At 37.7% G+C, this 61,921-nt stretch overlaps 1 protein-coding gene across 2 annotated transcripts; it reads right to left on the bottom strand.

Annotated features, from left to right (window-relative positions):
• Positions 1 to 11,456: 11,456 nt before the first annotated feature.
• Positions 11,457 to 46,529, bottom strand: UBE2D1 (ubiquitin conjugating enzyme E2 D1). 2 transcript variants are annotated; one of them, XM_081158908.1, is made up of 7 exons: positions 46,254 to 46,529; positions 21,084 to 21,147; positions 20,959 to 20,990; positions 18,845 to 18,922; positions 17,432 to 17,537; positions 14,417 to 14,510; positions 11,457 to 13,475 (listed from the first exon to the last, which is right to left on the bottom strand). In XM_081158908.1, exons 1-7 carry the CDS (start codon positions 46,275 to 46,277, stop codon positions 13,430 to 13,432), a joined length of 444 nt encoding a protein of 147 aa, XP_081015034.1. In that variant the 5' UTR covers positions 46,278 to 46,529; the 3' UTR covers positions 11,457 to 13,429. The 2 variants fall into 2 exon arrangements, with proteins under 2 accessions (XP_081015034.1, XP_081015035.1); XM_081158909.1 differs by lacking the exon at positions 46,254 to 46,529 and adding an exon at positions 35,462 to 35,478.
• Between the last annotated feature and the right edge of the window lie 15,392 nt (positions 46,530 to 61,921).

Below are 61,921 nucleotides of genomic sequence, written 5' to 3' on the forward strand. Positions count from 1 at the left end.
ACTAGCTGTGTGACCTTGCCAAATGACAATCTCTCTGATGCAGAGTTTTCCCCTCTGCGAAATGGGGACAATAATAGTTGATTCTTAGGATGGTTGTGAAGATTAAATTAGAAAATGCATAAAAAGTTCTTAAGAGTCCCTGGCACATAGTAAAGGCTCAATAAATAGTGGTTATAATTATCTTACATTATTCATAACTATTATCAGCTTCTAAATAATTACAGGTATAGTATGAATTGTCCCCAAACAAAAAAGTCAAACTTGTATCACAGCCCTGTTATTTCCTCTCCCTATTAAATAACATACATACGTATTATATACAGCATTGCCCCTCTCTTCCTATTGAACTTCAAACATTTCTTAGTGTTTCAGCATAAATACTAATGGTATGTAATAAAAAAACAACACACCCTTAGGTTTGTAATCATACTTTAATGTTTTCAGAACATTTTTATATCGTTTTATTTGATTATATGATTTACAAATTGAAGTAAAGAGAAAAGGTATTATCATCGTAATGGTTCCAATTTACATATGAGAGAAATTAACTTCAGAAAGCCCAGTCATAAGGTTACAACAGTTAGCAAGTGCTGGAGGTGAAAACCTGGTCTTCCGATTCAATGTCTTGTGCTTTTCCCATTAGATCAAGATATCCTTCAGACTCAGTCAAGAAACCACATAATTCCAGCCCTTAAGATCTTCCTTGAATTTTCTATAGTGTGTAAGCCTATATTATTTACTTGTGACACATCATATTTTCCACTCTGGTTTGTAATCTTTTTTATGTGTACACATTTTTCCTCAATAGATGGTAAGCTACTTGAGGACAAGACCAAGTCTTTTGTTTCTTTAATCCCCTCTAGTACCTAGCATACTACATTGAGCATGACAGATGGAGAAAGGGAGGGAGGTAAAATATGAAAAGATTAGTATCTGCACAATCAGTTATATACAAACTTGGCCTCAGAAAAAAGCAACTATCTGTTAGAAGGGTTATTTGCCAGTAGAAAGCACAGTTAATGTATGAAGATGGGAACCATGTAAAACTTTGGAATATACATATGAAAGTAATGAGCAAAGTTTATTGATACTTGCACCAATAAATAGCAGCAGCAGTCAGAGACCAAGGTAATTCCCTGCTGAATAAAGGAGCTAGATACATAGGAACATATCACTGGAAGAAAAAACATTCCTAACAGAAAGCAGTAATGCTTTTGTAATTACAATGGATAAATAATTCAGCTATAATTGAAGCAACCAACTAATAGGTTTAACACACATGTAATTCTGAACTAAGTAAAATATATTTCTAGAAATAAGATCATACTGAAAACACCATGTTTAAAGACAATTTACACATCAACCATGAACTAGCACTGTGATAGGCATTGGACATGACACAAAAAGGTAAGGTATTGTTCCTGTGGAAACAAAGTATAAACATGCAAAATTACAAAAGTATAATAATTCATTGCAGCAATACAGCAAAAAAATTTATAATCTGAGTATTTCCTATTTTAGCTTTCCTGTAAATTTTAATAAAATATCATTTCTTCCTCTAAACCATTTTCATTCACTTAAGGTCAATTACCACTTCACTGGAGTTTGCCTTTAAAATCAGTATACAAAAGGGAGAGAAAAATTAGATCTATCGTGTGTTAATAGTTCCCAGATATCCAAATTAGCTTGAGTTATTTCTCAATTAGAACAAAGTCTACACGCAGCCTTAATTATTAAGAGCATATCAGTTATTTTTAGCCATTGCTGTAGCAGCATTATGCAAAATAAATATAGCTTTCTATTTTAAAGCTGATTCTATGAGTCAGCAGGAGGTAGGACAAGCAAAAAGGATAGCTATAATTTTATGCAAATTTATAAAACTCACATTAATATTGCTAGATATTCCTGAAAACACTTAAAGAGTGGAAGAAATCCAGAGTGATTATACTGATGAAATCATGCTATTAATAAACAGTATAATCTAGTTTGCCCTCATATTACTGTAAAACACCTAATCAATACAAATAAGTATGATTTATTGCTCAATTGCATGCCACGCATTTTAATACATTATTTCTAATCCTTTTACATAGCCTACAAGGTGGAACGCTATTGTACAGCTATGAAAACTGGTGTTCAGAGAGAAGTATAGGAAGAAGTAACTTCCGTTGTTGCATCTTGTTAAAAATTTCCACCTATGAATCCAGTTTGCAGCTTTGAAATTTTATTTGACTCTAAGTAAGCACAATATAGGGAAATTAGTCATGAAGTTGCAGTTTTGTTTTTCCAACACTCACATTCTATTGTTTCATTTCTATTCCCTTAAAGACTCTTTCTTGACTTGAACTAATGAGTGGATTGTTTAAATAACATCTTAAGTTCCTTTATTCACTCATTCATTAACACTTAGGCTTGAGTGTTTAAAAATTACACTCACATAGGCATGGGTGTACATGCATAAAAAGTATGCAAATGCATACAAAAATAGGTTTAACGGTGGTTACACCCGAGTATTACAGGAGTGATAGATGGTATTCACTTTTTATATAGATCTGTATTGCTTTATATTTTTCCCAAAATAAAACAGTAATATTCATCTTTTGTAATATTTTTTAAGAACTCAGTTCCTAGTAGAAGCCAGTACCATGCTAGATACTGCAGTAAGTTCTAAAAATACAAGAATGACTAAGGTATGACCCATCTGCTTAAATCTGCCTGGGAGAATAGGGGATGGCTTCATAGCGTAGGTAACGTGGACTGTTTTTTATTTTGTTTTTCAAAAGAGGAAGGGTGGGGGTGCTTTCCAGAAAAAGGAAGCAGTATGTGCAAGTCACAGATATACATAAGAACAAGGTGTACTATATATATATATATATATATATATATATATATATATATATATGCGCGCAAAGGAGTGATATGAGACAAATCCAAACAGGTTGGGTGGCATCAGGTCATGAAAGGCTACGTATAATATGCCAAGAAGTTAGCAACATATAGACAAATAACTTTTTAGGCAGGTTAAACTTGTTTTTAGAAAAATGTTTGGTAGGAGCACAGAGAGTGATGGGAGTGAGGAGACGGTTAAGAAGATGAGTTGGGAGGCTATTGCTATAATACAGGGAAAAGAGGTTGAAATTCTGAACTAAGATACTGGTTCACGCTCCAAATACATTTCTAAGTACAGTCAGTAGAATTTCACTGACCAGTTAAGCATATGGAAACCAAGAATGAGGATTTCTAGCATGACAGATTATTCCAATTCTCTGCTGAACAAATATCCCTAAACAAATGCCTTCCTTACATCACTTTGCTGGTTAAAAACTTATACTAAGTTAATAGAGTTTATCAAATCAAGATTTCACATCCAACAGATTGCCTTCTCCACCCAATCTTTTCCCTTATGTACACAGACCTACCAAGGTGATTTTGACTTTTTTCTACTTTATTATCTTTGTGTAGTTTCTCTTATTTTAATGTCTTTCCACTTAAATATGCCACTTAAGATCCTATTTCCCAAGGCTTAGTTCATTTATTTATTCAATACTTACTTGAGTTATGTGCAATACTGTGCTAGGTCCCAGGGAGTCAAAAATGGGAAATGCAAAGTATCTCTCAATTAATCATACTGATAAAACTTCATGGAAAGGGCAGTTATAAAGACACACACTGGGGGTAGAGTGACATCAGCATTGTAACAGAAAAAGATATCCCTCGTTCATGCCCCGCCCTGCCCCCCCACAGCAATTTGGCATCCATCCCTAGACACAAATGCCTCTGTGAGAGCTGTGGGATCTAGCACCATATGCCAAGGGACTCAGGAGGAGTCTTGCCCACCTGTGCATCGGGTAATAGGCACACAGATTTTGGCCCTGGCTGTGGATACTGCAGCGGCCCATAAACCAGCTCCAGTCCCTCTTGTCCATAATCCAGGAACCCTTGCAAAACACTGTCTTAGACAATTATTTACAACAAAAGAGCCATTATGGAAGTCCAGGTTTCCAGCAGAGAACTTCCAAGGCAATGCTGAAGCAAAATGTAAGTTTAGACGCACTAGAGAAGGTAAGATGAACAGTTTGACTTTACCTGCCTCACCCATCTACCAGAATGGCACAATTTAGGGCCAAGAGAGATCTTCTGAGCCTGTGATTTCCCCAATGAGGGAAGTGAAAGCCTGAGTGAGCACCCAGCTTCCCCAACTGTGTGGAACACTGCAAAAGGAGCTCATTTCTCTCTCAGCCCATCCAGAATACTAACTCATGAACTTCAGGACTGCAGAGTGGGACGAGGCTGGAAGAGTGTGAGACAGGATTCTCTGAGGGCATTAAAGGGATGTGGATCATACTGTGTTGTGGATTCAATCAAGAAGCCAGCCCATGAGCTGCTGGGGATGTCTCATTCACTGATCCCCGTAACTGGCCTTGGGCACCCCCAGTGCTCAGCACACTTCATGCACACATACACACACCCTATGTGTTGCTCCCTGTGCACAGTTCTGATGTCAGCAGTGTGTGCAAGATTTGGCACAGAGCTAGTGAGCACACACAGAAAGCCAGCCAGACTGCAGGTCAGAGAGTCCATAAACTTGAGCTTTAGCACCATCTTTGGAAAAAAGGGTAAACTGTCAACACTCAACCTAATGTGTCACAGGATAGAGAAGACATACAAGCTTAAGAATTCTGCCACAAGAGGGAGCAAGAAGTATGGAGCAGGTGTACCCATAGAAGGTCTGAGAAACCTCAGAATCCTAGCAGAGCTGATGGATGTTATTTATTCCTCTCCTGAAGGCAGTTAGTAAAGACTGGAGGAGGTGCTACTTCAAGTGCAAAGATGGTAATGCAAAACTTGAAGAAACGTGAAAAATCAAGGAAACATGATGCCACCAAGGATCACATTCTCCCAGGAACCAATCCCCAAAACACAGAGATCTAAAATTTACCTGAGCCCGGCTGGGTGTGGCTCAGCAGTTGAGCATCGATCTAGGATCCAGGCGATCAGGGTTCGATTCCCAGTCAGGGCACATGCCCAGGTTGCGGGCTCGATCCCCCATTGGGGGTGTGCAGGAGGCAGCCAATCAATGACTCTCTCATCATTGATGTTTTCTATCTCTCTCTCCCTCTCCTTTCCTCTCTCTGAAATCAATAGATATATTAAAAATAAATAAATAAAATTTACCTGATAAAAAATTCAAAGTATCTGTTTTAAGAGAACTCAGTGTGCTACAGGAAAACACAGAAAGACAATTCAACAAAATCAGAAAAACAATAAATTTAAAAAATAAACAGTTTAACAAAGAAATTTAAATATAAAAGACAAATTCTGGAGCTGAAGAATTCAGTGAATGAAATACAAATTGCAATAGAGAACATCAACAGCACAATGGAACAAGCAGAAAAAAGAATCTATGAGAAGACAAGAACTTTGCCAGGCAGGTGTTGCTCAGTGGATTGAGCATCATCCCATGCACTGAGAGGTTGCCAGTTCGATCCCCGGTCAGGGGACATGCCTGGGTTGAGGGCTCAGTCCCTGGTGGGGAACGTGCAGGAGGCAGTCAATCAATGTTTCTCTCTCATCGATGTTTCTCTCTCTCTCTCTCTCTCTCTAAACTATCAATAAAAACATTTTTTATAAAAAGAACTTTTATATTACCCAGTCGGAGGAGAACAAAAAAGAGAATGAAAAAGAGTGAAGAAAGCCTACGTGATCTATGGGATACCACAAAAAGAAACAATTACTGACGCTCCAGAAGGAGAAGGGGGCAGAAAACTTATTTAAATAAATAATTGCTGAGAATTTTCTAAATCTTGGCAGAGATTTGGATGTTATAGCTTACGAAGCTCACAGGTCCCTAAACAAACTCAACTTAGAAAGACTGTCTCCCCAACGCATTATAATAAAACTGTCAAATATCAAAGACAAAGACAGAATGTTAAAAGCAGAAAAAGAAGATTGTAACTCCAAGAGAGTCCCAATAAAGCTATCAACAGATTTCTCAGCAGAAACCTTACATGCCAGGAGAAAATGAAGTACTATAGTCAAAGAGCTAAAAGAAAAAAAGTGCCAACCAAGATTACTCTACCTGGCAAAGTTGTACTTCAGAAATGAAAGAGAAATAGACTTTCCCAAATGAAAGGTGATCGAGTTCATCACCAATAGAGGTAAATAGTAATATCAAAAAGATTAAAGGCAGGGGAATAAAAGAATAGAGCTTTTGTATGCAATCAAAGCTAAGTTACTATTAGCATAAAATAGGTTATATCTATAGGTGTTTCATACAAGCCTTACGGTAACCACAAGCAAAAACATGTAATATATTCACAAAAGGGAATCAAAGCATACCACTATGCAAAACCATTAATTCACAAAGGAGAGAAACAGAGGGAAAATGGACACAGGCAGCAGGAGAGAAGCAAAGGAAAAAGGGAACTACCAAACAGCCAGAAAATAATAAGATGACATAGAGATCAGCGAGTCCCTACCTATCAATAATTAATCTAAATATAAATGGATTACATTCTCCAACTAAAAGACATAGAGTGGTTAGATGGAATTTTTAAAAAAAATACCCTACTATATACTGCCTACAAGAGACTCACTTCGGTCCTAAGGATATACATATGTTCAAAGTGGAGGAATCAAAAAAGATATTCCATGCAAGTGGAATCCAAAAGAGAACAGGGATAGCTAGCTATACTTATATCAAACGGAACAGACTTTAAGCCAAAAACTGTAACAAGAGACAAAGAAGGTCATTATATGACAATAAAGGGGTCAATTCATCAAGAATATATAACACTCTTAAATATATATACACCCAACATTGGAGTATCTCAATATAAAGCAAATACTAACAGATCTGAAGGGAGAAACAGACAACTATACAATGATGGTATAGGACTTCAAAACACCACTTTCAACATGATGGATAGGTCTTCCAGACAGAAAATCCATAAGAAAATGTTGGATTTGAACTACACTTTATGACCAACAGACCTAACAATCATATACAAAACATTTCACCCCACAGCACAAGAATACACCACCTTCTTAAAAGCACTCAGAACACTGTCCAGGATAGACTATATGATAGGTTACAAAACAAATCCTAGCAGATTTCAGAAGACTGAAATTTTACCAAGTATCTTTTCAGACCACAATAGTACGAAACTAGAAATCAGTAACAGGAAGGAAGCTATAAAATTTACTAAGATTTATAAATAAATAACACACTCTTGAAAAACCAAGGGTCAAAAGAAAACAAAAGGGAAATTTTAAAATATCTTGAAGTTAACAAAAATGAAAACAGTTCTAAGAGGGAATTTGTAGTGATAAACACGTACTTAAGACATTAATAGAGAGAAAGGATAAAAACCACAATAATCTTGATATATATTTTAAAAATTCAGTAAAATTCAACATGCAACTCAACAGTAATAAAAATGCTCAATAAACTAAAAATAAAAAGGGAATTTAGCAATATGAAGCAAACACCATACTTAATACTGAAATAATGAAAGTTTTCCCTCAGAACTGAAGAAAGGATGCCTGCTATTACTATTTTTATTCAACATGACACAGGAGGTCATAGCTAACACAAGAAAAACAGACATATAGATTGAAAACGATATTATCACTATTTTGCAGGTAACAATTATAACTGTAGCAAAACACTTTAAAATTCTACAAATTTTTAAAAAGTAAATTTAGCAAGGTTACAGAACACAAGGCGAATATTACAAATTGTTCTTCAGTACAGTAAAAACACATGACTAGAAAGTGAGATGAAAATAACTCTTATAATAGGTTTAAAAAATTAGATACCTAGGAATAAATCCAATAAAAAATGTGCAAGACCTCGCAACACAGAAAACTACAGAATAGTCAGAAATTAAAGACAACCTGGTACATTGAACGATTTTATACACATATATAATTTATGGAATAAAAGACTCAGGAAGTGGTGGTGCCCCTAAATTCTTTTTCATGGGAAAGTGAAGACCTATGTCCCTTCCCTTGAAATCAAGAGGACCAGTGACTACCTCAACCAATAAATGACACCTAAGTAACACTACGTTACCTCAAAGGCGAGATCACGAAAGGTCATGCAGCTTCCTTCTCATTCTCTCGGAACACTTGCTCTCCAGATGCTCCCTCCTGGAGCTGCCGTGTTGTGAGAAGCTCAAGCCACATAGAAAGGCCTTTACTAAGTGCTCTCAACAGTGATAAAACTTAGATAATACTTGTCTAGTTACCAACATTTGAGTGAAGCAGCCTCCAAATGGTTTCAGCTGCCAGCCATTTAAGTCACCCCCAGCAGAGGCCCTAAGTTTCAAGGAATAGACAAGCCATCCTTACTGTGCCCTATCCCAATTCCTGAACCAACGGAATCTATGAACACAATAAAATGGTTGTTCTTTTACACCACTTAGTTTAAGGTGGTTTGTCATTCAGCAATATATAATCAGAACAAAAGATGTCAACTGTGCCAAAATTGCTCTACAGATTTAATACAATCCAAATTAAAATCTCGGCAGGAGAAATGGAAAAGCTGATCCTAAAACACATTTGGAATCCCGAGAGATGTGAAGAGTCAAAACAATATTGTAAAAGAACAAAGGTAGAAGACGCACACTTTTCGACCTCAAAAGTTACTACAAAGCTATGGTAATCAATATCCTTTGGTACTGGCATAAGATGTAGAGATCAACAGAAGAGAACTGAGAGTCCAGAAATAAGCCTCTATCCTTAGCCGGTTTCTAAAGGGGTACCAAGACCATTCAAGGGGAAAGATGAGTCTTTTCACCAAATGGCACAGACCTGACCTTTAGGAGGGGCTTGCTTACCAGGCTGGCCCTCACCTCAGCTGGCATCTGGGAAGTTGGCTTTTGTAACCTTCCCTATGTGATACTGTTGTGTCTATTGTGCTGACTAGACACTTTAAATAATGTGATTTATGAAGAACATAAATCCTGCTTTTCTTCTGGAAGATTAGAATTTTGAAGGGCAAAGGGCAAAAAACCCTGGACTTGACATTCAAACAGAATTTCCTGGACAGAAACACGGAGCCCGTGTTACTGCATTTCACAGAGGCACTCTGCGTGGCCTCTTCAGAGAACATAGGAAGCCGGCACATGGACTACTCCAGACTCTGCCTCCTCCCTATTCCTGTTACTGAGCCATCCAGCTGTGTACCTTTGCTGTGTCACTATAATAAATCTTAACTGTGAGTACGACCATATGCTTATTTAGTCTTGTGAATTCTTCTATCGACACACTGAATGCGTGGGTGGTCGTGGAACTGCCAAAACAAGTCAGTGTATCAGAAGTGCTAACACAAGTGGTGCAATCCGTTCCCTACTATATATATGAAGAGTTAGCAATAAAATATTTCATATACAATTCACATTGATCTTTTGCCCTAGAGATCTTAACACAATCAAGTAAGTTATATGGGGAAAGCATAGCTCAGAGCTTGTGCCAGTAGAATAAAAATAACTTCCTCCTGAGGTAAGAAGAGCATATCCCTCCCTCTAGAACAGTAGAACCTAAGAGAGTATTAAAATAAATTTTTAAAGAAATGTATCTAAATGTATTTTACTATACAAAAATATCCCCCCAATGCTAGTACTTTGGTGTGAATAGTCCCTCTTCCCATTAGTTCAGTTCATTTATAACTTAAAACCACATCCTTAGTATAACAGGACAATGGCAGCAGAAATTTCAAGGTGACATAATACAAATAACTGACATAACGCTATTAGGTTGTCACTATTACGACAACCTAAAAAACATCAAAAAATATCAGCTGTCCACAAATGTTCAGCTACCACCACTACCAAGAAAACTCCTGGTGAAAGTGCGTCAATTACACAGTTTAAAAGGAGTTTGCAGCTATCACTCTATACCAAAAAAAAAAGTAGAAATAATGATGCACAGGACTTTGTACAAATGAAATTAGATGAATCTCTACCTGCTGCCTTAAATTTGTACCATACAACTGTCAATAGTAAAAGAGAAGCACTGTAAAAAATGAGAGCTTCCATAAATAACCTGCATTACATTTTAGGGATTCTAAATTGCAATTAAACTTCTGCTTTAAAGAAAAGCATTTTGAAAGTTCTAGTTTAGAGTTAATAGAGTAAAAGAAATGAACTCTAGAAATTCAGAATTGTTATTGTTTTAATAATAATCACTTAAAAGTTGTAAAAAAAAAAGCTTTTTTAAAAAGCAGTACTCTGCTATATCTTAACAGACCAAAGTCAACAATTTGAGTACACTGAAGCTCTGTTTATATGGCCATGGCTAACACATTCATCACATTTTCCATGGCTGGTCCTAATGAGTAACAGGACTGATGATTCTACTGCAGAACTCAAATTTTAAATAATTCACTGGACTGGATTTTGAATCCATTTCAAGTTGACTACTAATAAATAAACATGATATAAATAGGTCCATGACCAAGAATTTCTTTTAATCCAAGAGAAAAATGAATTTGCCCAATGCTTCTATTTTTAAATGGTATCAGATAAGTACTAGATGTATTTGGGTGATCACTTTGTAAGTTAAATAAATGTCTAATCACTGGGTTATACACCTAGAACTAATATAATATTGTACGTCAACTGTAATTGAAAAAAAAAAAATTATTTTAAAAAATAAATAAAAATACAGAACTGTGAGAGGGGAGGATCCTGTGAAACTGCAATGACTGAATCATGTACAAAGACAAACAGATCACTGAAATAAAATAAGAGCAATGAAAAACGATATGTGGTATTGTTTCCATCACTGAGCTTTTTAAAAAGTCCCTCTTTTAAATATTAACTCTTAGGGTTGCTCTTGTGTGCTGTGTTTGTGTGTTTCTCACTTAATACCTTTTGATCCTTTGAAATTTGTAAGTAGTTGATTTACAAAGAAAATTTTTAATTTTCCCTAACAAAGTTCATGGAAGGGTGGGCAGGTGGGGAGGGGGATAACTTAAAGCAAAAATTAATAACATATGGTTTACATAGACATGTAAAACCTGTATTTGAGGAATCATACACTTTTGAGATAGTGGGGGGATGAAGGTGAGGTTGCCCTTACAACCTGTACTACTGACTGATTGTATGTGGCAATTACAATCTGAATATAGTTTTCAACTATATCTCAAAGGATCCAGGACTCCAAATAGGATCCTAAATCTCCAAGACGACCCATTTCCCTCATTCCAAGGAGGTCCTTACGTTAATGGTTAATCTATGGAGGAAGGCCCCTGGCTTGGGATTTACAGTTATAAAAGTTAACTGATGTACTCTTTGTTAGAATCAAGCAAAAACAACATACCCAAATGGCGATTTGACTGACCATTATGCCACCGACGAACTCTGAAGATTTTAGTTAAGAACTTGTGCTCACTCCTCAGGAGTCTGGCTGTGCAATTCAGATGTAAGCAAAGGCAAACAAGAGTTAGGCAAGTTTCAAAAACTTTAATAAAGAAAAAAAAAGACACTTCCAAAAATAAATGCCACACAAATGAAAGTTTATAAAAAAGTGAAAGATATTCATGAACCAAAACCCTTCACTATCAAAATATACTAAATACTAAAATCTAATGATGTTGAGTGTTCAAATTCTGGGGGAGCGTAGCATATAATAATATAGCTAGTCAAGTAGTGTTTTTCATGATATGGCTGCTTCAAGACATCACTTAATATAATTACTTTTTAAACCTATATTTTCTTAAACATCCAGTTCACAATTCATTTAAATATTTTACATTCATTTATAAAAACACATTTGCTAACAACGGGTTATTCTGTGTTTTAATAATAATGAACCATGGTAAAATACTTCAGTGATTTAAATGCTTTGCTAATGAATTACTACACCCATCACAGATTCTTACACACTTATACAGCTACTGCAATACTCAGAAGAGCTACAACTCTCCTTAAAAGTGACACTCACTCAAGTTTGGTAAGCATGCTAATAATTAGAGATATATTTTTCCCAAGTTAAAATATTAGAACTTTCAAGCTTTCTTTAAAATCTGCAAAGATAACCTGCTTATTTAACTACTTTTAACTGGCAGTTTATAAAAACAGAGGAAGCATCATTTTAGAATTTTCTCTATAATTTCTATAGTAAAAAAATGGATGTTTTTCAAACCGGGTGGCACTAAAATTTTATTTTAGAAATTCTAAATTTTAAAATGTGAAGAAATACAATGTCCGGTACATCTAGAGTGTTTTTTTAATGAATCTAATTTTTCTTCAGGTCTATACTTTTTTCAGTGTGGGTGACACTACCTTATACACATACATCTTAGTACTTCAGTAAATAATCCATTTTAGATATGATCCAAGACACACCCTAACTTATTCTAAATTCTCTTCTGTAACAAGGGACCAATCTATACCATTCTTTAGACTGACAATTTAGTAAACAGATAAAAACCTTAAGCAATAAAATTTATATAACTAATGGTGGTTAATTAGCCAAATCAACAGGCCTTAGTCTCACAATTTGTAATTAATTTTCATGCAAAATTTTACATAGTTTTGATCCTTACTTATAAAGTATTATTTTATCTTTTTAAGTAATCAAGACAAATAGTAGAAAAAGCATTTTATTTATATGGAAAAAGCTACATTAAGATCTGTAAAAGGTGTCATTATAATATTGACTATACAGAAAAAAATTCAAACGTGAATAGCAACAAATAAAAGTTACACATCTTCCTACTTAGCAGTGCAATTAATTCACATTGCAATAAAGTTAAGTCAAGTATAACAAAATCAAAACAAGTGTTTCTCCATAATCAGTATACTGAGAATTACAGTGTAAAGATCATTCAGGTTTAAGAAATCTGCACTCAATCTACAGAATACCCTAAGACAAGGGAGACAGACAGTTAATTCATTTAATTATCAACCGTTCGGTTTTTTTCAATACTGTTCACAGGGAAAAAGTAATGAGTTGACATACACGTAAATAGAATATATTTAGTCTATACAGTAAAAAAATACAAATTATAAAGTGAGCTAACAAAGAATGAAATCTGAATACAGATTTATAAAACTGACAACATAGACGACACATACAGTATTTCTCATGTAAAAACATCTAGTTTCAGCAAAAAATAATTTGGTTGCTTTTCAGATGCATTGTAGATCTTGTAAGCTGAAGATGCAGATGTCCAAGTATCTTAAAAACCATGATAAATGTCTTTCTCAATGCATACAAAATGATAAATGCTCTCATCACAGTCTTAAGGGTATTTTTGGAAGTTTTTTTTGTCTTGCTTCAGAAATACATTTAAAATGGATAAAAATCAAAAGATTTCATGGTACAATGAAACAGTAAACAGTGCTCAATTTACTGCTAATATTGAAAAAAACCTAGATTTTACAGTACTCTGGTATATATGAAAAATTTTTTGATTTTACATTGCATATTTCTGAGTCCATTCTCTTGCGTGTCTGTTGTATCTGTAGGCATACAAAAGGGAGATAGTAAAAACATACAAATTGAATCTTTTAGAAGATCTATCTATATAAAGTAGTATATTCTACCTTCCTATGCTTCCTTGCAATAACCACACATATACCAATTATTGGGTGAATGTGACTTAGCCTTATGCATAAATAAAACAGAAAACAAATTATTTTTTAACAGATGGATTTCTCTACAACCTATATGAAAACATACCTAAACTATAAACAGCAAAATTAAAAAAAGACACAATTTATAATAAAAATCTATAGAAGGCAATGAGCAATTTGGAAATTGCAAATGAATTGATGGTACCAGCAAGGTGAAGCAGTTTGAAAACTAGATCAGTTTGGGGGGTTAGCGAGATCTTCTCTTCCTCGGAGAAGATAAAGAATATAATGTCCAATACTTCCCAATTATCAAATTCTTTCATTTTAAATTTATTCCCTAGAATTATATATAGTTCTTTCCTACCAAAAACAAGACATACTTTCTGCATCTGCTATTAAAAAGTAAAGGTTGCCCAGCCGGGCGTGGCTCAGCGGTTGAGCGTCAACCTGGGATCCAGGCGATGGGGGTTCAATTCCCGGTCAGGGCACATGCCCGGGTTGCGGGCTCGATCAATGACTCTCTCATCATTGATGTTTCTGTCTCTCTCTCCCTCTCCTTTCCTCTCTCTGAAATCAATAAAGATATATTTTTTTAAAAAAAAAAAAGTAAAGGTTTACACAGTATATGAAAAGGAACAAGATTTTTTGTATAAAAAGACTAACAGAGTTTAAAAAGAAAGGTTTACTCCACTGGAAAGAAAAACAAACTTAATGTAAGTATAATAAGCATAACTAAATGTACTTATTAAATATATTGGTAATACTTATGTTTTGGTAGACCACAAAGAAATGTACCCAAACAGAAATAAATATAAGTAAACACTTACTTTTCTTTGTCTGATTTATAGATTTGTGCAATATCTGGTACTAAGGGGTCATCTGGATTAGGATCACAAAGTAGAGAACATATGGACAATAAAACTAGATTGAAAAGAGAACCTCATATTAGATAATGATCTTTCTTCTTTATACAATTACATACGTGAAAATAACCTCATTGAATATAGACAATGAACTCATAGGGAAAACAAAACACATTAAATTACATTTTAGACTATAGCTGGCAGTATTTTTAATTTTTAAAATTATAAAATTACCATACAATATATGTAATACAAATTATTATACCTTTAAAGTTTTAAATTCTATTTAATTTCTATTTATTTAAAAAATATGAACCTCTAAAGTAGCTATTATTACTTTAAACTTAAGAGTTATTTACAAAAATATTTTTGGTAACACACACATACCCCAAAAACTGTTTAGAATAGCAACCTAACTTGAGATATCTCTTAGATATATTTGTATCCTTTAATGAGAAAACCACCCATTTTTTATTCTATTTTAATGCAGAAAGTCTGTGTTCTAATTAATTCAAGGTAAAGCAATCAAATTATAGTTAACAGTGCAAACCACTTGGACATTGTGCTCATGTACTTTTTTACTTTGGCTTAGTGTTATAGATTGTCCACAAAGAAGGAAGATTCGTAAGATTTTTTCCAATGACTCTTTTATTCCATGTGCATTATTTGTATCACATGTATGTAAAAGTAATATGAATAGTTACTACATAACTTGTAGATTTTAAAATATAGATGGAAATTTAAAAATTGTTTCTTGCCACAATTTTTATATGTGTATTTAGTATTTTTATAAATACTAATCCAAATAGGTACACACACAAAAAATCTAAGTATCTGAAAAAGGAAGCAACGAGGACTCTGGTTCCTCATGTGTGGGCTTCATCGGCATGCCACCGCCTCTGAGGGGCCGTGGAGTCCTTGGAACAGCCTTCCACTTCTAGCCTCCTCTGTATGTTCCTTTATCTTTTCCTATTCTCCCAAATCCATAAAGCAAAGTTGATTCTTAAATGATGTGAAAAGGAGATGCTGCCAAGGGCACTGACACTAAAACTAGTATTTAATTCATCTTCCTTATCTTCTACTGTATATTAAACCATGATTATGTGGGCTAATGTCTCCAGAAAGTTTCCAGATAAAAATCAAAATAAGACACTGAAATGTCTGTACTTGGGGCAGCAGGTATAAACTACCTTACAAACCAAGCAAGAGGCAAGTTCCTCGCCTCCCCAGGCCTGCTGCCCAGAGCCATGAGCCCCGATTTCACTATTATGCACAAAAATCAAATGTTTTAAGATAAGATAAAAGGAATGCTGACATTCACTTGTGTGCTTACTATGTGCCAAGTACACAGTGACCCTATGTGGTAATACTATTATAATCCCCATTTTACATATGAGAAAACTGAGGCTATTTGAAACTGTTCTTTTAAAGGACAGTTACCAGAAGGCAGAATACTAGTTATTCTTTATAAAAAGCTATCAATGTGAGAAGATAAGTGCTCAACATCTGGCAGTCTGGCATTTCTTTTATATGTGTAGGTATTTAGCTGCTTATGCCAAATGAATTATATTTTGTGATACCATTCCAGGAAAGAATACGTGAATTTGAATAACCCTTTGACAAAGAATCTTTGCTACATCTAGTGCCTAACAGTTACACTATATAAAAGATTTTTTAAAAGACACTGGAATCTACATGAATGTTTAACACAAACATTTTAGGTCACAAAAACTGCCATCCACAAATAACTGACCTAAAGGGCTATTACTCACCTAGAACTTAAAATAATTATGGCTATAGACTTTGTTTCCTATAAACCTCATCACTTTTAAAAACAGGTTATATATTCAAGTAGCATTTATTTTTTAAAAATTTTTTCAATGACCATGGATCCCTCTCTGAATCCTTCAAGAGAATCAATTTTCTTAAATTTTATAAAAAGGTAAAACTACCAAGTTTACTTCAGGGGCAGATGCTTCTAACTCAAAACAATATTTTCCAACAGTCAGGTTCTCTTCTGTTTAGAGAAACAAGACATGAATTAAGAGGGTTAACACAGCAAACAGGATTCATTAAAGAAGCAAAAATGGCTTCAGATGTACAAATCTGAGAATTTAGCAAAGAACAATGTTACAGATCCTTGAAAGTTAAGAATCCATTTGGAGTATGTATCAGTCATTATGACAATGCCATTGATTATTCAAAGTTTAGAGCAGCAATTTTCAACAGGTATGCAGCAAGAATTTTCAAAACATGCAGTACCTGACTATTTAGTCGGGGGCAATGACCTCTCCCCTCTTAGATTGTCAAATAAAAAAATGACAACAGCCAATACAACAGCCATCTGGTATGAATGAATCGAAATTATACCTATTTTTGTCAGATTGGCAAAAAATATGTTTTTTTGGTGTGCTGCAGAATTTTAGTTAGTTTATATGTGCCATGAGATGAAAGAGGTTGTATACTGCTGGTTTGGAGCACTATACTACATGTACTACATTAGTCTATGGTGTCAAATATGTCTTTCATTTTAAATAATTTATTTTATCAGCCTAATCTGATATTTCTTCTTATATGAAGTAAAACAGATATAAAGCTTTGATCATTAGGTCAAAAATCTCATTTAATAAATGAGACACCTGGCCCTAAAATCATATATTTACTTCTGCTCTCTCTCTTTTTAAAGATAAAGCCAAGCCTAAAGGGTAAACTGCCAAGAGGCTTATCCCCAACTTTCTAGGTCTAAGATTTTAAATTTCTCTTATTTCATCACTTAGATATTCCTACCAACACCACCCCCACCAAGGTTATTAACTGTTAAAAGCTAAAGAGAATACATATTAAGAACTATGAAAGCAAAGCAAAATCAAAGCAGGAGAAAACACAGACTGTTTTTTTTAAAACTTTGGTCCTTAGATTTTTCTATATTTTTCCAGTCTCATTATCATCAACTGTTATATATCCGATAAGTGAAATTACCTTTTGATACAGTCAGAGCTGGTGACCATTGTGACCTCAGGATATCAAGACAAATACTTCCATTACTGTTTATATTTGGATGGTAAATTTTTGTTGTGAAAGCGATCTAAACATAAAACAAAACAAAATAAAAATGTGACAATCCATGAACAGTGAACAAAGAACAGAACTGATTTGCTCTAGGGTAAAATGTCTTCAATTTTAAGTGACCCCAGCAGAGAAATGTATTCAACACAAATTGAATGAACATCTACTTTGTACGCGCATAGTTTTAGCTACTGGGAATGTGAAAGCAGATAAAGTCAGTTTCCCCGCCCCCCTACTCCCCACCTCCAGCAAGAAACTGAGAAATATTTTGGAGAGTACAGTAAATAGGTCTATAATAGCTGATATGACTCGCTGAGTAGTACCTGAAGTAATTAACCATGGCCTTGATGATCCCTCAAAGTAATCCTTTTTTTAATTTGATTATCAGTGATACCTGGAAGTGACACTAAAAATAGGGTGCTAAACAGGATCTAAAAATAGGGTGCTAATCCTGTTCTGGGGGAAAGTTGAGGGGCCTCAGTTTGTGACCTCTCCTGAGAAATCCACCAAGAATCCTAAACTCCCACAAGAGTTTTTGCTTTATTGTTTCAGATATATAATGTTATTCGGGTATTTTAAAAAATCTAATTTGTTTCCTGAGCCCACACAGCTCAGCTGGCTCACTTCCTCTGCCTCTGAAACTTTCTGAATAAATTCTCTCTTATAATTTGAAAAAAATTAAATAAATAAAATACGTATTTCCTGAATGATAGAATTTGTTAATGATTTTGTCCCTCCTGATATCCCTATCATTTGTTTCCTCTTTAGATCTAAAGTAAATGGAACAAGGCGGGAGGGGGGGGGAATTACCTATGATACTTTCAACAATAAAGATAAAATTAAAAACAAACAATAGAGATAATAAAGTGATTTAAAACTAAAAAAAATTAATATTAATTAATTAATTAAATGGAATAAGAATATGTTTTCATCCCTCCTAACAACACTAAATGAAGGGACTGTGTCATATTTACTTTTGTATTCCCCAATGTAACAGAACCTGGCAGGTGTTCAGTAAATGCTTGCTGAATACTTAAAACTGAGAAAAAAGATAATTCCCTACATGGAAAAGTCTGATTTTTTACTATAAAACCCAAACAACAGAGATCTAATGAAGAGGAAAATAAAGTAAGGAACCTAATTTATAGTGTAACAGATACTGTCCTCTGTTTTACAAACATAATACAATTATTTGAGTAAGAAAGCATATTTTAAACTCAGTAGTTTTACAGAATAGTTGAACATGAACCTGTCCTGGACATCATAAAAATATCTCTGGATATAGCCCTGACATAGGAGTAGCATCAATCATAAAAATAAAAGTACCTTTGGTGGTTTAAAAGGATAGTCGGTCGGAAAGTGGACAGTGAGAAAGAAGACTCCACCTTGATATGCGCTATCAGGCTGAAATTACAAAATATCTGCATCAGTGTTTGATACTACATTTATTTGATAACCTAAAATGATCCCCCCCCCCCCAAAATGTCAGTTTGAAAAACATGCCATCATTTTGTCATAAGTTCAGATCATTTACCTTGAAAACAGGTTTTCCTTTGCAGGTATGAATGAGGATTTCCCAACTATCATGTTGATATCATAGAGTTTAACACAAAAATAGCACACACACAGTGGTGTGACTTGCCTGTACAAATCTATTTACGAATACATATTTTTAAGTATCAGTATATACACAAGACTGCTGTGAGAAGAGAATCATTTTCTGCAGCAGTAATAAGTATGAAAAAAAAGGGCTGGGGCTAGTGTTTACCTGCTAACTTATGAAACTGAAGTTCTGATAGTTCTCTGAGGGGCAAGAATGGAGATGAATTGAAGAGAATAAGCTATGAAAGGGAAAGGCTAAGGGACACAATTTAGACCTCAAATCCTCACTCAATAATAGTTTAGAAAATAATGTGAAAATGTACAAAAAGCCCCAAACAAACCTAAGAAATTCAATTTTCACGGAATTATCAAATCATGAATCAACAAGAGGAATTTCAATTTGGTCATGCATTTTTATGGCAATTAGAAAATATGTTACAAGCAAGGGAAAAAAAGATAGTTTTTTTAAAGGTAGCAAAAATACTTAAGATTATATTTTAATTCCTTTATATTTAATTAAATGTATCATGTTGTATTACCATTTTGGTTATAATAGCAAGACTATCATTACTTCTTTCTTAAATTTGTGCATATATATTAGAGGACTATATTGTATAATTATTGTTACTGTATGTATTGTTTAATTCTAGTTCATTAAATATTATAAGGAATGTAGAAAACATAAGTAAATTACAATTGATAGTCAATAGTCTGTTTAGATATTCAAATGATACTATGAAGTGACATGTTTACATTACTAAAATAAAGGGGGTATGCATAACATAATTATAACCATTTGCTACACGTAATTCACCTAAGAAATATTTTTGAAGGGCTATAATTTAAGTGGTAAGGATGATAGTATTTTGAAGGTTCTTAGTAAGCAATGAAAAACAAACCACCAGATTCTTCTTAAACATTGCCATTTAAATAAATATGTTGCATTTTACCCTTTAAAAGGCTAACTTAACAATTTAGTAACTGAGATACCTGCCCAGGACTCCTGCTCTGAAAAGTCAATTGTTTTGTTTCTTAAGTTAAACACAAGGCAATACGATTAAAAACTCTGTGGGGCTCACTAGACCTAGATAGAGCTCTTTTGGGGGAGAGAGGAGAGAATGATGTTCATGAAAACATGTTAGTATGTTTCCCAGAAGAAGATTTAAGCTGTCTGTGCCCATTCTTATGCAATCAGATTTCTGCTCATACAGAGGAAAGCCTGTTTCTAGTCACAACTGCCTCTTGGGTGTAGAAAGAAATAATCTTAAAAATGGTAATTAGTGTTGAGAGAAGCCGCCCATAAAATAGCAGGTAATTTTGATTTCAGGATAATCCAACAAAACTAAAAGCGCCACACTCATGAGGTGGCAAAGATAGACCCAATGCAATATTTTATCAGTTATCTCTCACATATGGGAAGTGATAAAACTCACTGCAAATGGGTACCTGTTACCTGTAGGAATTCCATTATTGCGTTAGACTTATTTCTGACCTACTAAAACTGTTGATGTGGGAATAATTATGCTTAGTTCTGAACAACTGGCTTTTTGTGTTTAAAAAAAGATAAAGGAAACGCACAGCCTGGTTGCAACTTGTGGGTGATCCATTACTATGTATAATGACTGAGGATTTGGCAAAGGAAAACATATCCCAACGACCCTAGCAAGTATTTGCCATCAGTGCTGTAGAAAATTATCATAAACCCTTTAATCACATTTTGCTTCCTGAGTGATTCACATACAAGAGAATTCAACCTTAGCCACAAACATCTGATCAAAGGTGAAATGGCAAGAATGAAGTATGAGGGGATTAATTTCATATATATGAATCATACTTACAGGCCCCATAATAGTTGCTTGCCAGTGGAACACTGAAACAAACAAAGGAGTTTTGGAGTCATTAACAAATGTTCAAACCTATATTATTACAGGTAGCAAAATGCTAGCAATAAAGCAAAGCTTACAGTCGTCTCCCACAGGTCCAGCTGAACAGTGAGCAGGTGGGTCACGCTGTAGATCACTTAATTCCTGAAACAAAACAAAATACTTAAGATTAATTCTTTTTCTAGTAAAACAGCATAATAAACCATGAAGACACAGACTATCAACTTCACTTTTAAAACCATTTTAGGCAGTTCAGTTCAAAATATGAAAACAGGCCAAATGTGGCCTGCGGTGGGCGGGGGAGCCATCGCCACTCAGCCTGCCACTTAGTTTTCCCTCTCTCGCCCCCTGGGCTCCTGGGGGTGGCGGAGAGGGTCTGTCCCTGCACATGGGCCTCCGCGTTCAGATAGTCTCAAGCCACAGAGAAATGGTGGAAAATTCACCATCTCCATTGCCAGAAAGAGCAATTTATGGCTTTGTTCTTTTCTTAAGCTCCCAATTTGGCTTCATACTATATCTCATGTTGGCTTTTATTCCTGTATCTTGGCTAAACTCCTTAGCTGAGCCAGTGTAGCTCAGCAGTTGAGCATTGACCTAGGATCCAAAAGATAGAGGTTTGATTCCCGGTCAGGGCATGTGCCTCGGTTGCCAGCTGGATCCCCAGGGGGGGCGTGCAGGAGGCAGCAGATCAATGGCTCTCTCTCATCATTGATGTTTCTATCTCTCCCTCTCCCTTTCTCTCTCTGAAATCAACAAAGACATATTTTGGGGGAAAAAGTACAGGGCAGTTGCATTGTCATCTATCTTCTCATTACTACAGTATTATGGTATGTACTCTTTTTCTTTTTATTAAATATATCTTTATTGACTTCAGAGAGAGGAAGGGAGAGGGAGAGACAGAGAGAAACGTCAATGACGTGAGAGAGTCATTGATCGGCTGCCTCCTGCACGCCCCCAACTGGGGATCGAGCTCGCAACCCGGGCCTGTGCCCTGACAGGGAATTGAACCCCGATCGCCTGGATTCCAGGTTGATGCTCAAACGCTGAGCCACGCCTGCTGGGCAGGGTAGGTACTCTTATTTGGAGTGAACATGAAGAGAACCTCCGCACTCAACTCCATTCAAACAATCACAGATAACTCTGCTAAACATCAACAGCAGAAGAAACACCAAGAAGAGGCCATGCCAGCATTAACAGGTATTCCCTCTAGTGAAGTAAACCAAATGTTCTTACAGTCAAAGAACTTCACATCAAAAAATTAATTGAATGTAGACTAACATCAAACATTTATTATAATTTTTGACATAATAATTTTGACCATAATTATCTCTCTTAATATCAGTACTGAAATATTTTGAAAAATAGAAGTTGAACTTCTCTTAGATTAAGTTCCATTAACATTGTAAATGTTCTCAAATATTAGTTATTAATGGACAGAATAAATAAAACACTGTATTACCATAAAAAAAAGACAAAATGTATTCTGTCACTGACTGGAAGAAGAATAGGAAATAAGGTATTAAATTTCTTCACGAGGCAGCTCCAAACCTTGAAAAAACTAAATGGATTAAAATTGTTTCTCTTTAATATTTCTAGGATAAAAATATTTAATGAGTATCTACTGTAGGCAAGGTAATTTATGTAAGTATTAGGTATATAATATATAAGAAACAGGTCTCACTTCAACATATTTATAATCTAATTTGAGAGAGTGAAGGCTCACAGAGACGGCTATTTAAGGAAAAACCCAAAGGTCAAATGAAAAGAAAGGAGAACAGTAAGGCCATATTTTGAAGCCTAGCATGTTGATTCATATGCTCTTTTCTGCTATCAAGGAAGCACAGGAAGGATCGTGGAGAGGGCACAGCTTTAGGTGGGCCAGTCCCGGGTTGGCATTCCAGTTTTACCATAGCTCTAAGACCTTGGAGAAATTACCTTTCCCTTACCTTCAGCTGGGAAGAATCTAATCACCTCCAAGTAGAAAAGGTATAAGTTCAATATAAAAAAAAACCTATATATTAGGATTGAAGAACCTAATTTAGCTTGAAGATCAGGGAATGTGTCTGAGGAAGAGGGACCTAAGCTGAAATCTGAGTGGGAGTTTGGGGCAGATTTGAGTGACACTGTGCGGCAGAGCGGCATAAAATGAGGTTGAAAAAGTAGGCAGAGGCCAGGCCCCAAACTAGGAACAATATACCCATGTTAAGGATTTGGGGTTTTATCCCAGTGCCTCGGGAGGGGTTTTAAGCAGTGGCATGATCTGATTTAAAAGATGGCACTACTGGTCTTAGTAACTGAATGGATTACAGATGGGAAAGAGGAGAAGCTATAAGATTAGTTACCACAGGCAAGAAAAACAGGGGACTGGACTGGAGGAGTGGCAACAAGGAAAAGCAGACAGATCTGAGATATTTTGAAGGATTTACCTATCACAGGATGTGATGATGAATTAATTACATGTGCAGAGTAAGGAGAGGTCACGGATATGTATGAGGAAGGTCAGGGCAGCTAGCATTTACTCGATGTTTTATTGTCCTAACAATCCTCAGAGGTAGGTGTCATGCTCCCCGTGTCACAGATGAAGAGCACAGGTGACTCACTTCACTATGTGCGCACAATGCTGGTGTGTGCAGGGTAGAACTGGGATTCAAACCCTGAAGGTCAAACTTCTAGCTTTTTAGCTTCACAAATGTACAAAGGTAGATGCCATTTACTGAGACGAGGGAACACTAGAAGACAAGTTGATTTGGAAGGTAGACCTACAGAATCTGTAACCCCTGTGACAGCAAGGGAACTTTTAGTTCAACATACAGGACTGAAGTATAAAAGAGGACTGGACTAGAAATTGGAAAATCATTGTATATACCTGGTATTTAAAACTGTGGGAATGATGTAAACATTTTCATGGGAACACATGTAAACAAATTTTGCATTTCATCAAATCTAAGATGTCATCCACCGTAAAACACATCCTTATTTTATGTAACAATAATTAAGGAGGAATGCTGCCAATTAATTTTATCATACCATGGATTATAAGATGCATCCAGATTTTATTCAAAACAAAAACAATGTGCACCTTAGAATCATTACAATATGGTAATTATAGCAATGAGTTCAGTGTTCTAATAGAGACAAACAAGAAGACATGGTAGTGATAGGCTTTCCAGAAAAAGTGATATGAGCTAAGCAACTGAGCCAAGTGCAAAGTCAGGTCTCCTTCTTCCAAGTCTTCCAGTCTACTTTGGTACTTTCATTTTTGGTTTTGTTGCTGTTTTTTTCACAGCTGGTACAATGCTTCTCTTCCTGACAAGAATTAACTAACAGAGTTAGCAACTCCTTTGGTCCGGATATAGTTACACAATAAAGAGAAATATTTCAGTCTCTGACTTAGCAATAGTGGTTAAAAAGCAAGGCTTTAAAGTTCAAGTCCAGGTGCCACCACACACTTGCCACATGACCTTAGGCAAAATATTTTTTTTTCTTTCCTAATCTCAGTTTTCTTTCATGTAAGGGGCATTACTACTTTCATCCATAGTTTCTATGACCAACAAGTGAAATGACACATGTAAAGCATATATCAGTCTCTAGTACACAGGAAGCATTTGAATAAATGTTAAGATAATATAAAATTGAAAATCCAATCCAATTCTCTAGTAGCAGAGGAGGCATTCCCAAGTCACAGCCCCATTTTAGAAGGACTGTGTTTTATTTAAGTTTTCTAACTTGGGCTTTTAGGAGATTGCTTCTGGAAATATTCATCATGTGTAGTTTTCTAAACATTAGTATATATGGGTAAATGAGATTTCTTTGCCCTTATTTTAACCAGAAAACTAGTTCATTAGAAAATGCAGTATCTAATTGTGTTTTTTAAAAACTATTAATGATTCACAAGCACTTATATTTTACATAGATAATGTATATGTGAATAAATCACACATATAATAAATACATAAATTTATTGTTTACTAATAAAAAAAATCCAAAACCACATTTTATTTGGAATAGTCATGAACCATGTTCAGATTTCAAATACGAGACAGTTCTTCAAATCCCATTAAAATATTACAGAAAAATAAAGGTTACCTTGTTCTCACATTTTTGTGCCCTGATTCTATCTCCTCTGTAAAGAGAAGTTAACAGCGAAGGATGAGAGAGACAAAATCTAACAATGAACTCCTGCAAAGGCCAGATTCTTAGGTTGTCTACTGAAAGCTCACTTATTATAGGAAAGAGGCAGCTGATAGTACATCAAACATCAAACATTCTTAATAGTCACACTGACGATTACTACTAATAATGGCACTAAGGCCTGGGTGAGGAACTTACACGTCCTAGACTTTTAAGAAGGGTCTAAATTTATAATGTCCTGTCCCTTTGTCAAACCATGTCTGGAAACATGTTGTTATACTGTTTGTAAATATGTAACTAAAACTCCAGTGCACAGGTACAGAGAGGATGACCACAGGAAACAAAAGGCACAGTATACATCCACCCTTAAAAATACAGTTCTTGCCCTGGCTGGTATCGCTCAGTAGATAGAGCGACGGCCCTTGCACCAAAAGGGTCAAGGGTTTGATTCCGGTCAAGAGTTGATCCCCAGCCCTGGTTGGGGCATGTGTGGGAGGCAACCAATCAATGTGTCTCTCTCAATGTCGCTGTTTCTCTCTCCCCCTCCCTCCATTCCACTCTCTCTAAAAATCAATGGAAAAAATATCAGGAGAGTATTAACAACAACAACAACAACTATATATATATATATATATATATACACACACACACACACACACACACACACACACACACACACACACACATCTTGAATTTGAAAAAAGAAAATTAAAGAATTCTGAGATGTGCTAGAAGGTAAAAATATAAAACAATTGCTACAACCAAACCCCACCTTTTTGGCTCTTAGCTCAGCAGCCAGTGTACTTTTAGACAGGACACAAGAAATCAAGGACCACTGATACTCATTAACTCTTCCCTTTTAATTAGTTTACTCCAGGTTTTCAGGAATCACCTTATCTCATTTATGTTTTCTCTGATATAACTAATATTCTTATTTACCCGCTTCTAGCATCACAGGCACATATGGAGTATAAAAAATAATCCATTGATTCTTATGTTATTCCCGAAGGAAATGTTAGGATTAGTAATCTCTCCTCTGCTCCTCTCTCCACTCTCTGTAAGAATTAACACTGAATTATAGAAATTGCTCAAGTCTATAGGATCCTCAGAAGAGCCAAGGCTTAACTCCATACTACTCACAGCTAACGGACGCCCCTTCTAAAGAACAGTTTATGACAGTGACGCTCACTTCTTGAATACTTCTCACTATCCTACCACTACCCTGAAACGCAGGATGCTCCCTGTAGGTAGGCTCCAATTACTGCTTCACTAACTGCCCCCCAACCTGGCCTCTTGTCTAGGCCTTCTTGACCATGCTTTTATCCCAAGCTGATTAAAAGTAAAAGGTCTCAAAACCAAAATATTTAAAACCGTTCATTTTTAATTAAGTATTATATCAATATGTGTTTGTTATAAAAGAAAAACAGTGTGGCCCTGGCCAGTCTGGCTCAGTTGGTTGAGCACTGTCCCATGTACCAAAAGGCCATTGGTTCGATTCCCAGTCAGGGCACATGCCCAGGTTGCGAGTCTGAACCCTGCTCAGTGTGTGCACGAGAGGTAACCGATCGATGTTTCTCTCTCTCCCCATCTCCCATGTCCTCTCTCTAAAAAAAATTTAAAAAAACATTTTTAAAAAAAGCAAAACAGTGTTTTGTAGGGCAAAAAATGGAAAGAGCAATGTATAAATGGACAAACACTCACGAGACCACTACCCAAGCCAAATTATTGCCAACCTATTAGAATAATTCCAGCCACAGCTCTGGTAGGAAACAGGCATGGCACTCACTGTTGGAGGGGGTGTAAGTTGAGAAACAATCTTTTGGAGGGCATTTTGGTAATAACTGTGAAAGTGAAAACTGCATAAGGTCCCTGATCCTATAATTTCACCTCATAGTAATAATTGTCCAAATAGCCAAAGATACACATGTAAGAATATTCTGTGAGGCATTTTGTGTAATTATTAAAAACTGAGAATAAGAAAGGTCCATCAATAAGGGAAGGTTTCATGAGACAGCCCTATTACGCAACGCTGTGCAGGCATTAAAAAGAATGAGAGAGATCTCTGTATGTTGATATTAAAGAATGTTGTGTGAGTACAATATAGTTTTTGAGTGAAAAATACAAGTTGCAGTAGAGTATGCCCATTAGATTCCATAATACATAAACATATTATACATACACTGAAAGTAAACAGAATATTCACCAAATTATTGATAGCTGTTATCTCTGGGATTGGGTTGTCATTTTTTATTTATGTCTTCTACATTGTTTCAATTTTTTACAATACTTTTGTAACATTTAAAAAAATAATGATTTTATTCAGGTTCTTATGGGTTTTAAAAGAGATGAAATGATATTGCCTTTTTTTCACCAAAAAAAAGTTATCAGTATACTATAAGCATTTTCTCTTTCATTAAAAAAGTTTTAGCCTGGCTGGGCATGGCTCAGCGGTTGAGCATCGACCTAGGTAGGATCCAGGCAATCGGGGTTCGATTCCCGGTCAGGGCACATGCCAGGGTTGTGGGTTCGATCCCCAGTCGGGGGAGTGCAGGGGATGGCCCACTAGTGACTCTCTCATCATTGATGTTTCTATCTCTCTCTCTCCCTCTCCTTTCCTCTCTCTGAAATCAATAAAGATATATTTAAAAAAAAAGTTTGATAAGGCAAGGAAAGACTGAGGAACTGTCACAGATTAGAGGGTATATATACTAAAGAGACACAATGACTAAATCTAACATGTGATCCCAAATAGGGTCCTCAAATAGGAAAAGGGCATGATAAAAACTATCTGAATTAGGTCTATAATTTGTAATTGTATAATTTATAATTGTACAATGTTACTTTCCTCATTTTGATAACTGTACTATGGTTATATAAGTTGTAAATATCAAGGGGAGTCAGGTGAAGAATATATATGAACTTCTGTTATTTCTGCAACATTTTTGTAAAATTAAAATTACTTGAAAAGAATAATATAAAACTTGTTTTATGTATTCTAAAACAATTCACTATTTTCTTTCCCCGACTCACTTCTTTTCCTGTGTTGCTTGTATGTATTAATGGAATATCAATCTCCCAGTCACCAGGCTCAAAATTCTCAGCATTTTAAAAAATGTAATTTATTTATTTGAGAGAGGAAAGGAGGGGGGGAGAGAGAAACACTGATTTTTTTGCACACTTCTTTATGCATTTATTGGTTGATTCTTGTAGATGCCCTAACCGGGGATCCAACCCGCAACTTTGGCGTATTGGGGACAATGCTCTAACCAACTGAGCTCCTCGGCCAGGGCAGCATCGTTTTGACTCTTCTCATTCTCCGGCCCTTCGTCTATACTCAGATGAAGAGTAAGTACTACAATATATCCTACTTCAATGCATTACATTGCTTACCACAGTTACCTCAAAATCTATTACACTTCAGCTATAATTGCTTCCCAATACTCTAGGCATTGCTTGCACAATTATCTTTTAAAAGCACAACTCTGTTTATTTCATTCTTCTACTTAGAAAATTACAGTGGCTCCTCATTGCTTATTAAAGACCAAACTCAACCAAGGCAGGTCTTTCCATTATCTTGTCCCAATGTTATACTTTCAATTGGGTTCCCCTGCACGAACGTCCCCAGTAATTCTCCAAAGAACCCCCTCGGGTTTTCTACAACACTTTCAGGAGGTCTATGAGGTCAAAATTAATTTCATAATAAAACTAAGGTGTTATCTGCCTCTTTCACTCTCAATATTTCATGAGTATACAGTGGCATTTTCCAGTTAATGACGTGATATACTATGTTGAATGCATAAGCAGATGTGACAATTCAACTATCATCTATAAGCCTGACTATAATGAGATCTGAACACTTATAAAACAACGCAACTATACTTTTTGTGTTGTTTTGGAAAATATAGTTTGTTTGTTTTTTTGTTAAGTCTCACCCATTGCATTTTAGAGAGTGGAAGGGGGGGAGAGGGAGAGAGAGACATGGATTGGTTCCTCCTACATGTGCCCCAACCAGGGGCTGGGTGGTGGGGAGGAAAGGGGGGGATGAACCTGCAACCCAGGTAGCCAGGTATACACCCTTGACCGGGAATCGAACCCGTGACCCCTCAGTGTGGGGGTAAGAGGGGTGGAGAGAAACAATTTAACCACTGAGCCACACTTGCCAGGGCAATATAGTTTTGTTTTGTTTTAAATGTTATTAGGTTAATATGTAATGGGTTTATCATTATTTTTAAATTCTAAATGTTTAAATTTCCATTTTTAGTTTTCATATGGTAAAAATTAATGCTATAACCTACACAAACAAAAGCTCTTTGAGGCCCTCAATACTTTTAATATAAGGGGGTCCACAGACCGAAAAGTTTGAGAATCTTTTTTGTGCAGTTTAGTCTAATTAAATGTTGCCTGTACGTGGCTAATTTTTTTGGCCTTTATAATTTTCCTTCTCCTAAAATAACCTTCCCTCTATTTTCCTATGCCCAAATTTTAGCCATTCTCTTGAACAGGGGCCGTCTTCACAACGGCCGTTTGAAAAGCACAAGTTCTGGAGTCAGACCTAGATCAAATCTGGCTTTGCTACTGGCCCTTACTAAGCTGTGTTACTTCTTTGAGCACAAGTGCCCCATTTGAGGATATCACTGGTAACACTGAAGAACTATACTGAGAATTAATTAAAAACACTACGTAAAATACCTAGCTTAATACCTGGAATGAATAATAGATGCTTAATAAATACTAATTTTCTCCCTCTCTTCCTTTTCTACCAGAATATTTCTTACAAAACCAGGACTTTTATGCATTTTATTCATGGATTCCTCCACAATACTTAGCATAATGCCTTTTTATAAGATGTTTGGTACTGAGTTAAACTATAAAATTTAAGAAATAATATAGATAGCTCATATTTCTATCTTTTAGAAATGCAAATGATTAGATTTAGCAGTAGAACAAAAATCAATTATTCCCAAAGTAGATATGCAGATTGCACATAATATAATAACAAGAATATTGTAAGTGACAGGTGTTAGAGAGAATACTGCAGGCCATTTTAAATTGTTGACAATATTACAGAGGTCCCCCATATTTCCCCCTTTGCCCTCCCCCACCTAGCCCCTGCACCCCTCAGGCCTTCACCACACTATTGTCTGTGTCCATGGGTTATCCCTATATGCATGTAAGTCAGGTGGCCTTTTAAATAACATATAACAACACCTAAAAATGAATCTCAAAATAATAATAATCATTAAGGTATTAAAAATACATGCTACTACCACATCTATTTTTAATTTACAGAATGTATGAGGTTCTAGCAAAGTGCCCAAAGCCACACAAAATTGCTGTTAGAAATTTTTGTTTTGGTTTTTCTGGTTTAGAAGACCTCAAAACTCTAAATATTCCATCTTTATTGTTTATTTAGGATGCTGTTGACCTACTTTCAGGACACAGCTTTGGGTAGCTTTTCTTAGAGGAGTTAGGGGTTTGTGCTGAGCTGATCCAATCTTCCAACCACTGGCAATCGTTGGTGACAGAGCTGCCCAAAGACAGAGCTGCAGTTTGTGGCACAAGAGGTTTTTTTTGTTGTTCTTGTTCCACGCTCAGTTTAACCAGCTGTACTAACTATAGCAGAAGTTTATTAAGCACTTTCAGATCCTTTCTAACCAGGATCAGGATTCTGATTTTATACTCTCATCCCAACTCTACAGTCCCACGTATTTTAAAGGTTTAATTTAGCCCGGCCGGCATGGCTCAGCAGTTGAGCATTAACCTATGATCCAGGAGATTGAGGTTTAATCCCCGGTCAGGGAATATGCCCAAGTTTTGGGCTCAATCCCAGCAGGGGCGGGGTGCAGGAGGCAGCTGATCAATGACTCTCTCGTCATTGATGTTTCTATCTCTCTCCCTCTCCCTCTCCCTTCTTCTTTCTCTGAAATCAATAAAAATATATATATTTTAAAAAGGTTTAATTTAAGTGCATCCAATTATGATGCTAATAAAAATACAAGTCACTGGTCAGGCACACTTGTTGACGATTAAACTGGGACATGAAATTCAAGGAGAACTGATTTGTGGGGGGAAAATTAACTTCATGAGATGTGGATTAAAAGGTATAGGAAAGAGGCCTTCTGGACTCTTAGAAGCTTAAAAGTAATTGTATCTCCAAGAAAATACATGTAAGAGTAGCTATAAGCCTCAAGGGTCATCTTTTGAATGTGTTCACTGAAATTTAGAACACTCTGGGGAATCCAGGAAACAAAGTTTCTCCTAGGATAGAAACATGATGTAGTAAGAAACTGGTATAAAATACCTTCACTGACACAAACTATCTTTTAAATAAAAAAATAAACACAAATATGAAATGTTGAAAAGTAAGGTTATCAGATCTGGTAAATTCTGAGACACCACCTGAGTTGCCTCAGAATTTATTTCTTACTCTATCCCATTAAACTGTGGCACACTACAATACTGCACTTAAGTAAAAACAACCCATATTTGCTAAAAGGTAGATTGCTGGAGCACAGTAAAAGCAAGTAATTTTTTTTATTTGCCAGTTATTACAAATAGCATTCAGGGCTGCTGCATTCTGTCACACAGGCCGTGTGCGCCAACTCCGAGGGGTGCCATTCACACAAACTTCAATGTGAGCGGGGCCCTCTGGGGCTCTACAAAGCTCCATTATAGAAAGTTGCACAGAAAAGGAGTGGACAACATATCCTTTAAACCCAGCCTAGGATATTATCACTGTTTTGAATGAACAAATAGCACTTTTGATGTGGAAGCAAACGTGATAGTGTTTGACATTTGAGTGGGGAATAAGCACTTATTTTAACTTTATTTCATCAATGTGTGGAGAATGGGAAGAAAATGGCAAACTTGGAATTCAAAACTTAAAAGCGAAGATGACAACATTCCAGGGAAGGGAAAAGGAAATTTTTTTCAGTACATGGTGCTAGGTCAACTGGGTATCCACAGGGAAAAATAAATGACCCTAGACCTTCCCCACCTCAACTCACACACAAAAACCAATTCCAGTAAGTCATGGGTTTAAATATAAAAGGTAAAATAATAACGCTTTTAAAAGAAAACACAAATATCCTCATGACCTTTGGAGAAGCAGAGATTTCTTAAGTAGGACACAAAGAACACTAATCATGAGAGAAAAAAAATGAAAAATTTGGACTTGATTAAAATTCAGAACATCTGCTCATCAGAAGACACATTTACAGTGTGAAAGGCAAGACACCAAATAAGATATATCTGACAAAAGACTCACACCCAGAATGTGTAAAAAAAATTCCTACAGATCCATTTTTAAAATGCAGACTTGAAGAGGCACTTTACAAAAGAGGCTATCCAAACAGCCAATATACAGGGTTTAGCAAAAAAGTAGGTTTACAGTTGTTCGTATAGAAAATAATATAATAATTAAATAATAATACAAGAATAAACTGTTTTGTATACTTACAACTGTAAACCTACTTATGCTCCACCCAGTACATACTGGAAGTGGCTCAGCTTCATTAGCCATCAAGGAAATACAAATTAGAACCAAAATGCTATGCCACCACCCAACAGAATTGTTAAAATGAAAAAGAAGATTTTGCACAGCAAAGGAAACCATCAACAAAATGAAACGACAACACACTAAATGGGAGAAAACATTCTCCAATGATACATCTGATAAGAGGTTAATATCCAAAATTTATAAAGAACTCATACAACTCAACACCAAAACACCAAACAATCCAATTTAAAAATGAGCAAAGGATCCGAATAGACACTTCTCCAAAAAGGACACAGAGACCATCAGACATATGAAAAGATGTTCAAAATCACTAATCACCAGAGAAATGCAAATTAAAACCACAATGAGACATCACCTCAAATTCTGATGTTGGAATGGCTACCATCAGTAAGTCAAACAATTGCTGGCAAGGGGGTGGAGAAAAGGGAACCCTCATGCACTGTTGGTGGGAATGCAGACTGGTGCACCCGCTGCGGAAAACACTATGGAGTTACCTTGAAAATTAAAATTGGAAGTGCCTCATGACTCAGCAATTACACTCTGGGAATATACCTGAAGAAACCTGAAACACTAATTAGAAAAAAATATATGCGCCCCTATGTTCATTGCAGCATTATTTACAATAGCCAAGATCTGGAAGCAGCCCAAGGGCCTATCAGTAGACGAGTGGATAAAAATGCTGTGGTACATTTATACCATAGAATATTACTCAGCCGTAAAAAAGGAAACCTTACCTTTTGTGAAAGCATGGATGGACCTGGAGAGTATTGTGCTAAGTGAAATAAGCCAATCAGAGAAAGACAAGTACCATATGATTTCACTTATATATGGAATCTAAAGAAGAAAAACAAAATAGAAACAGACTCATAGATACAGAAAACAAACTGACAGCTGTCAGAGGGGAGGGTGGTTGGGGGGTGGGGCTGGGTGAGAAAGGTGAAGCATTTAAGCAAAAAAAAGAAAAAACTCATAGACACAGATAACAGTTTGGTAACTACCAGAGGGAAAGGGGGTGGGCGTAAGTAGAAGAGGGCATTAGGGGGATAAATGATGACAGGAGACTTGACTTAGAGTGGTGAACACACATACAATATACAGATGATGTATTACAGAATTGAACACGTGAAGCCTATATAATTTTATTAACCAATGTCACTCCAATAAATTCAATGAAAATTAAAAGAAAAAGACAGAAGAAAGTACAAATGTTGCTAAAGATATGAAGTGACAGGAACTCACATGTTGCTGCTGGTGGAAGAGGAAATATTTGACAGTGAACACTAAAAGTGAACACTAAAAGTCAACATAGGGAAGCTCAATGGCCTAGAATTCCACTGCCAGCACATACCTAAGAGAACTATATAGAAATCACACAGTGTACAAGATGACTATCAAATAGTGAGACTAGTTATAAATCCATGTATGAAAAGAACTTGTTATAGTAAACACACTGGGCGTACACACATACTTTGCATATGTACGTGTGTATCTTTTTTTCATTTCTAGTGACTTTTTAAATCTAAAATTGAAATACATAGTTGATCCAATTTCTTCTCCTTTGAGACAAAGTAAACTTAAAGCAAATCAACCTTACACCTAAACATAGGTCAAGCAATAATTATCATCAAAGTGGAGAAAGTATGCCCAGGACAAAAGCAGTCTGTGTCAATGAATCAATTTTTTATTCTAATGTGATTAACACTGAAATAAAATAAATAAAAAAACAACTAATTAGGGCATCTAAGTTTTAAAATATATATATAAGACATAATAATCAGAGGTAGATTATAAGACATTGTCCCTATATTAGAACTGGGCCTGTAAAAGTCCACAAAAATGTGTACTTAATGGACTATTCTAGTTCAGATTTCTATAACCAACTAAACACAAAGAAAAGTACTGAGAGTCTGAAACTGAATTTTAAGTTGGCACAGATGGCATGTTTATAACACCCCCCACAATATGCTGAGTGTTCTCCATAAAACCAACCTAGACACAGTCCCTGCCTCTGGGGACTTAAAATCTAAAAGTAGATGAGGCAGTCTAATTCAAAGAAAGTAAACAAATAAAAGGAAACAAAGAAGGGAATGTAAGAGAAGAGAGGCCTGCATGAATCTCTCAGCTCCCAGAAGGGTAACAGTCCAATCTGAACAGTGGAGCATGAAAGCTAACAAGTCAGAGCTGCCTTATTTACCATCAGACTTAGCATGACACTATCCAGTAAATATTCTCTAAAAAAAAGTATGCTGACCAGACGGAAAATGCTTTGTTGTTCTCCAGCTTCAGCATTCAGAGGGTCTAAATCTCTGCAATAGGTAGAATATATATCCCACTGGGTGTGTGCAAAGGACATTAAACAGCCCATGCATGGCGAATGATTTACAGGCCAAAATCTAAACTACTGAATGCAAAGCACATGAAGGCATTATTTCAAAAACCCTGGCTCAACAGGCAATTAATTTGTGTGACACAACCATCTTTATCTCAAAACTCCTAAAACAAGACAGTGATTCTTGCTGGATGGCATTTTTGATGTTGCCTCTAAAGGGATATATGAGCTATATTTGGTTTGTCTGTAAATAAACATTTCATGGTCTTACAGTTCAGACTCTGAATCTCCTTACCCAGTTGACTAGAGCTATTTCAATAGAAAAATGTCCAACAACTGTCTCAAATATCTCCAGATACAGACCCTCTTTAAGCCCTCGAATTAAAGAACATCTTTATTTTAAATCATGTAGACTCTTCCTGGAAGACTTCACAATGCTGATGACATCCAATTAATTAACTTACAAGAATCAAACTCACTTCAGCAAACTGGGCCTGGCTGCTTCACTACCTCTTCAGATCAGGTACCTCTGGAAAAGACTGTTGTAATAATAATAATAATAATAATAATAATAAAAATAACAATAATAATGCAGCCAAATCCCACACAAAAGAAAGGAGATGAAGAAAGCAACGACGCTATTGACTTTGCAGCCTCAAAGTAACATCTATTGAATCTGAACTATAAAGAGCACAATTTAGAACAAACATTTGAGGTCAAGATTGGGGACATGATCTTCCCGATGCCTCAGATCTGCAACCACTTTCCCCCTAGTGCTCTCTACGGCAGCCACAATGACTTTCAATTTGCCCAAATGCTATCTTGCCTGTAATTTAAAACATGACTTCCTTTTAAAGAAAAGACTCTCAATCACCTCCTAACTTTATATATAATATTTCCATCACAGAAATTACATAAAAATATACCTTACACAAATCCAGGATATGTCGATAAAAACTGTACTTGAGTCTACTTTATTAAGTGTCATAGTAAAAACGCGCTTATTCCAGTAGCTCAAACTCTAAGCCTTGGAATCGCCATCAGATTCCTTCTTCCCTCCAGGTCCCACCCTGCCCTCCCTCCCCTTCACATTACCCAGTACCGAGTTGTTCAGGCTCTCCTTGCACCTAGATCCCTCACCCTGAAGGGGGCTCAGGAGTAAGCCCATCACAGAGAAAAACTGAGGTCTAAGAAAAGCCGGAGGAGACACATTTTAGGATAAGACAAAGGTTCAAACCAGGGAGACACTATTGAAGTGTCTGGGACACACAGAGCAGTAGAGTCTGAAGAGACTGCCTAGGCCACTGAGCCCAGAGACGTGACCTGAAGTCAAGGATTGGACCAGGCCAACTCGAAATGCGATGGTGACACAAACTCCCCGTTCTTTTTCTCACATGCCCCTCTTCCAAATGTCCTCTGCCACCACCCCAGCTCACGCCCCCCTTAAATCTCACCTGAACAATATAATGGCATCTTCACTGACCCTTTGTTTTCTTATTTCTCTCCCAACACATTGCGGTCAAAATCATCTTCTTAAAGTACCATGTCAAAAACTTTCAGTGTTTTTCCTTATGTATATGTACTGATTTTAGAAAGAGAGAGGAAGGGGAGGGGAGGGGAGGGGAGGGGAGGGGAGGGGAGGGGAGGGGAGGGGAGGGGAGGGGAGGGGAGGGGAGGGGAGGGGGGAGGGGAGGGGAGGGGAGGGGGGAGGGGGAGGGGAACATGACTTGTTCCACCTATTCATGCATTCACTAGTTGATTCTTGCATGTGCTCTGACTGGAAATCAAACCTGCAACCCTGGCATATTAGGACGATGTTCTAACCAACTAAGCCATCCAGCCAGGGCCAAACTTTCAATGTTTTTCATTAGTCTTAACACAATATAAGATTATAAATCTGCCCGGCTGGGCATGGCTCAGCGGTTGAGCGTTGACCTAGGATCCAGGCGATCGGGGTTCGATTCCCGATCAGGGCACATGCCCAGGTTGAGAGCTCGATCAATGGCTCTTTTATCATTGATGTTTCTGTCTCTCTCTCTCCCTCTCCTTCCCTCTCTCTGAAGTCAATAAAGATGTATTAAAAAAAAAAAAAAAGGATTTATAAATCCTTACAATGGCTCACCAGACCTTCCAGGATCCAGCTCCTCTTTAGCCTCATATCTGCCTCACTTTGCCCCAGTGTTCTCTGCCCCAGGCACAGTGACTTTCAATTCCTCAAAATGTTATCTCGCCTTTAGTTTCAAACATTTCCTTTTAGATAGAAGACTCCAAGTCATTCACACTACACACTACACACACACACACACACACATTCTCTCTCTCTCTCTCATTCACTTCACCTACTTTACTTTTACCTTCATGTCTCATCTTAAACATCATTTCCTTAAATAGGTTTTCCTTGACCCCCTTTCAAAGGGTCCCTGCTATATTCCCAGAGCACTACCTACTCTATACTTCCCTTGTCATGACATTTATCGAATTTATAATTACAAATGGTAAACAATCTTGTGTTCTATGAGGGCAAGCATGCACCCCTACACTGTGATTAAGAAGGTTACTTCCTCATTCAAAAACCTTCAATGGCTTCCCCAAACTTCTGCATTAAGTTCACATTTCTCAGCATGGGTCTTCAAGGCCTTCCATGGCATGAACTTTTATGGTCTACTAGTCCATGAATGCTTCCCAAAAGCATACTCTCTACTGCCTTCATTTCTGTTGCTTCCTCTACGAACCTGGCTGTCCTGTCTTTATCACTGCTACCCTTTCTTCCAAACCCACATGCAATTCCATCTTCTCCATAGAATCTTTCCTTATTTTCCCCAAATAAATTTGGTCTCTCCCATTTTTGACTTCCTTCCTGCTCAAATATGTTGCATTCTCCTTATGGCACTATCCTAGAGCTACATAGTTGTTATGGTACTCTTCTTACCCTTATTTGTCTTAAATTTCTTAGGTAGTCCTGGTTATATATCTTACTTTTCTATATAACTCCTTATTTCATTTTGTATATGCCTTATATACAGAAGGTGCTCTGTAAATGAATTAACTTATACAGCAGTTGTCTAAATATATGTATAATACAATCTTTCAAGTATAAAAGACACCTGTGAAACAGATGGAAGCTAAATGGAATTAGAAAAGCATGTTACCAGTACAAAAACAGAAATATATCTTATTTGCATCACAAATCATTGCTCTTTAATCAGAGAGCAATACATCGTTACAGACTCATTAATCTTATATTATACATTAAGATGTCAACATTTATTTCCATTCTCACATCTCAAAGTAAACAGAATTTTAACTCAAGTTTCATATCGCAGCACAGCACCACTGCTCAATATTTATTTCTGGGACCATTTTTGCTGTTTACAGAAAATAACATTATTTAGGTGTGCCTAAAATTATAACCATACAAATTATCTACTTCAGCCCATTACATTTCTAGATCAAGAAAATAAAGACAATGAGTTTCTTGGCCAAGGTCACAAAGCTAAAGCTAGGACAAAGGCTAAGGACCATCTGACTTCCACTGCAGCACGGCTCCCACCCCAAAACAATACTCACCTCAAGGCTATAATAACTAGAGCACATTACTCTCAATCAACACGAGAGCCAGCAATGCAGCAGTACTGAATTAAGGTCATTTGCACATTTCCAGCCGTGCTCCAGAGAAACAAAAGTGTGACGAGTGAAGGAATGAAAAGGAATTCTTTTTATCTTTCCCAGGAGCCTTATAACCTTTTAAAAGGTTAGAAATGAACACTACTTCTTAAGTTTCTAAGGAGAGTGCTGGTGTTCAAAGACTTCTGAGAGGCAAGAAAAAAATGATGGGAAATTACATACAACTTTTCAAAATATATAATAGAATTCTGACACATAATGGAACATGCAACATAGAGCATTTTGAATGAAACATTATCAAAAGTTACTATTTACTACATAGTAACCAAGATGGTGCTTCAGAGAAAAGATGAAGAGAAAAAAATGAAAGAAAATAAAGCTAGCAGGCTATTTCTTAAAACCTACTTAAAGCACAAACATACCTGCCAATATGTACCAGATACTTGTTATTAAGTATCACTTCTTACAGCTCTATCCCTAATAACTGGTATATAATAGGCACTTAATAAGTATATGCATAATAAATCAATCAACCTCTCTTAGTATCACCCAGTACTATTCTTGAATAATGTGGTTGTACATCTGACTATAAACTGCTGCTACATGTAGTAGAACAGAATTAACACTGACAGTCTGTATCAAATAAAAATGTTTCTAAGCCAGAACATTTTATATTATGTGTATGTATCTATATAGGTGTATAAATGTATGTGTTTGTGTGTATATATGTTCATTTGCTCTCTCTCTATATACATATATACATATATGTATTAATATATGGAATGTGTTTTTGACAATATTGATTTTTAACTAAGGATCTTATCTATGGGACAGTAATTTTCAAACCTTCCTTATAGCAATTCATAATCATTAAAACATACATCACAACCTAGTACACATACCACCTATGGATACACAAAGACATACATACATAACCAAAACAAAAGTTTCATGAAACACCGCCACCCTTACTACACCCAAAGCACTGATATTTTCTATTCCATTTTTAAACACGCTATTTGTGATCCACTAAACTGATTTTGTCACCCTGTTCTGGAAGCTCATAAAAGTGCAAAAAGACACTAGGAAGGTGTACACCTTAGTTTGGCATTCATTCCTTAGGAAAAACCTAGGCTCTACAGACAACAACCAGAAACTGTCAAAAATAAAGTCTAAATATTACTTAATATTGTTCATTCAAAAGCTATGTTGAACACCTGAAGGGCATTATTATTGAGTAAGCAAAAAATACAGACCATATTTTGGGCCATAAAACAAGTCTCAGAAATTTTAGAGGAGTCAAATAATAACATCTTCTCTGAAAACAGTGGAATTAAACTAGAACTCAATAACAGAAAACTGTCTGTAGAATCCCATATATTTGGAAAATAAATAATATACTTCTAAGTAACTCAAGGGCTAAACAAGAAAGTAAAAGGGAAATAGAAAATATTTTTAACTAAATGAAAACGAAAATATCACACATTAAAATTTGAGGGAGGCAAGAACAGAGGCCCAAGTTTTACTGGTTTAGAGAAGGAGGAGCCCAGCCATCAGATCTGCTTGGTTCCTTCTAGAACAATCTAAACTGCTCACATGAGGATGGCCACCTGGAGTGAAAACCATCGATTATTTTTCCTATTACGGAAGTTTATGATGAAAGAACCAATCCCCCACCTCACCCCTGTTGGAAAGGCTTTCCTGAATCCGAAAGGAGACTAGGACTCTAATAAGCAATGTGGTGTCACTGAAGGAGAAAAGCCACCCAAACAGGGCAATCTGAATAGAGAGCAGTGGGGGGAACATCTGGAGAGAGGCAAGGCAGGAAGCTACCGAGCGCGGTGGTGATCTAATGGGCAGCCCTAGACTGTAGGCTTCAGGAAGGCAGCTTCCTCCTCATCCCAAGGGCAACTCCTGCAATATAGTGCCTCTCACTACTATCTAATGTGTGCTACTGATGCTTCACAGATTCGTCCCAGAACCAAATTAAATGCCGAAAAACCTCAGTTTCTCAGAGGTCATCTGGACTAAGACAGGCCAGAAAGAGAACCTGTCTTGCCCTCAGGCAGATGTTCTGAGGTGGCCTGAGGACCCCTCCAATCCTCAAATTCTGCAAATTTGGGTTCTATTATACATCCTAGTGCCTTTTATTCCAGCATCACAGGGTTAAGAGAGAGGGTCAGTACCTCAATACCTGTTTTTAATTAAATAAAATATCAGCTCATCCACTGTTTAAAAAAAAAAAATGGGTGGGGGATAAGAGGAGCTAATACATTGTAGACAACCATTAACTCAGTTGGATGGAAAGTAGTAAGCTTACCATCGACAAGTGGCATTCATTACTTATGTTTTCTCAGTGTTTTTCAGGGAACTAAAACAAGTAAGGATGCTACTCGGCTCTTCTGGAGGCAATCCCACATCCTGCTAGGTTTGGTTTTTCTAATATGTGCCTGGCTTCCTAAAATAAGCATAAAGCAGTCTTATTTAGGTCTATGCTATTTATTTCCACAGAGAAAGAACCTCAGAACGTCTCAACTATTAATAGGCCATCTCATCTTTTTACACCATTTTTTGTGATCAAGAAAGAAAAATACATGGTGGGGGGTGTGTGTGCAAAAGGAAGACTGAGCTTAATTGCAAAGATTTAAAAGCAGGAAAATTCACATGGTGGCTTTTTTTAGAAAAAGAACACTTTCTTCCTCTTATCTCAAGGCAAACCATTTATCTACCAAGAAGCACAAAAACTATGTTACTCGTTTTAAAAACATTTTTTTGAAGTTATAGCTTTCTTTATTGAAAGAACCCAGAGTCAGATTTAATCTTGTAATCTGAAAATCCTTCTAACATATATGCGCAATCTGAGCAGTTGACTACTATTCAAAGCGACCACAGGAACTAAACAGCTGCATCAATTCATAAACAGTGCTCTCAAGTGAAAACTCCACAATGAAATGATACTTTTGACAGAATAACTTTTCTAAATCCTTTCGGAGAAGAAGAAATCTTAAGTGATGGAACAAAGTGAACAAAGTCGTATCTACTCACCAGGGTACATCACTTCAGAGCAGAGATTTACAACGGACAATCAGCACAGAGTGATGCATCAGTGAGAATCATTAAATATGCCAAGATCTTAATTATAATACTACTTCACATTTGATTAGAACAGTTTGCAAGGCACTTACACCCATACTCATCTCACTCTATATGTCCTTCAATGTAAGTACAATAAATGTAAGATATGAGTCCATCTGGATTAGAGAAGCTATGTACTGACATGGTTAAGAGCACGTAATCTGGGGCCAACTGTCTGCTTTGGAATCCTAGCACTGCCACTTACTAGACATGTGATTCTGAGTACATTACTCAACACCTCTGTGCCTCAGTTTCATCATCTATAAAATGGGGACAATAATCTTTTCTACCTCTTGGGCCCACTGAGGATTAACTCAATTAATATATGTCAAGCACTTAAAACAGTGTCCAGCACAGAGTGACCATTATGTATTATACACTCTAATTGTACTTAGCAGCAGCATCACTGAGTGGACAGGGAAACACGCTAGTAAGTCACAGAGCCAGGAATAGAAACCAGATGATCTTCTCCCATCTGAAGCTCCAACCACAGAGAGCAGGGTTTGCTGTTGTTGGTTTTAAGCATCCTAAGGTTTTCTAGACTGATATAAACAGCTTAATGTGGAATTATACAAATCAAAAAAATTCAGTAGCTCAAAATATTTATAAAGTTGTATGTAATCTATGTTTATATATATTTTAAGTTAAATTAATTATTAAAAAAACAAATATTCCATTTTGGGGCTAGAACTATACATTAAGGAATAGTTTATCTGTGTTGCTATATCTGCAGAATGAAACTTTTGTTTCGCTTTTCAAGTGGTAGACCAAAAAGGCAACAAGTCTATCATATCATATCATATCATATCATATCATCATATCACATCATGTTAATTCCTTCAACTTCTTTATCAATAAAAAAAAAAATCAAGAAGGAAATACAGTTAACCCCTGAACAATTAAGAGGTTAGAGGCACCAAACCCTATGCATTTGAAAATCAAATGCACATATAAATTTTGACTTCCCCCAAACTTATGATGTCCCTCAGTATCCACAGGGGATTGACTCCAGAACCCCCTCAAACACCAAAATCCATTGATGCTCAAATCCCCTATATAAAATGGCATACAGTCGGCCCTGAACATCCACGAGCTCCCAACTGTGGGTGAAAAACAGTACAGGTGGCCCTGGCCAGTGTGGCTCAGCTGGTTGGGCTTCATCCCATGAACCAAAAGGTTGCTGGCTGCATTCCCAGTCAGGGCACAGGCCCAGGTTGCGGACTCGATCCCCCCCTTCAGGGGGTGTGTGAGGCAGCCGATCAATGATCCATGGTCTGCTCTCACATCTATGTTTCTCTTTCCCCTTCTCCCTTCCTCTCTCTAAAAATTGATAAAAACATTTTTAAAACAAGCAAACAGTAACAGGTGTTTATTGAAAAAAAAAATCCCACCTATAAGTGGACCCACACAGTTCAAACACATGTTGTTGAAGGGTCAACTATATGTTAGTATGATGATGATATCTGTACTATCATTTCCTTTTTTTCCCCCTTCTGGTTTTCAAAACATGCAATATTGTGATATAAAATGATTTTTAAAATGATTTCCAAAAAAGTTTATAGAGATCTGAAAATAGTATTGATAGAAAAAACACTTAGAAATTAATTCTGGAAAATATTAGATGCTCAGCTAAAAACTGCCCTCTTTTTTTCAGGCATGTTTTAGGTGTCTTTCTTTAGACTTTGTTTAAACTTTTTCTTCCCTTTAGTGATTTAGGTGACTGTGATAACATCTTCCACTGAATCTAAAAATAGGGCATGGGTGTGTAAATTTATGAGGCGACATGCAAAGCTGGCACTAGATGTTAAATGAGAGTACTAAATCATTTAGCATACTCTAGTATAAAAATGTATTTTAGGCATAGATATCACATGCTTTGTATATACTGTGTATACAATTTTAATTCAAGCATATTTAATATTTTCATGTGAAGTGAAGAAACATGAAGTCATAAACATTTTAACATTCTCAAATATGTCAAATCACTTAAGAGATTACCTTGGACAAAGTAGTCCTCCATTACAGGCCTTTGAATAACGTGGGTAGACTAGAACATCACCAGTTCTCAACTGTCTTTCCACCCCAACCTGTCTAAGGGACTCAACACCTCTCCATTTACTGCAGTGGGGAGAGTCTGAAAATGTCCCACAGTGATCCTGATACACGACCCAGAAGCTGCGCCCCTGCCCTCCACTCCTCTCCACTCCACTCCGGCAGAGTTCTCCGATGTTACGCCCAGCTCCAACGTCTGCCACTTTACGTACAAAAACATCACAACCCATGACTCGGAACGCATCTGACAGTGTTATTTTAAAACGCTTACAAAGAAGGGCTAAATGTTAATATGCATCTTCTTTTGTGGGAACATGCAAGATTCAAGTAAGAATCTGTACACTGATGGCATCACGGGGGGCTTCATAACTGTACGTTTGGCAAACCGCACGGTGCCTTACCTGGCACTGCCTTCTAATCAAGGAGGTGGGTAAAGGAGGAGGAAAAGTGGGGAATCAAACAAAAGACTCCCCCCCAATGTTTGAGGAGATGGCTGGAACATTTAGGATTAAAGGAAAGGTGATCTGTGCAAGTCAAGTTTTCTGATAAAAGAAAAGGAAAGGCAAAGATTGACATATAGAGACGTGATGTTATATGATCCCCAATTTCTTCTTCCAGATATCAATTTTTGCAGGTCTGACATCAATTCTAAGAGATTTTTTAAATCAGTCAACTCTACTATAAATTAACAATAACTAGTAACTATACAAATATGGTTTGGGCATATGCCATATTATAAGACAAATACATTGGCCCAGCATGGTGATTGACAATTGCCCAGTATGGTATTTACAAATAGTGTCCATTTTCTTTGAAGGTCTACTTATTGTGGACAAATTCTACAATTATTTAAAAGCTACTGTATGTGCAAAGCCTCATGAAAAATTCTCATAACTAGGAAAGAAGGAAATGGAATTTTACAACTTTCTTGGAAAACGTGTGTTGTTTAAGGATCAGCCAATATTACATCATCATTAATAAATATACAAACATGGCAAAGATTCTGGCTGGGGCTTCAAAATTACGATTAATTGTATGGAAAAAAATGTGTAATTGCATTATCTCCAAACCAAAAAAACCCATATTAATTGGTAAATGCTATTAATAGCTATGTTTTATAGTAAATGCTGATTAATAGCTATGTTTTAAATGGCACACAAAAATAACAGTGACCCACAGATTTGAACAACAAAATGGCTAGTCTGAAAGTTGCTGTCCTCTGTACCAGAAGATGCCACCAGTGGTGACTGAGAATACAATGTATACATCTCTATTCACTGCTCTATTGATGCGTGTCTGAAAAGGTGGATACAAATTTTCAGCAGGGATCAATTTCTTGTGAAATCGCTGAGAAAACATGCTGTCCATTGTTGGCTAAACTTGCTGAACGCCCTCCCAATTTAAAAAACAAGTTCTCAATGTTCTCCACATGGACATGAACTATTAACTGCAAAACCTCAGACTTGTGCTAGTGAACAGACCAATAACTCAAACGAAAAATAAAGCCGAAGAGAAAGAAAAGGCTGGCCCGGCCTCAGTTTTGTAAGACGTTCACATCTGAAACAGTAGCAATGACTAACTAGTAATGCAAGAGAAGACCATTCCTCACACAGAGCTGTGCCGGGTAAATATTTCTTAAATGAATATATACGTTTCTTCCTCATTCTATACCCATGTGTCAAAGCATCAAACAATTTAATTTGTGCCAGTTTCTTTTGTGTCTCGAACTTTACATGCAAGTTTATCATGAGGGGGGAAAAAAACCTGTTTGGCTTGCCTCACCATGAATCACAGCCAGGAGGTCATCTTGTTGTGTATCAGCAACTATGTTTTCACTACAGCTATGTGACCTAAAGTGGCAGCAGGAGAGGCACCAAAATAGACGGAGCAGGAGGCTTCTCCTGGCTTCTCGGCCCCAAATGGGCTTTTCCAGCCCATTCTGGTCTCTGAGCAGGAGCCAACCGCAAAGGAGAGAAAGAGCAAACCCAACAGCTCCGCGGAAAAAGGCTGCAGGCCCACCACACCTTCCCTGCCCTCCCCGGGATCCCGGGGACGCGAGAACATAAAGAGGACGGGCTTAAGAAACAGCGAAGGGAAACCACGGTATGACAGGGGCCACAGCCAGCCCCGTGGAGGGTAAAAAATCCAGCAGGGGCCGTGAAGCACGGATTTGGGGAAGATCTGGAGACGGAGGCAGATCCATCTCCCCACCGGCGCTGAGAGCGCAGGTCCGGCGCGAGCACAGCGGGTCCCCAGCCTCCAGCACCTCCAGCCGCCCGGGACCTGCTCGGGCTCCCACCTCACCTGCCGGGTGTCCGCCGGCCCGGCCCGCGCCCCCCGCCGCGGGTGCCCGCCCCTGCCCACCCTCCCAGCCTGTGCGCTCCCGGGGCGCCGCTGGGGACCGGCGCCCGGGTCGGTGCGCGCAGGGGCCGGAGCCCCAGGCCTGAACCCAGCACTCACTTTCTGAATCCGCTTCAGCGCCATGGGTCAGGGAGGACGGCGGGGACACCGGCCGGCGGGGGGCGGCTGCGGGGCTGCGGGGCTGCGGGGCTGGGGGGCGTGGGTCGTCGCGGGCGCGGCTCGCTGGCTCCTCGGCTGGCTCAGCCCGGTGGGTCCCCGGCTCGCCGCTCGCTGGCTCGCTCCGGGCGCCTGTGCCTGCTCCGTGTGCGCCCGAGCGCGAGTGTGCGCGAGTGTGCGGGCGGGGACGCCGGCGAGACTCTTTTGTTTCCGCTTTTGCTTCTGGGAAGGAGCCTGCGCCCTCCCCGCCCGCGCCCCGCCCCGCCCCGCCGGGCACACTGGGAAGTGTAGTCCCAGCCCCTGCCCGCCGGCCGCCCGGGGCGGGCCCAGACCCCGCCGACCTCCACCCCGCAGCCCCGGCCTCCCGCCGCCAGGGGGAGGAGCTGGTCTCTGCGGCTGCCGAAACCGGCGTTCCCAATCTGTAAAATGGGGCTAAAGAATGAGCTCATAAAGCGCTTGCAGGGATTTCTCCTGTGCTTCGGACGATCTTGTTATTTTTACAGATCTCATTCTTTTCCCAAATGTATGCATGTCTCACCCTCCGCACACGCACAGACTCTTACCTACCTTTTCCTATTGGAAAAGGCGCCTCCTCTCTCCAAGGCTAATCTCGCATGTCCTTGGAACTCCGAATTCTGAGCTTCACCTTGGCCACTGGCCCCTTCCCTTCGGGTGACAATCCCCGCTCAATGCAGTCCACTCACACTCATCAGCCCCTCAGTTTTTTGGGTTTTTTTCTTTTTTTTTTTCTTTAAATATATCTTATTGATTTCAGAGAGAGGAAAGGAGAGGGAGAGAGAGAGATAGAAACATCAATGATGAGAGAGTCATTGATCGGCTGCCTCCTGCACGCCCTCGACTGGGGATGGAGCCCACAACCGGGGCATATGCCCTGACCGGGCATCGAACCCGGAGCGCCTGGATCCCAGGTCGCGCTCGGCCGCTGAGCCACGCCCGCCGGGCAGCCCCTCAGTTCTCAGGCGCTCTGCGCTCCTGACTACCCGGCCTCTGCTCTGAGCACCAGCAGCATCGGTTTTCACCAGGGTCACGCCCGAGATTTTTCTCATTACTAAATCCAGTTGGCTCCTAATTCTCTGTGATGTTTTTGAGCCATTTGTTTGTGGGCCACCTTGTGCTTTTCATAACACTCACCGCCTCTGGCTTCCACAGCACCCGGCAGCTGGGGCTTCGACTTCCCTGACTTTCCCTTCTCTGCCCCCAGCTCCTCCCCTCAAGAGCTGGAGGGCCCCGGAATTCCCAGCCTTGGTCTGGCATCGTCAGTGTCTTCTTAGAGATAGGAGAGCCTGGGTGGAGGGAAGCATTTAGATGAGAACAGGACCAGGTGAAGAGTTTTCTAACCTAAGGGAATGCACACGGAAATTAGCCTGCGATGTTCCACAGGAGGCCAAGTTTCCCACTGGGAACTAGCTGGCTACACGCAATGGCTGGGATCAGACAGTGAAGGACATTGACTGCCAGGTCTAGAAATATGAAGTTCAGCCTAAATGCAGTAAGAAAGGGTTTAGATCATGAAAGTGGTAGTGTGACAATGATGTACTGATTGACAGATTAGTCTAATAGAGGGACATATGATGGACTAGATGAAAAGAAAACAGAGAAAGGGAACTGAGTTCAGTTGCTATTGCAGTATTTAGGGCCAAGATTATAAGAGCCTGTACAAGGATGACAGGACTAGAAACACAAAGAAAAATCTTCTGAAGAAAGAAGCCGTGGATTTCGGCTACAATTAGATAAAGAAATAGATAAAAGAAGAGTGAGTTTGAACTGCAGATTTATGAGAGTGACTGGGATAAAGGTGCTAATAATATTGGTGACCTTTTGGAGAGGGGATGGTAAATTGAGTTTAGGACAGATACTGTTTGAGGTTATCAAACGTATGAGGTATCGAAAGGAAAATGCCCTGACAGTAGAGACATGGGGCTGAAAATACACATTTGAGAGCAGCATGTGAGATGAATTTGAAACTATAAAATATAAATTGCTCTCCAAAGGAGTAGGAGAGAAACAGAGAAAAGAAAGTAAGACACTAGAAACTGAATTCTTGGAAATAGCCATAGTAAAGGAGTAAGAGGGAAAAGAAGGGTTAGTGGTGGAAAAGCAGATAGAAAACCAAGAAAGTTCTGTATGGTGCGAGCCAAGGGAAGCAAACAAAAAGTCAGCTGACTGCTCCAGAAAGGCTCAGCAAATGAAGCTCTGGTTCCTCGGAAGGAGAGTGTAAGGAATTGAGAAGAAACGGATGAAAGTGTTTATAAAAGTCCATATAAAAAAGTCCATACGGAAGGGTCTGTATAGACCCTTACTTTATACCATATACAAAAATGATCTCAAAATGGATTAAAGACCTAAACATAAGATCTGAAGCGATACAAATCCTGGAAGAAAACAGGGGAAAACTTCATAACACCAGATTTGGCAATGATTTCTCAGCTATGACACCAAAAGTACAGTCAACAAAATTAAAAAAAATAGGCAAATGGGACTGTATCAAACTTTAAAACTTTTGTGCAGGGGGAAAAAAAGGCAACCAACAGAGTGAAAAAAAACAACAACTATGGAATGTGAGAAAATATTTGCAGACCATGTATTTGATAAGAGGTTAATAACCAGAACATGCAAAGAATTCCTCAACTCAACAACAAAAATCAAATAACCAAATTAAAAAATGGGCAAAGGACTTGAATGGGCATTTCTCTAAAGAAGATATACTGATGGTCAACAAACATGAAAAGATGCTCAACATCACTAATCATCAGGGAAATGCAAATCAAACAAAACCAAATGAGATATCTATAAACAAACAAACAAACATAAAATAAAATAACAAGTGTTGACAAGGCTGTACAGAAAAGGGAACCCTTGTGTGCTGTTGGTGGGAATGTAAATTGGCGCAATCATTACAGAAAACTGAATGGAGATTCCTCAAAAAACTTTTAAAACAGAGCTGTGTTATCAAGCAAACTCACTTCTGGTTATATATCCAAAGGAAATGAAAACAGGGTATTTATTGATTATATATCTGCACTCCCACATTTTTTGCAGCATTATTCACAATAGCCAAGATATGGAAACAACCTAGGTGTGGAATCTTAAAAAAAAAAAAAAAAAAGTCAAAGTAATAGAAACAAAGAGTAGAAGGGTGATTGCTAGGGGCCCAGGAGTGGGGTAAATAGAGAGAGGTTGGTAATAGGATACAAACTTTCAGGTATAAGTTGAATAGGTCCTGAGGATCTAATGCACAGCACCATGACTATAGTTTATAACTCTGTGTTGTATAACTGAAATTTGCTAGGAGAGTAGAACTTAAATGTTCTCACATAAATAAAAAAAAGTGAGATGATGAATTAACCAGATGGGGGAATCCTGTCATGATGTATACATATATCAAATCAACACGACGTACACTTTAAATATCTTACCATTTTATTTGTCAATTATACCTCAATAAAGCTGGAAAAATGCATAAATCAAATGGAGTTAACCAACGCTTACCACACCTTGGAGAAGTTTGCTAGTGAGAGAGAAAGGGGCATGAAATAGGAACTAAAAGAAGCCTGGTTTTTCTTTCCAAATAAGATCTCTTCATGCTTGAAGGTAGACATGAAAAAATTAGTAGGTCTGTTATTGATTGCAAAAAAAAAAAAATACTTTAACACAGCGGCTTAGGTCAGCAGTCAACATTTATTCTCTCATGTAGTTTCGGTGGGTCAGGAATTTGGGAGCCTCTTAGCCGGGTGGTTCTAGCTTGAGGTCTCTCATAAGATTGTTGTCAGAACGTCAGCCGGGACTGCGGTCATCTGAAGGGTCTACTGGAGGAGGATGGTTCAGCCAGCATGGTTCACTCACATGGAGAGCAGCATCGTCTTTATCTTTGGCCAAAGAAAGCATCTGGCATTCCTGCCGGAGCGTGACATGGTGGAGCAGGTCATATGCCAGGCGTCCAGCGTCTGCAGTCCGTGAACTTGGCAGGGGCCCAGGGAAGTCAGATGAAGGTGGCTGCCCTGCTGGAGCACCACCGCCAGCTCTGCTCCCTCTGGAATGGATGTTACCTGATTACTCAGGTACTGCTGGGAACAGTCTGCTGATTGCCAATTTTGCTTCTCCACCATCTGTGCTCCACATAGGGACATGTTTGTCTTTGCAAATATAAGAAGAGTTCCTTTTGGTTTCCTCTTTGTGCTTCTATCTGCCCGTGATGTCAACAGTCCTTGTCAGCAGAGGGCCTCCCTGTCCAAGAACTCCCGGCTCTTTTGAACTCTGAGTGCTGTTTTGGGCTCATGAGAACTCTCACTTGTCTGAGCATGTAGGCCACTATGGTCTGCACATACAACAGGCCCCTTTCCTCCTGTGACTATATTGTCCCATAGCTATAAAACCAGAGTCACCAAGAAGTGGAGCTCAGTCAAGGGAGTCGGGATGGCGTAGAATAGGTGTTTGGCACACATGTAGCTCAAGCGTTCTTCATTGTGAAGTATTTCTAAAAGAGCTGTCTGGGTTGCCAGCTTGCAGATTCTGTCCTTACCCCCGCCTCCACTAATTCTGTCCACCTACAGGCCATATGATTTCAGGGGGACCATTCCCATGCTGGGGCCTGTGGTTGATGTATGAATTTCCTTACCCCCAATTAAATAGTCATAGGGTTAAAACCCAGTGTTGAGTGAGCTTCTGCTTGAAAGTAGGCTAGAACTATGGCTTGAGAAGGGCACAGAGCAGAGAGCCTCAATGGTTGGGAAGGCAACCATAAACTTTTCAGGAGCGACAGACAGGTGCTTCCTTCAAGGGTGTTTCTATTATGTGTAACCGTCTATGACCTACATTTCCTTCAAAGCTATTTCTGTTCCTATAATAGCCTATTTATTTTCATTGTTAATAAAAAACAATTTTGAGCGCTGAACAGCAAACAGAAGAATGTTCAAACATTTTTTGTTTGTTTGTTTGGTAAGGTATGAGAAGAAAAAGCCTTCTGTGGTTCTACTCATAAGCTATTTTAATAAAGTTCTGAGCAGCCCTGGTGTATTAGTCACCGTTCTCCAGAGAGACAGAACAAATAGGATATACATAGATATACAAGAGAAGATTTATTATGGGAATTGGCTAATGTGATTATGGAGGTTGAGCTATGCCATGGTATGTCATCTGCAAACTGGAGAACCAGGAAAGCTGGTGCTGTAATTCAGTCCAAGTCTGAAGGCCTAAGAACCATGGGAGCCTATGGTATAACTGCCAGTCTGAGGTCAAAGGCCTGAGAAAGGGGAGGGATAGAGGGGAGCACCGGTGTAAGTCCTGGGGTCTGAAGGCTCCAAAAGCAGGAGCTCTGATGTCCAAGGACAGGAGAAAATGAATGTCTGAGCTCAAGAAGAGAGAGAATTGGCCCTGGCCAGGTAGCTCAGTTGGTTAGAGCATTGTCACCATACGCCAAAGTTGTGGGTTCAATCCCTGGTCAGGGCACATACAAGAAGCAAGCAATGAATGCATAAATAAATGAAACATAAATCAGTATGTCTCTCTCTCTCTCCCCCTTCCTCTCTCTTTCAAAAATCAATCAGTAAATTTTTTAAAAAAAAGTAGAAAGAGAACTTGCCCTTCCTCTACCTTTTAGTTCTATTTGGGCCCTAAGTAGATTGGACGACAACTGCCCACACTGATGAGGGTGGGTTTCTTTACTCGGTCTAGTGATCACCCTCACAGACACCCAGAAATAATGTTTTATCAGCTCTCTGGGCATCTGTTAGTCTCGTCTAGCTGACACATAAAATTAACCACATCTGGGTAGCTAGAACTCTTCTTAAATAGAGCAGCTTAATCACCTCATTCTGCAGCATAGTGCCCAGCAGCTGAGCTCCTGACAGGCCACTCTGAGGCAGTGTGACATTTCACTGAAGTCCCAGGAGTCAGGACTGCGATTGTGGGAGCTAGGACAAGGTGGTGGGGAGGGCCGACAGACGGATGAGGCTCTAGACCTGTCCCCTCTCACTCTCAAATGTAATTGGAATAGATAATTTATTTACCTGTTTTTCTAAACTGAATGGACTTGAGTAAGTTTTCTCACATAAAAATTGCTTTAGTAGCACCTGCCTTGTGTAATAAAATGAGGCAAGGCTTGCAATGCGCTTAGCGCAGTGAAGGGAGCAGGGATTTTTCAGAAGAACGTTAGCTGTTTTCGTGTTTGGCCTCTACTTTAGAGTTTATTAGAAGAATGGTTCCTAGTACTTGAAAAACAGATTTGGAAGTCACTGATTTGGTCCATATTCCTCATTTCAAAAAAATGTTTTGAAAAATTATATAAATACGGAATGAATTCATTTGTATATTTTTTTTAAATATATCTTTATTGATGTCAGAGAGAGGAAGGGAGAAGGAGAGAGAGAGAGAGAGAGAGAAACATCAGTGATGAGAGAGTCATTGATCCCCTGCCTCTTGCACGCCCCCTGCTGGGAATGGAGCCTGCAACCCCGGCATGTGCCCTGACTGGGAATCAAACTGCAATCCCCTGGATCCTACGTGGATGCTCAACCACAGAGCCACCCCCAGCTGGGCTTGTTCAAACTTTTAATATAAAAAAGATGAAGGCAGTGATGATCCTTAAGCAGACAGCTGTATGTAGAGAGAATTTTACTGCCTAATTAGATGTGTTCTACTCTTTTGCAGAGTTCTTCCTTCTCAGATCCCTCTCTCTCTCTCCCCCCCCCCTCCCAATTCCATTTAACAATTTTCTCTGGTGCTGGGGAATTTCTTGCTTTTCCACAAGTTGCTCCGAGAATTTTTGGTCTATTTTACAAGAGTTGCACATTTGGGATCTGATATTGCCATGTTATAATACCTATTAATCTTTAAGGGCAATAAGTGAGCACCTCACTGCGTTAACTCACTAAGTAATTCAGGACAATATATGACAACTTACTGGGAAAGAGGGATGTCTAATTTTACTCCTTAGTTTAAACAATATTAAGCATGTTAACGCTATAAAAGGTGTTCAACATGTCTACATGCTCCAGCCCTTTAACAAACAAACTGATTTCAAGTGTCCTGAATCATATATATATATAGAGGCAGTTACTTCTGACTGCCAAAGGGCCAATAAGATAAGTGTGTGCTCCTAATTCCTATCTGTGCATCTCTGTTTTTTTCAAAGCCTTTCCTCTCCAATATCCTTCGCTTATTTTCTTTCCTCTTTTTCTTTTTCTCTCCCTCCCCCTATACCCAAGACTGCAAGGGGGACTTTGTTTAACTCTAAGGATGATAAACACAGCATTCCTTAGCCTTTAAAAACCCAGGCCTTCCTTTACGCTGTACTAGGCTAGAATGGACCACCTCAGTAGCTTCTGAGGCTAATAATTTCCATCGCCAATTACTTTAGCAAACCTGCATGCCTTCAATCTTTAAAAAAGGGAGGACATTCGGCACATGCTCTAAGACGGATGAGTCTTGAGGACATTATGCTAAGTGAAATGAGACAGTCACTATATGGTTCCACTTATTTGATTTATCTAGAAAAGTCAAATTCATAGAAATGGAAAGTAGAATGGTGTTTTCCAGGGCTAGGGAAGGGGAGAGTGTGGAGTTGTTTCATGCAGATAGGGTTTTAGTTTTGAAAAATGAAAGTGTTCTGGAGATTGGTTGCACAATGTGAATGTACTTAATGCTACTGAACCATATACTTAGAAACAGTTAAGATGGTAAATTTTACATGAATTTTTTTTTACACCACAATTTAAAAAATACGTGTCTTATTAAAGCCAAGTGTTGGAGAGGGTGGGGACAAACTGGAAGTCTTATACACTGCTGATAAGAATATAAAATGGTATAGCCACTTTGGGAAAATATACTGGTGGTTTCTTAACAAAAACACAAACTTTACCGTATGACCCAACAATTTCATACTTATAAATCTACCCAGGGGAAATAAAACATATGTTCGTTCACACAAAGACATGTACATAAATATTCACAGCAGCTTTATTCATAATGGCCAAAAATTGGACACAACCTAAATGTCCATCAACTGGCGAATGGATAACCTGAGTGTGGTATGTCCATACAGTAAAATATTAAAGCAATAAAAAGGAACAAACTATTGATACATGGCTACAACATGGTTGAACATTAAAAATATTATGCGAGCCCGGCCGGGTGTGGATCAGCGGTTGAGCATCAACCTAGGATCCCGGAGATGGAGGTTCGACTCCTGGTCAGGGCACATGCCCCGTTTTCAGGCTCTATACCCAGCAGGGGGCATGCAGGAGACAGTCAATCAATGATTCTCTCTCATCATTGATGTTTCTATCTCTCTCTCTCCCTTTCCCTTCCTTTCTCTGAAATTAATAAAAATATATTTTAAAAAACTATTATAAAAAATATGCTAATTGAAAAAAGTGAGATGCAAAAGACGTACATATCACGTGGTCCCATTTGTATAAAATGTCAAACAAAGGTAAATTTATACAGACCAAAATAAAGCAGATCATCTGTTGCTTAGACTGGGGAAGGCAAGTAAGGATTAATTGTAAACAAGCACAAGTGAACTTTTTGGGGGTAATGGAAATGTTCTAAAACTGGATGTTGGTGATGATTGTACTCTATAAATTCACTAAAAGTCTCTGAAATGTACATTTTAAATTCGTGGATTTTATAGTATGTAAGTTATACCTCAGTAAAATAAATATTAAACATAAATATTAAAAACAGTGCCATACCCCACATATGGGAGCCGTCTAGGAAGCGGATCCCCCAGCCCTATTCAAGCTGCCCGGGCAAGTTCTTCCTGGAGCAGAAGTGAGATATCTCAGCTGAGCTCTGCCCAACAAGAAGATTTGTGAGTAAAATAAAATCACACACATACACAAACCCACGTCCCCCCAAAATAAAATAAAAAATCTCATATTCCCACAGATTCTAACATGCCTCCTCTCCCTTCTCACGAAGGAATTTCCACCAGTGATGCGCTTTACCCGCACAACCACCTTTCATCCTCAGAGCAACCCTCGCAGGTAGGTACCAGTACACACGTAATATAAAACAGCACAGGTGGTCAGATACCCCAACTTCATACACCTTAAAATACAACAACATCAGCCATTCAATTACGGAAACACAGTTGACCTTTAAACAACACGGGTTTCAACTGCACAAGTCCACTTGTATGCGGATTTGTTGTTTTTGTTTTTTCCCAATAGATGCATAGAGTGTTGTGAATGTATTTTCTCTTCCTTACGCTTTTTTTCATAATAACATTTTCTTTTCTCTGGCTTACTTTATTGTAAGAATACAGTATATAATACATATAACATATAAACTATGTGTTCGGCTGTTTATGTTATCGGTAAGGCTTTCGGTCAACAGTAGGCTATTAGTAATTAAGTTTCTGGGAAATTAAAGTTATATGGGATTTTTGACTGCCCAGCAGGCAGTGCCCCTAAACCTCGTGTTGTTCAAGGGTCAACTCTACTTATTAGCCCCATTTTACATATATAGAAACTGAGATTTAAAGAGAAAAAATAATTTCACGAGGTCACATAGCCTGTAAGTGACTGAGTTCGTAGCCATGCGGTTAGCCATGGTACTTTACTGCCTTTTACCACACTATAATATGCTTTTTCTAAACATATCTATATATGCTCCCCCCACAAATAACCCCCTCTCTTGGGAATAGTCCATCTCTCAGAGGCTGGGGTTTGGCATTCACTCTGCCAGCCCTGGTGGGGGTCTTGGACAGTCAGGCCGAAAACTGTTGCTCAGCCCTTCGGTTGTAGAGAGAGTAGATTGGTGTGACTCTCAATTCTGAGTCAGTCCCTTTACACGCCTGTCTCTCTGGCTTTTATTTGTCAAAGAACTCCATCCATTGCTGTCCTGGGGGAAAGGGACACACTTTTAGGTGATCAGGAAATGGAAGAAATGAGAAGAGATGGAAAATGAGGAGGGTCCACCCACTGATAAAACCTGAAAGTGAAAAGAGTACAGCCGCCTGGGAAATCGAGATGAGAAAGCATATTTGATCAGGAGAAAAGGCATGAGACTTTGGGCAGCGGCCCTTTGCTAGGGGATAACTGTGCTGTTTTGATAATTGTCCGTTGGGAAATGGGGAGAGGGCACGTGAATAGAAAAGGTGAAGAAAGCCACAGTTTCTGGGTTTTGACAAAAACATCCCGTAAAGGGTGCACTTACATAAGTGATTGCTATGTTGTTAATTCCTTAAATCATCCAACCCACTACCTTGGTGGTGATGGGAAGCAACTGAGTCACATATTAACATTAACATCCCACCCTCCTCAAAACAAAGTATATTTTGGTGTCTGGATTGAAGCTTCTCTTGCCTTTGAAGGAAAAGAAGGTTGAATGAGTGTGGATGTAGGTGTTGTAGCTACACAGCTACTGTAGACTTCATACCTTAAAAAAGAAAAATCACCTTATTCTGCTAGTGTAAAAAAGTCTCAGGCAACTGACAGGTTTAAGAACATTAAGTCTCTTGGAATAATTTGAAGATATTTCTAACGCAGAATGCTGGGGAGGGGAAAGGGAAGGATGGAGGAAGAGGGAGAGAGAGACAGAGGAAATGCAACACAGAAAATTCAGTATCAGAGGCAGGAAAACTGCGAAGTCATCCTTGAGTATGTCATTTAATGCTGGATTCCACAATCCCCTGGATGACTGTTATGGTTTACCATCTGTGTGGTTTAGGCGCCATAATATAGCTGCCCCTAAATTTAGAGCCTAAAGGAATAAAAACTTAATAACAATAACATTACATAGAATAATGGACACACAAATTGATCTAGTGGTGAGCCAAGGGTGCTGTTCACCTTGGGTACAAATTATATGGGGCTCATTGGAGAGAATTTAAGAATAATATAAAACTGCCAGTAATTCTAAACAATGTCTGTGATAAAACATTCCTACCCCAAAATCTTTCATTGATTTAAGTTCTAAATTATCCCTGTAGTTCCTCTTGAGGTGTTTTTTTTTACACCCTGATATAATTCACCTACCATAAAATTCACCTATTAAAAGTATACAGTTCTTTGCCTTTTAGTATATTCACAGAGTTGCACAGCCATCACCACAATCTAAATTTAGAACGTTTCCATCACCTGTTGGGTTTTAGTAACACATATGTAAGCTTCTAATTAGCACTTTTTCATTACTAATGCTTTAATAGATTTGCATACAACATGGAAGTTAATTTGGAGAATTTCCACTTATACTGTTGGTCTCTGACCCAACAGAATTAAGCTACATGCATTTGTTTTGAAAGTAAGTTTGTAACGGTCTAGAATTGTTTTAGGTCATTGGGCAATTTTTGCCCCCAACTCTTGTAATTTACATACTCCTGCCTTTAAAAAATAGATTCAAAATAAACAATGATGGATGTAAGCGATTTTTTTTAGTTACCTTTTTTTTCTTGAATGAAATTTTTAGATGAGGCTAATTAGATACAAAAATATTTACAAAGAGCTAGAATCAGACTTAAATAATATCTGGTGAAACAACAACCTTTAAAATTTTTCCCTGAAGATCTGTACATAGAAATTGAGGACAAGGTTATGCAACAACAAAATGTAAGGAAATGGGACATTTACATTAAACAAGAACAATGAAAGTTCAAAGAACAATGCCAAGAGAAACAATGAAAGATACAGATCTCACCTTGCTAGAAGAAATCAAAAGTCAATGTCTGAACTTCAAACAATGGACAATTACTTTAAAGCCAGGATAAAAAGAAATGCCAGTATTTACTGTTGTTCAGTCATTTTCTCTGATTTTTTAAAAAAATATATATTGATTTTAGAGAGAGAAAGGGCGAGGGAGAGAGAAAGTTGAAACATCAATAATGAGAGAGTCGTCATTGATCGGCTGTGAGCCCACAACCCGGCATGTGCCCTGATTGGGAATCGAACCTCGATCTCCTGGATCTTAGGTCGATGCTCAACTGGTGAGCCACGCCTGGCAGGGCTGATTTTTTTTTTTTTTTATAAAATGAATAACTATGGAAGTTTTTATTAAATTACAGAAAAAGTCATTTCTGTTGAAGAGAACATCTTAATGGAATTTTTTTGATTGTGGAGACATTTGAAAGTCTAGAATCAATCATGAAGACAGACATGAAAAATATTGCAATTTCTGGAATTGCTTGTTAAATCCAATTTTTATGACTCTGCTAAATTTATCCTCTTGTTCAAGACTTTCCCTAACTCTTTATTGTCTATTGCTTTTGTGTGAAGAAACCTTTCCAAGTTAAAATTATTAAAATATGTTGCTTGCACTGAAGATATTGCAACAAATTTGGCTACACAATCTATTGAATGTGAAGATACAAACAAGGTCAGATTTGCTGAAGTTGTTGAAAAATTTTTCTAAGTTAATACTCAAAACCAGAAAGTATAATGTCATTCATTTTTGTCACAGAATAGTACACAGGTATTTTCCCCTTCTTTCAAAAAATATATTAATGTATTTAAAAAGCATTGATGCTTTCCTTTATCTTTTATTTTATTGAAATATTTAAAATTTTTCTTTTCCTTTTTATCAGCATATATTTGAAGTTAAATAAAAGAAAGTTTTCTCCATCTGTATTTCTTTCCTGGCCATAATTATTATTTATTCATTTTTATGAAATCACCAAAACTAATTTTGTCATATAGAATAGTGGGGTGGTGGTGTCTAAAAACAGCAACAGAATAATCTGCTCTGTATGTCAGATGTGCAAGATATTTGACCACTACATTGATCATGTTTGAAATTACTTTTATGTTTGGTTTCTTTTTTTTTCCTTCTATTTTTAAATCATTTTTATTTTTCAATTACAGTTGACATACATTATTATATTAGTTTCAGGTGTACACCCCAGTGATTAGACATTTCATCAATTACTAAGTGATCATCCTGATAAATCTTGCACCCATTTGACACCATACATAGCTATTAGAATATTATTGACTATATCTCCTATGCTATATTTTTACATCCCCATGACTATTCTGTAACAACCAATTTGCACTTCACCTATCTCCCCAACCCCCATCTCATCGGGCAACAGTCAAAATGTTCTCTGTATCTATGATTCTGTTTCTGTTGTACTTGTTCATTTATTTAGTTATTTATTTTAGATTCAATTGTTGATAAATATGTATTTATTGCCATTTTATTGTTCATATTTTTAATCTTCTTCTTCTTCTTCTTCTTCTTCTTCTTCTTCTTCTTCTTCTTCTTCTTCTTCTTCTTCTTCTTCTTCTTCTTCTTCTTCTTAGTGACCTTCTAATATTTTATGTAATACTGGTTTGGTGGTGATGAACTCCTTTAGCTTTTTCTTGTCTGGCAAGCTCTTTATATGTCCTTTGATTCTAAATGATAGCTTTGCTGGGTAGAGTAATCTTAGTTGTAGGTCCTTGCTTTTCATTACTTTGAATATTTCTTGCCAATCCCTTCTGGCCTGCAAAGTTTCTGTTGAGAAATGAGCTGATGTTCTTATGGGAGCTCCCTTGTAGGTAATTAATTGCTTTTTTCTTGTTGCTTTTAAGATTCTCTCTTGGTCTTTAACCTTTGGGATTTTAATTATGATGTGTCTTGGTGTGGGCCTCTTTGGGTTCATCTTGTGTGGGACTATCTGCACTTCCTGGACTTTAATGTCTATTTCCTTCATGTTAAGGAAGTTTTCCATTATTATTATTATTATTATTATTATTATTATTATTATTTTTTACCTAGGTTTTCAATTCCTTGCTCTCTCTCTTCTCCTTCCAGCACCTTCATGATGCAAATGTTGGTACGCTTGAAATTGTCCCAGAAGCTCCTTACATTATCCTTATTTAAAAAAAAAATTTTTGCTGTTCTGATTGGGTGTTTTTTGCTTCCCTATATTCCAAATACCTGATTTGAATCTTGACTTCATTTACCTTACTGTTAATTCCCTGTTAACTACTCCTCATTTCAGTTAGTGTATCCTTTATTTCTGACTGGTTCTTTTATATGGCTTTCATATCCTTTTTTATGCTGTTGGAGTCCTCACTAAGTTCATTGAGCATCCTAATAACCAGTGTTTTGAATTCTGCATCTAGTAGATTGCTTTTCTCAGTTTTGTTCAGTGCTTTTTCTGGAGTTTGGTTCTGTTCTTTCATTTGAGAAATGTTTCTTTGTCTCCTTGTTTTGGCAGACTTTCTGTGTTTGTTTCTATGTATAGGGTAGAGCTGCTAAATCATCCAGGCTTGGTAGAGTGGCCTGATGTAGTAGATGTTCTGTAGGGTCCAGTGGCACAGCCACCACAATCACCCATGCTGGGCACTGGAGGTGTGCCTCCTCACCCCCTGCCAATGTGGGAATTTTACGAATGAGGTTTAGCAAAGTGTCAAGGCTGGGGAAACTCTCTCCTTACTCTTTTAATTCTTCTGGTTTGTCGAGTAAGTTGAATGACATCAGCAGATTAACAGAAAATCAAACTTTAATACAGGCATATGGGGAAATCACATAAGCATGGAAATTCCAAGTACAATGAGGTAAACCAAAAATATATATATATACATATACATATAAATAAATATATATATTTATATATGTATATATATTTATATATATGTCATTTTGGACTAAGGAGAGACAGGTAGGCAATTCACAGATAGATGAAAAAGAGCAAACATTTGGTAAACAAATTCTTGCAGGCTAACCCAGAAACAATGGGACACAAAAGGGAATCTAGTGAACAAATTTTTTGCTTGGATTCTTTCTGTCTACCATACTTAATTCATACTTACTAGAGTGAATATGCTCAACTTCCCTTCCTGAAGCAGGTTTTTCTATCTAAGTCTCTTTAGGCAGGAAAGGGGGAGGAAAGGAACAACCCTCTTCCTGAGTTTGTAGGGCTTTGTTTTCAATTCAAAATAATCTGCATGTCAGGTGGCACATTCTGGGGAGACTCTCCTGACCCCCACAGTTCCCTCAACTGAAAGTTCCCTGGAAGTTTCACATATCAAAATCTGAGCTAGTGGCTGTGGAGAGAAGAAATGAGTTAGTAGCTGAGTGGTAAGAGGCTATAAAGAGAGAAAAGAACATAGTTTAGCATGAGGATAAACAAACCAAAAAAGAAAAAACCAAAAAACAAAACAAAAACCAAATCAGAGCATATCCCCACTCCCCTTTTAAACCAGTCTCCCATTCCTGGGAATAAGTCAGTCCAATAAAATGCCTTTGCTTCATTAATCTGATGGAAAATATTAATTCTTTCTTTTAACAGAATTAAGGTAGATACTACAGTACTGATCCTTTTTGGTTTACATAGAAGCAACACTTCACCAATGATTGCACAAGCTCCTCCTTGTTGGGCAGTCAGTGTATCTAGGACACAAGGATTTTTGAGAGCCACAGAAGCTAAATTGCTAACTTCTGACTCAAATATCTTCAGACTTTACATAGTGGTATTGAACTCTTGTTCCATTACCATGGAGACATTTAAGATTGCTTTTTCCAATTTGTAATCTTCAAAGCTTGGGAATAAGACCCCTAATGCTGAAAAGAACTTGGAGTTGTGATACACAAGCAGATTCTTTACAATTTCTTACCTAGCATGTTTATGTAGCACAGCTTTATGAACAAAGAAGCCTAAGTTTGCA

This window comes from Miniopterus schreibersii, assembly GCF_964146895.1.
Source record: "Miniopterus schreibersii genome assembly, chromosome: 14".
NCBI lineage: Eukaryota > Metazoa > Chordata > Mammalia > Chiroptera > Miniopteridae > Miniopterus > Miniopterus schreibersii.

Excerpts from the sequence above, each read along its gene's own strand:
- UBE2D1 (XM_081158908.1), bottom strand. The coding sequence starts at position 46,277 with ATGGCGCTGAAGCGGATTCAGAAA. Across the intron at positions 18,923-20,958 it reads AAGCAACTATTATGGGGCCT|CCTGATAGCGCATATCAAGG; the intron begins GTAAGTATGATT and ends TTGTAATTTCAG. Across the intron at positions 14,511-17,431 it reads AGCTCTGACTGTATCAAAAG|TTTTATTGTCCATATGTTCT; the intron begins GTAATTTCACTT and ends TTTTCAATCTAG.